Source organism: Protopterus annectens, chromosome 17.part0, assembly GCF_019279795.1.
Source record: "Protopterus annectens isolate FY-2018-M chromosome 17.part0, PAN1.0, whole genome shotgun sequence".
In the NCBI taxonomy this organism is placed as follows: domain Eukaryota; kingdom Metazoa; phylum Chordata; order Ceratodontiformes; family Protopteridae; genus Protopterus; species Protopterus annectens.
This window is the reverse complement of record NC_056751.1, coordinates 298,772,742-298,844,830: the sequence shown is the minus strand read 5'-3', so window position 1 is coordinate 298,844,830 and position 72,089 is coordinate 298,772,742.

Below are 72,089 nucleotides of genomic sequence, written 5' to 3'. Positions count from 1 at the left end.
CAAAGGAAAACTTATCTTTGGAACTCAAAAATGTGTGTTTTTTCATTGTATCTTTGCTTTCTGAGATATGTTAATGCAGTAAAATCAGTCTAGATGTTTCAATGTGTCTATATTTCTTATAAAATTGTAATATGTTTTTCCCACACAATGGCAGACATGGGCCCTGCTATATTAACATGATTCGGTTTTAATGCTTTCTTTTCCCCTTCCCAGAATCCATTTCAAGTCTCCTTTATATAAGTTATGATAGACATAAGTAAGTGATGTTTTCTTCCTAGTCCACTGAAATATAATGGCAGTAGTGTGAGTCACGGCCATCTTGTACACCTTCTGTAGAAGGAGTGCTTGCCTTTTATTCCTGAATGACCAGCATATATAAGGGTAGTCAGAGCAACAGACAGATAATGTAACTAACTTCCCGGTTTTTCTAAGGATGGATTACCATTTTGTTGTTGTATGCTATGAGCAGTGTCATACCCTCCCCCACACCCTTACTAAGGTTAATCTACCACTGCAATCTAAGAGGTATTAATCAACACTTCAAAAAAATGGTTCTGCTACTCACCAGGGTCTGAAGCAGTAAAAAATCTGAACGTCGAACAAATGAGTTAATTTCTGCTTTGCTGAAAAGTATTTTACAAACACAGTACAAAAAAGTGTAACTATCTGTCCTTGAATGTGTGTTATGAGATTTTTTTAACACAGGTGCACATTTATTTATTTTATTTTACATTTATTGACTGAGGAAGTCCATCTGGACACTAAGGCCCAATGCCTGCAATCATTATATCGCACTTCTGTTGTAGTGCTACTAACTGATTTGTTTTATTACAGCATACTAACACATCATCAAAGCCATAATCCTTGAGCATGACAAATCAGAAGCTCTGTGAATAAAACTAACACTACTTTCTATAAAACTGGTACAGCTACAGAAAATACCATTTGCAAGTGGATCACTTTGCAAAGTATGTGATCAGCTATTACGGTTGCCATCTTTTTAGATGTCCAAAGTGGAATGTTCTTACTGAAACTTGAGATTACGCATGACAAACCATGCCATCATCAAATGTAAAAGAATTATTTTCATCATAATACCAAAATAAAGACACTCTGATCACAGGATCATAGGAGGTTACTAGGCTATTGGCCCTGAGGCCCTTATAAGCCTAGCCAAGAGTTTATCCCATGTTTAGACAAGTCAGCCCCCAAAGCCCCTGTCCAGTAGGGGCACAGGTGGAATACCAGAGGTGTATTTTCTGTTTCCCATCCAGTTATCCAGGTTGTGTTTAAAAAGGGATAATGAAGTACTCTGCTTGATGTGGAGAGGGAGTCTATTCCACAGATGGGGGAGTCTCTGGGGCACAAATCTGTCCCTCCAACAAGTCCTATTGATATCACAGACCAGGTTGAGGTCATGCGTACAGGTTGCTCGAGTGGAGCTTGACTTGTGGATATGCAGCAGTCCCATCAAGGCGGGGTCTGAGATTGCTTTGTATGCCAGACAGAGGTCACCTCTGAGGAGTCTGTATGGAACTGAGTAGAGGAATAGGGCTTTTAGCCTATCTGTGTAGGGTAGATATTTCAGGCTCTGGATTCTCCTGGTGAGGAACCTCTGTGGTCTCTCCAGCTGCTGCATGTGCTTTGCAAGGTACATGCTGAAGGAGGCATTGTACTCAATAATTGGCTTTATAAGAAAGAATACAGGTAGGTTATGACCTCTTTGTCCCTGGCTGGGATACCCTTACTTATGAGGTGGGCCATGTAGAAAGCTTTCCGTACAATGGAAGCAACATGGTGGTCAAAAATCAGGTTGCTATCAACCTGGGTGCCCAAATCCCTTACTACTGATTGTGTACTTAGGACATTGTTATTAATGTGATAATATGTGGGGACGTCACTCTCTCCAAAGAGGATAATGCATGCATTTTTGGCATTCAGCTTGAGGTCAGGTTTCTGGCACCAGTCATTTGTTTGGGTGAGACCCTCTTGGAAGACATCCACATCACTTGGGGAATTAATGACTGTGCCCAGCTTGCAGTCATCTGCAAACTTGGTCAGCCATAGTCCACTGGTTTTGGCCTGCACTTCAGAGATGTATATCCTGAGTAACAGTGTCCCCAAAACCGATCCCTGGGGTATGCTGGTCATTATGGGTCTACTGCTTGAGGTGGCTTCCCCTATTTTGATTAGGTGGGTTCTATCAGTGAGCCAGTGTGCTATCCATCTAGCAACATATGGACTGATGCCTAGTTGAGAGAGTTTATCTACTATGCCCGAGTGGGGAATATTGTTGAAGGCTTTGGCCAGGTCAAGGTAGGCAGTGTGCACTGTCTTCCCCTCGCCCATGGCTTTGGTGACTGTCTCAAAGAAGTTGACCAGATTTAACAGACATGCCCTCCCCTTGACAAAGCCAAACTGTGTGGAGTAGAGTGTTTGGAGGTTGCCAATGTCCCTGTTAATGAAGTCTATGATAATCCATTCCGTGGCCTTACAGATCAGCCTAGCTAGACTGATGGGTCTATAATTTCCTGGATTGGTGGATGCTCCATCTTTGTGTAAAGGGATGACAGCAGCTGTCCTCCACTCAGCTGGGACAAAGCTGGTACTAAGGCTTTGGTTGAATAGGGTGCCTAATGGTGCTGCAATTTCATGCCTGAGTTCATGTAAGATGCAGCCTGGGATGTTATTGGGTCCCATGGAGGCTGTATTTTTTGCCTTTGAGAGGGCAGTGATGACCTGTTCCCTAGAGATAAGGGGTGGGGGGCAGGTACTGAGATGTCCTGATTTACTGATGGGGGGACAGAGGGGAGAAGTTTTTGCTGAATCTGTTGGCCAGTAGATTGGCTATATCTACAGCATTTGTGTATGTGGTGTCTTTGACTACCAGTTCTGAACAGATCTGGGTGCTTCTTTTGAGACTGCGGACATATGTGAAGAAGGCCTTATGATTGTCTGTAGTAGATGTGGCCAATTTAGATGCAAAGTTGACTTAAGATGATTTCACTTGTGCTCTTATTTGTTTGTTCAGGATGAGAAAAGATTGCTTCCAATTGGGCACCTGCTCCTTCTTGGTCCTGGACAGCATTGTTTTTCCTTTTGTTATATAGTTTATTTATTGCAGATGTCCACCAGACAGGTTTACTCTTCCTTGCAGAGGATGATTTTGTCCTTTCGGGTATTCCTAATTCCATGCATCTATATAAATGCTAATATAGTACTTTGGTGGAGATGTGAATATTGGTGCCAGTTCCTACAGTGGGGGAGGGGGCTGTGAAGCTGTTTATACCATCCCTCAGGAGGTTTTAATCAGCTTTGGAGAAGTTTATTTGTCTGACCCTTTCTAGAGGGTCAGGGGAGATGGTGACTTTGAAAGTGACCACTTTATGGTCGGATCTTACCAGGGAGGATGATACTGTAGGGATGCTGCAGTGGTTACTCATGTTGGTTAATACCAAATCCAAGATATTACCACCTCTTATGGGGGTATCAACTAGTTGTTCCAAGTCCTTTGCAATGATAAAATCGAGGAATCTCTGGGCATTTGTGTTCCGACATGAGTAGTTTTTCCAGTCTATGGTCGGGTAATTAAAGTCACCAAGGATCAGGGTAAAGGGTTGAATCTTGATAGATTTGAAGAGGTCCAGATAGGTGGAGTGGGCATCCTGAGTCAGCTTTGGGGGCCTGTAGCTAGCTATAATTTGACTAGGGGTCTTGTCAACAATTAACTGCACCTGGAGTGTCTTCTGTGCGTCATACTGTTTGACCAGCCTGAAGGTGTGTGTGTCTTTAATATATATATTGAAACTCCATCTCCTTTGGCTTTGCTGCCCACATTTTGGGGTCTGAATGTATGATAGGATGAGTAACCAGGTAAGCCTGGGGTGCTCTCCGCAGTTTTGAACCTGACTTTACAAATGTCAGCATCTTCCATGGTTAAGAATGCTTGCAATGAGTGCAGTTTCATGTTTAGACTCCTAGCGTTTAGTAGCAGCATGACGTTTAATTTGCGTTTTGTTGAAATTTTTATGTTGGTAGTATCAACCTCAGGACTTTTCCTAAAAAAGGCACTATGGGGGAGGCAAGGGCCTTTGTCAGAAGCCTGAAGCCCAAGTGAAACAGATGCAGACCATCTCTTGCAAAGCATCATGGTCTGTCGATCATATCTTCCCAGGCTGTCAGGCACTGGCTCCCCCTGAAATGACACCAGAAGCTAAGTCAATTGTTAAAGTCAATCATTTTCTGTTTGTATTGAGGCATCATTCTGGGTGATGGTAGAATGCTGCTTAAGGCTAGGCACATACCTGCCTGGACACATATTCAGCGAGGTCAATCATGTCTCTCTTCATATAGTCCAGGGAGGTATGTCTCAAGTCATTCATGCTAACATGGGCTATGACAGAGTCATAACAGTACCTGTTGTTGAGAGACTTGAGTGTGTACGTGATATGGAGGATTCTGGCACCTGACAGAACACTAACCTTGACTTTCTCCTTATCTAGCCCGGTGAGAGGAACATCTGTGTGTATCATAATGGAGTCTCCTATAACTATTGTTTTTATTTTTTTTTTATTTAACATTTGTTAACTGGTAAAGTCCAACTTGGAATGAAGCCAATTTTCAGCAGATGCCAAGGGAGAAATGCTCCAGACGAATGTCTTTGTAACATGGGAGGAAACTTACATGAACACAGGGAGGACATGCAGACTCCGCACAGAAGGTACTCCAGCAGAGAATCGAACCAGGAAACCTCTTGCTGTGAGGCAACAAAGCTACCACTACACCACTGCATACCACTAATATGTTAAGTTTATGGTTAGGACTTTGTGGTTGCAAGAGACTGGTGTGTGGACTGTGCATGGTATGTGGTGTGGAGGGTTGTGGAGTTCTCATGTGTTTTTGCCTTTAAGGTCTCCTTTGTTTGAATTTGTTTTTGTTAAGAACCCCTGCATATGTGGGTGTGTGTTGTGCAGCTGTGAGTGGTGTTTGAGGTGTAGTGACTGTGTTGACAACCTCCTCACTGCCAGATATACTGGCTTGTTAGGGAGAGACCATAGACTCTAGCTTCTTTATGTAATTGCATCTCTCACAAATTGTGTTCCTAGGTGGTAGTAGTAGTAGATGGTTGTCATAGCTGGCTTTAGGCACCAGCAAACCCTGCAGCCGCTGGGGTCCCCCAACCACAGAAAGTTATCTTATCCTGATATTTTGTAACATGTATGTAAAACCAACAAAGGCTAGTACAACAATCTTGTATACTTAATAAACCATGCGGGTAATAACTCTTATTTATATCTCCCTTAAAATTCAAAGATATTTTTGGTTATAGTAATAGGGCTTTGTCAAGTAACAGGTGTCAGAATTCCATTAAATATTTTACCACTGACAAAGTGTCCCTGGCTTAGTTATACCCTGCTGTTGGACATTTTCTCCACTAAAAGTAACTACATAGCCAGCTTTAGGTCCCTGCAAAACCCATGGCTCCTGGTGGCCCCCTTAATCATCACTGACTGTGTGGGAGCCCCACAAAAGCTGCTGCTGGCTGGGGAAAAATGAGGAAGAAAAAATGTAGTAATTTCTGATTATGCTCTTTAACATGAACAGGGCTGAGTTATGACCCTGTTAGGATGAAGCTGATAGTGAACATAAGTAAGGTAAGCACTAGAGAGATCAGCAGCCCAGAGTGACTTATCTCAGTGCAAACTTTGGATTTTAAGAAGAGATTATGCTTCCGATCATCATGGATAATTTTCTTTTTCAGGTAGTTTTATAAATAATAACAGAACACCAGATATTATAACTCTAAACTTCTTTGCTTAAGAATTCTGTGCAATCCCAAAAATAATAGAATAAAGGTTCAGAATCTGAAATACATTTAAATATTACTCTAATTCACTTAAAAAGTTACTTGAATAACATCTTTTGCATCGACATGTATTTTTGGACAATAAATATAAAACTCAGATGTCTGGATTGATTGACTGCTGAATCCTGAATGATTTACCAGCAAATCAAACTTTTTAAGAAGGACAAAGCAAAATAGGAAGGTCTGTGAAATCAGGGACAATGACAGGTATGCATTACTTCTCAATGAGATAAATAAATCAGGGAAGGTCTGTGAAATCAGGGACAGTGACAGGTATGCATTACTCCTCAATGAGATAAATAAATCAGGGAAGGTCTGTGAAATCAGGGACAGTGACAGGTATGCATTACTCCTCAATGAGATAAATAAATCAGGGAAGATCTGTGAAATCAGTGATAGTGACAGGTATGCATTACTTCTCAATGAGATAAATAAAACTGACTTATCCCTGCTGCTGTTTGACGACTGCTAAACAGCAGTCACTGATCTGGTGTGGCAGTACCAGTGTTGCACAATGTATTGCTGTTTGCTGAAATAAGTACACAACTAGTACTTCTACGGCTTGTGTGTGTGTGTGTGTGTGTGTGTGTGTGTGTGTGTGTGTGTGTGTGTGTGTGTGCACGTGCATGTACAAAAAATATCACTGATTTTTATCTGTGCATGCACCCAATAATGCCAGGGCACAGACATTATTCTTCTGTGTATCAGTGTATCAGTAAAAAATTTACCTAACAAGTAATTATATTTCAAAGGTAAGACATAAAATATATCACAGAACATTCAGACACATAAATATTCTTGGAGTCTGGTGGCCTCCACTCATGATACTGTCTAAATGGATAAAGGGGGCTCCCTTAATCATCCTTGACTCTGTGGGGACCCCCACAAAAGCTATTGCTGGTTGGAGAAAAATGTGTCACTTTTCTGAATGCACTGTTTAAACTGAACAGTGCTGAGATATGACCCCTTTAGGATAAAGCTAATAATAGCCTCTGTTTTCAACCACACCCATTCCAAAACCAGACCTGGTCAAATGTGTGTGTACGGAAAGCTGCTACAGGTTATGAGAGGCTGGGGATTGTGTGGTTATTACAACTTTAATTTTCATCACAGTCAAACCTTAGAGGTGTGCACATGAAGTCATTATAGCTTATGTTTGAACTGAGGAAAGTGTTTCTCACAGACTTCAGAGGTCTAAAAAGAAGGTTACTATAGCTTGTGTAGGAGTGATGAACTGTCTAGAAGCAGCTAATTAGAATATATTACTAAAACCTTTCTCACAATCACATATCAGGCACATATACATGTGGCTGCCTTTGAGGGTTAGGGGTGAAGAACATGTATATTAGCAGTCACTTGAAATATATCACTAAGGCAATTTGAACCTCTGCTTTCATCCCAGTCTAACACCAAAGGGATACATAGGCAGTGACTGTCTTTTGTGGGGGATTAGGGAGTCAGACAGTATTCCCAGATAAGACCTATGTATTCCCACAACTACTGGCTTGTTAGTTTACTTTGTCAGCTTTGAACATTAAGCCTTGGGCACAACTTTATGTCATCCTTGAAAGAAAAAACATAAGACTGAAATTCTTTTCTTTTTCATGATTTTTGTTTAGGCCACCATTGGAGTAAAATGTTGAAAAAATGCTCTAAAATGCATCCCAAACCATCTATAAACCTGTGGCTTCTTGGGCCCTGGCTTATTTGAGTTATTTCCTAAATGGTTATTACTGTGCTGTCTTGTTAAGGAAAGGTGTGTTGAAAGGATGCAAAGAAAACTAAAGCTGAACAACAACAGTGATTTTTTTTTTCCTTAATCATAATTTGTGTTCAAGTCATTATTGGATGAAAAAGTTGAGTAAAAAGAAAAAAACTTTAAAATACACTCCAGAGCATATAAAAAGTTATGCCTTCTTGAAAAAGCCAAGAGTAAGGCAAAATGTGAGAAAAGGAAGAAAAAGGTAATGTGCATGGTATGTGGAGCCCACAAGGAGGGGGGCATCAGAGGAGAGGACTGGAGGGGGGTGAAATGGAAGGCATAGACATCATTTCATTTTAAGTCCAGACCTGTACATAGAGCTTTTGTAATGTACCATTGTTGCAACTAAATGCCAAGTAACTGTAAGTGTCCCTTTGCTAGACAGGTCAACATAGTGTGGTACATAGGCCTGTTGTAATGTAAGAGCTTGTAGATACAGGTCTGTCTTTGCATACTACTCCTAAAAGTTTGCAGCACAATCTAAAAGGTTGGTTAGGAGGGATAGCATTGACAGGATGATACTTATACTGGAAGTATCTAGGGGGCCTCCAGCTTGACATTTGCTGGGGGCCCCCAAAATGCTAACACTAGCCCTGAATAAAACTTAAATTTTAACAGGCTAAAAACAAGCAGTAATAAATGCAGCAGAGAAGATGTGAATGTGCAATATTAATTGCTTATACTACTTTGTATGATTTTAAGATGACATATATAATATCAAAGATTTCTGTGAAATTTAGAAAAATGTCAGAAAATATTTTTTTCTTGCAAAAATTAAAGGTATTTTGCATTTTTTATTTCCCCTCCCTCACTGGACAAATCAGTACTGCTCTACAAAAAGAGGCACGTGGTAACCCCATCAGCTCAATGTACTGATACTGTCTCTCTTCCTCTCTGCAATAAAGACAGTAAAAATCCGTTTCACAATGCTGTCTTTTTTATAGCAGCTGCTGATCTACTGATATAAATAGAACTGCAGGCAGTACCTGACAGAAAGAACTAGAGATTTCTCTGTGTCTGTGCTATGTCATGCAGGAGGAGATAAATTCATCTGCTAGTATATGTGAGAAGGTATTGCTAAGTGCTACTAAGGTGATACCAACCCCACATGTTTGTACATTAAAAGCATTGCATGGGTTAAAATCTGTGGCAGCATCACCACTCAACATAAGATGAATTTAATGTAACTACACATGAGGTGCATTATTATTATTATTATTATTTCTCTGTCAGTATAAATGGTTATCATGTTATGGACAGCTTCCCACCGCTGCACAGCTTTACTGTTCTATTACTGTAGCAGCACATCATGTGAGGTTATCTGGAAGAAAGCATTGCAATAAACAGACACACCTTACTCTACTAGATGAGCTATTTGCAGCTACAAGTATAATAGACGGCTGTCAAATGAATTATTCTGTGAAGAATTTTAACTTGTGGGGACCTCTCCATGCACAAGTAGTCCTTACTTTAGTCAATGGTATATCTGCATTTTATGTAAGGCAGAAACATACTGCCTAAATAACTAAGTCAGGAATTATAAACTGGGAAGTGGCTAAAAACATTTCATAAGACAAGTACTACTTTCTGTACTCAGCAGAACATCTCCTCCTGCCACCATATGGTGATGTGTTGCAATTTAGTTACATTAACAGAGAAAAATGTAGCTACCATAGCACTCATATATTTGAGAAAGAGGGGTTTTCCCCACCAAAAAAAAATGTTTTCCACTCCTACTCCTACACAACTCTATTATGCTGTCCTACTGTGTTTGGCTTGCCTGCTGTCTTCCCTTTTTTTAAATGTCCTACCCACCCCTTTTCCATACTTATAAAAGCAATCACTTGATGTCCATCAAAGCACATCTGTAGGATAACGCTGCTGGAAAAGTTGGTTTAAGCTGCTAACTAGTGGTGCTGAGCTTAGATAAGAGCATACTCTCACTCTCAAATCTTGTAATATTAGGAGACAGAGGTGATGCTCAGAGTACAAAAAAACACCATAGCTCCCAATGAATCAGGGACAAATCAATCAGGAACTATCAAGGACACTTTTAAAATATCTGTACCATTAACCTGAGACATTGACAGTGTCAAAGAGAATAACAGAATGTAAATTAATATACATTTTCAGAAGTAAAAGAAGTATTATAACTCTAGTCATTGTCATTATTTATTAATTGTAATTCACCACCTTTTCTACAAAACTCACCTGTTTTAAGAGGGATTAAGAGGGGACAGAACTAAAATTTGAGTCAACATCAGGGGTAGTTGAGAGGTATGAGTTAGACAAATGTACTAAACATACACAGATTTTAATCTCTGCACAGTTTACCTGGGTGAGTCGCATCTAGCCTCACATCTCTGGAAAGCAGTGCTGCTGGTTTGCACTGACTGCATTTGCACATAGGTGAAAAGGACTACAAATACCACACTAATTATTAGCACAAGTGTTGGTTTTGTTGTTAATACACACACACAGACACACACACACACACGCACACACACACACACACACACACATATATATATATATATATATATATATATATATATATATATATATATATATACATACATATATATATATATATATATATATATATATCTCAAACGGCTTTTATATAGGTTTTGGCACAATTCCCACTCAGACATAGTAGAAAAACTAAATAAACCCCTACATCACCCACTGGATTGCCAACTGGCTCACAGATAGGATGCAGATAATCAAAATAGGGGAAGTTCCCTCCACAAAGAGACCAGTCACCAATGGAGTCCCCCAGTGTTATGCACTGGGAACTCTCCTGTTTGGCATCTACTTTTCTGAAGTAAAAGCCAATACAAAAGGCTCTGGCTGACTAAGTTTACAGATGACTATAAGCTAGGAGCAGTCATTGAATTTCCAGATGACTTAGCCATCTTGCAGAAAGTTTTGTCTCAAATAATTAACTAGTGTCAAAATCATGGTCTGAAACTAAATGCCAAAAAAATGGGTTATTGTATCTTTTGGGATGTCATCTCCTCCAGGGAACTACCACATTGACAATACTCCCCTAAGAGTTGACCCAGTTGTCCGGGATTTGGGAAATTTGTGGACAGTGACCTAACTTTTGACCAACATTTGTCTACTGTTGAAATAAAATAATTCTATATTACACAGCTTATAAATAAATGGATTGTGTCTAGATCTATGGATGTCATTGCCCCCCTTTACTCAGCCCTCATTAAGTTAGTCATTGAATATAATGCACTGGCAGATTTAGGCATGGACGCAGGGGCGTGTGCCGCCCCCTTTTTCGAGCTGCCGATCCTAGATAAGGAAATGCACTGCCAGAGCAGTACAACAGTACATTTTCCGATTTCAACTTTCTTTTTTTTTTTTTTTTTTTTGTTCAGTGCACAAAGCTTTATTTAGGAATTGTCTACACTCAGCATAAAAAGTTAAAGGAATTAAAAGCTATCACAAGGTGCATTGGTTAGCAAAACCCATGTAGAAACCAGAGATGTAGTTTCATACACTTTTCTCTATCTGCTTTGAAACTGCCCATTTAACGCTGAAAGTCTTGAAATCTACCAATAGGTTCATAGGTTCATAGGTTCATACTAGGCTATCTGCCCAAGGGCATTTATAAGCCTAGCCCATAGTTATTTGGCTTTCGCCACCCCTTTAGTTTGAATAAAACTATGCCTATTATTTTGCTGTGCCTCTGTCAAGCAGTGACACTGAAGTAATCCCTGGGGTATATCTGCGATCCCCCATCCATTGGTCAAGATTCCTCTTGAACAAGGCCAGCGAGGTGCTCTGCCTCACATGTACCGGGATTTTGTTCCACAGTATAGGGAGTCTCTGGGTGATGAATCTGTCCCTCCAGCATGTTCTATTAATAACCGTGTCAAGGTTCAAGTCTCCCGCCCTTGTGGTTCTGAGGGATCTAGATTTTTTGAGGTGAAGCATATTCATCAAATCAGGGTTTGACATGGCCTTATATGTCAGGCACAGGTCACCTCTGAGCAAGCGGTATGAGACTGAATAGAGCTGGAGTTCTTTCAGTCGGGCAGCATAAGACATATTTTTGAGACCCTTTATCCTTTTGGTGAGGAACTTTTGGGGCCTTTCCAGCTGCTGCAGGTGTCTGGTCAGATACATTCCGAATGGGGCATTGTACTCAATCATAGGTCTAATGAGTGATGAGTACAGGGGTGATGACCTCCCTTGATCTAGATGTGAATCCCTTCATGATCAGGTGGGCAATGTAGAAGGTTTTCCTAACTACTTTAGCAACATGAGTGTCAAACGAAGGCTACTGTCAACCTGGGTCCCCAGATCCCTGATGACTTCTTCTGTGCTCAGTGGATTGCCACCTATATGGTAGCTAGGTAACCTTGTTTTTCCCGAAGGGTATGACTATGCATTTCTTGGCATTTAACTTTAGGCCATGGCTCTGGCACCAGTTATCCGTTTCTGTGAGGCCCTTCTGAAAGATATCTGTGTCAGATGTGTTTTCAACTATGGCCCAGTTTGCAGTCATCTGCAAACTTTGTCAGCCATAACCCTCCTGTGTTTGCTTGTACTTCAGAAAAGTAGATGCCGAACAAGAGTGGACCCAGGACTGAGCCCTGTGGGACACCACTTATGACAGGCTTTGAGTCTGACATGGCTCCAGCAACTCTGACCCTGTGGGTTCTGTCACTTAGCCAGTTTGCAACCCATCTTGTGATGTATGGGTTTACATTCAAGCTGATGAGTTTTTCGATGATACCTGAGTGGGGTATTGTGTCGAAGGCCTTTGCCAGGTCAAGGTAGGCTGTATGGACTGCCTTTCCTCATCAATGGCCTTGGTGACTGTCTCGAAAAGTCAACCAAGTTTAAAAGGCATGATCTGCCTTTGACAAAGCCAAACTGGGTTGGATCCAAAGTCTGCAAGTTCCCTATGTCTTTATTTATGAGTTCCATTATGATCCTCTCCATGGCTTTGCAGATAAGGCTTGTCAAGCTAATGGGACGGTAATTTCCAGGGTCGGAGGAGCCTTGTGAAGTGGGACCACAGTCGCCGTGCGCCACTCCTTGGGTACGTATCCTGAGGTGAGGCTAAGATTAAACAGCTGTCCTAACTGCGGGTTTAATTCCTCATTGAGTTCATGGAGCACACAGCCGGGACACCATCCGTCCCATGGATGCTGTGTTTTTGCTTTGGAGAGAGCAGTTCTCACCTGGGCTAGAGATGTTTGGGGGCTACAATCCTCTGGTATAGATATCTCTCCTTTGGGGGAGAGGAGAAGTTTGCACTGAACCTGTCAGCCAGTATGTTGGCAATGTGTGTAGGTTCAGTAATCTTCACATCATTTTGAACTAATTCTGAGCATATCTGGGAGTTTCCTCCTAGGTTTCTAACATAGCTAAAGAAGGCCTTATGATTGTCTTTTGAATCCTTGGCGATTTTTCTCTCAAAATTTGCCTTGGATGATTTTATGAGAGCTCTTAGTTTTTTACTTATAATGATCAAAGGTGTCTTACTTTTCAAGGATTTTGCTCTATCTTGTAGTAGCTTCCTCCTTTTGTTGTAGAGCTTGTTTATGGCTGGGGTCCACCAGACTGGACACTTGCCTTTGGTACAAAGAGTCTTAGTTTTGTTTGGGATTGCCTGATCCATGCAGTCCTGTAGGTGCTGGTAGAAGGCATTTGTACGTGATTCAGCGGTTTGAGTAATGTTTACCACTGGCTCAGGGGCCTTAAAGGAGACCACACTAGTTTTAGAAGTGTGAAGTCGGCTTTTGAGAAGTTTTTCACTGTGGTCTTTTTGTTTCAGGTGGGGCGGGATGAGGACCTCCAGCGAGATTAGTTTATGATCTGATCTCACCAGTGAGGGGTATACTTCCGGTGTTGAACATTGTGATCCCATGTTCGTGATGATGAGATCAAGTATGTTTTCTCCTCTTGTGGGGATGGTGACTAGTTGTTCCATGGCATTTGAGTTTATGAACTCCAGGAACCTTTGGGCTAGAGTGTTTGGGCTTGAGTAGTGTTCCCAGTCTATATTAGGGTAGTTGAAGTCACCTAGTATGATGGTGTTTGGAGATACATTTATCCCGTCCATTGTTTTCAGGAAGGCCATGTGAGGTTCCTGAGTTTGAGAGGGTGGCCTGTAACATGCTACAAATTGCAGAGCAGTCTTGCCTATGGTTAATTGCACCTGGATGGTCTCCGATGCATCGTGCGTTGCCACCAACCTTGAGGTGTGGGTGTCCTTTATGAATATGGACACCCCCCCTCCTTTCTTGGTGTTGTCCGGATTTTGGGGCCGGAATGCATGATATGAGGTGAAACCTGCTAGTGCTGGGGTGCTCTCAGGAGCCTTGAACCAGGTTTCTGTCACAGCACAGACATCGATGTTCTCCATACTGAGAAGGGCCTCGAGTGCGTGCATCTTGAGATTGAGACTTCTGGCATTGAGCAGCATTACCCTTAGTTTTTTTACTTTTTTGTGTTCTAGGGTGGTAGGTTTAGAATTTGAGCCTTGCCTAAAAAAGGTACTATGGGGGTGGCAAGAGCCTTTGCCAATATCCGGAAGCCTAGGGGTGACAGACGTCACAAGGGAAATATATAACTGATACCAGAAAGTCTATGTTTATTTCCACGGCAATTTATTAAAGTATAAAACCAGAAAAGGTTCTGGAATAGCAACCGCTGTATAAAATTAAAATTGTATTGAATGTTTTTGTCTGCTAATATCATGGAACTTCATCAGAATTAGGGGATGAAAGCACTCAATAAAATTTTACTTTTATGCATCAGTTGCTATTCCGGAACCGTTTTTTTTTGTTTTATATTAGTTTGTGTGGTTTTCTTCACCATTTATTAAAGTATGACAATAGGAAAATGCCACTCCTAAACATCAACATCCTTCTGCCAGCACCTTCACTAACTTTTCCCAGGTAGAGAAAAGTGCATGAAACTATATCTCTGCCTATTCTGTGATTAATTGCTTATAAATCGAGGTGTGCCATAACTGAAGGATTGTAAAGTCCAGCCAGAGGTGGTGCCATGGTTTGACCCCCACTGCAAGTAAAGTAAGCTGTAGTTTGAGCCATTTTGTGTAATAATTAAGACAGTATTCTTTTGTTTCACAACTGCCATTTTCATCTAAATGCCAGTTATTCTGGGCTTTATGTCTGTTGTGCTTTTTTATGTGGTATAAGGCATGGAGTGGTTTCCAGTCTGGAAATTAGATTTTCAGTCTAATGATAACTGTGGAATATGTAGTCACGTACTCAACTTTGACAAATATTGGATTTTCCAGTGTTAGTGATTATGTCCAGTCTTTGTTTCTTTTCACAATTCCAAAATGTATCCAAGTAATCTTGGCTTTAAAAATACATTACAATCTGCAGTTTAGTACAAAGGATTAAGTCTATAAACTGTTAACATGCTTCTGTAGTCCAGGATTTAAGTTGTACATCTTCCTTTGCTAACTGTGTGACTCTTAGCAGATCATTGAATGAGACACTGCTCCTGGTCACTACTAATTTTGGGGTAACTTCAGATTTATTTGTCTATCATCTGAACACTGTACAGTACTGAAAAATAACAGAGAGTGGTTATAAAAAGAGATGAAGTGGGAATGTGAGAATATCACAGGACATTGTACATTAATTACAGTAATGACTATGGAACCTGCGAAAGGGAACTGGAGAATGTTGTTTTTTAGAAATAAGATGAAGAGCCTTATATCATACTTCTCAACGTTTGGACAAAGGCCTGAAAATAGGGACATATTTTAAATATTGCACTTATAAACTTAGAGAATTGCTGAAATAAGAGATTATGTTTTAGCAATTGTTTTATGAAGGATATGAAGTCTGAAACTCAGAAGTCTGTCATTACTTAGCGACTTCAGTTCTGGATGATTTGTTAGTAAAACACAAATTTTACACAGAACAGACAAAAAAAACATAAGGGAAACATCTGGACATTTTTCAAAATTCTGGAAAATTGAAAGATATGCCTTATATGGTAGCATGTGCATGGGCATCAATAATTAGACCAGAATTTTCTGGGGTGGTATTGTAAAGCATAAGACATCTCATTGTGTTCTCTACACATTCCATTTTTTATAAACATGCAAAACTATGCACGAACCATTCCTCATATTGGTGCAACCTTGCTGCATCTTTACATTGGTGGAAGAGATGATAATTTGGAATGTCATACAGTCCCACATCTTCAGGTTATTGCTGAGATGTGATGTATCACTTTTGAAAAAACACTTACTGCAGTGTTTCTTCTTTTTTAACTGATGCGAATCCATATGTTTACTATAAACTGTAGGCTAATACATATCACATTTTCTATATGTTGACATTTTGGTATATAACGATATCTAAGCTCAAAAAACACTCTTCAGTGGTGTTCCCCATAATTTCAAATTTTAATTTCATATTCTTCATGCTGCCTTACTGTACTTATTGGGCATGCTTTTTAGCAGTGCAATTCATGGAACATTCCCCCATACTAGTAATGTTGTTACATTTTGTGATTACTGGAAAAGATGATGTTTCTAAATATCTTTCAGGCTCATCCTTTAGATTATTGCTGAGATGTGATGCATTGCTTCTAAAAGAACTTTTCCTGGTGTTTTCATATTCTTCATTTACCTATGTGGTATTCAGTAAAGTACTTACTGATACAACAGTATACAACATTAACTTGGATTTCTTTATCTACTTCTACAATTCTAATTATACAATTTAGTCAGAAGACTAAATCACATCAGCACATCAGCATGGCCTGGCCTGTTCTTCACAATGCTATGTTTTTATTCTGCAGTTTATTCTCCGAAGAAATTACATCATTATAATGTGAATATAGTCTGCTTGATATTCCCTTCTACTGTCATGATTTATGGCTCAGCAATTTCATGGGTCACTTTTAGCTAGTACTTCCTCTGTGGGGTAGCACCACTCTGACCTCTCTGAAGTCCTCTAAAAGTTTGTTTCTGCTATATGCCTGACTAATGTTGTCTCTCAAGGTGCATGTAAAGATATGCACCAGGTTATTTAGGATCTTGGGAGGAGGTCAGTTACAGCTCAGAAATCTGTCTTCATCTTCCCTTGCACCCTAAAGGTGGGCTTCCATGGATTCACTTGGCATGAGATTGTCATGTATTTCTTCTTTTTCCTTTAAAAGCAGGCAGTGTTTGGTACTTATATTTCATGAGTATGGTGACTAACACATATCTGCGAATTCCCACCATTTCCCCTACTCCTTGTGCTCATCTCCACCTCTCATCAGTACCTGCAGATCTGTTTCACCAATCATTATTTCCCCATTGTATCTAGTCATTGCTGATCATTATTTCCCTGTTGTATCTAGTCATCACCAATCATTATTTCCCTGTTGTATCTAGTCATCACCAATCATTATTTCCCTGTTGTATCTAGTCACCACCAATCATTATTTCCCTGTTGTATCTAGTCATCATCAATCATTATTTCCCCATTGTATCTAGTCATCACTGATCATTATTTCCCCATTGTATCTAGTCATCACCGATCATTATTTCCCCATTGTATCTAGTCATCACTGATCATTATTTCCCCGTTGTATCTAGTCATCACCGATGATTATTTCCCCATTGTATCTAGTCACCACCGATCATTATTTCCCCGTTGTATCTAGTCACCACCAATCATTATTTCCCTGTTGTATCTAGTCATCACCAATCATTATTTCCCCATTGTATCTAGTCATCACCGATCATTATTTCCCCATTGTATCTAGTCATCACCAATCATTATTTCCCCGTTGTATTTAGTCATCACCGATCATTATTTCCCCATTGTATCTAGTCATCACCGATCATTATTTCCCTGTTGTATCTAGTCATCACCGATCATTATTTCCCCGTTGTATCTAGTCATCACCGATCATTATTTCCCCGTTGTGTCTAGTCATCACCGATCATTATTTCCCTGTTGTATCTAGTCATCACCGATCATTATTTCCCGGTTATATCTAGTCATCACCAATCATTATTTCCCCATTGTAGCTAGTCCTCACCGATCATTATTTCCCCGTTGTAGCTAGTCCTCACCGATCATTATTTCCCCGTTGTATCTAGTCATCACCGATCATTATTTCCCTGTTGTATCTAGTCATCGCCGATCATTATTTCCCCGTTGTATCTAGTCATCACCGATCATTATTTCCCCGTTGTATCTAGTCATCACCGATCATTATTTACCGGTTGTATCTAGTCATCACCGATCATTATTTCCCCATTGTATCTAGTCATCACCGATCATTATTTCCCCATTGTATCTAGTCATCACCAATCATTATTTCCCCGTTGTATTTAGTCATCACCGATCATTATTTCCCCATTGTATCTAGTCATCACCGATCATTATTTCCCTGTTGTATCTAGTCATGACCGATCATTATTTCCCCGTTGCATCTAGTCATCACCGATCATTATTTCCCCGTTGTGTCTAGTCATCACCGATCATTATTTCCCTGTTGTATCTAGTCATCACCGATCATTATTTCCCGGTTGTATCTAGTCATCACCAATCATTATTTCCCCGTTGTAGCTAGTCCTCACCGATCATTATTTCCCCGTTGTAGCTAGTCCTCACCGATCATTATTTCCCCGTTGTATCTAGTCATCACCGATCATTATTTCCCCGTTGTATCTAGTCATCGCCGATCATTATTTCCCCGTTGTATCTAGTCATCACCGATCATTATTTCCCCGTTGTATCTAGTCATCACCGATCATTATTTACTGGTTGTATCTAGTCATCACCGATCATTATTTCCCCGTTGTATCTAGTCATCACCGATCATTATTTCCCTGTTGTATCTAGTCATCACCAATCATTATTTCCCGGTTGTATCTAGTCATCACCAATCATTATTTCCCCATTGTATCTAAAGAGTCATTTGTTTCTCTCCTTATTCCTTCCCCAAGCTATATAACTAGCTTTTCCTTTGTTATGTTGAATAATTTTGTAGCAATTTTCTCCTTTACTTACACTAATGCCATATCTGCTCTCATGTACTGCTTTGCTTTTCAAACGTCATTCATTTTGAATCCACTGCCTTCTTAACTTCTGTTGTGCTTTTTCTTCTAGTCGCTGTTCTATATCTGTTTGTACGCATCTATTTGTCTTCAACCACGGCTCTTTCTTTTCTCTGTTTATCTCCAGCTTCCCACTGCTGTCTCAGAAAAGTGTCTTAGCTCGCTGCATTCTGTCTTTGTAGAGTGACACACTACAGACATTTTTATTTACTAGTTTTCTTGTCATGATTACTGCTGCTCAGTGTTCCTTTTACTTCTAAAGTCTGAACTTCTCATGCTTGTTAAAGATTATGAAAAGCATTTTACCTCTAGTAATTGCCCTTAACCTGGTATGTTCTCTACATTATTCTCACTTTCTAAATCGGATTCAAGAATGCTCCACACTGCTAACGTTTGATTAAATTCTCCTACCAACATAACATTATTTTTCATTCCTATGATCTTATTATTTTCCAGTCCTATTTAGCATTTATTTAGCATCAGATGTTTTATATGTTGGACATAATCGCCAGTTTTAACCCTTTTCTTCTGTAGACTGGTTATATGTACTCACCTTCTCGATTCTGCTGTTTTATCTCCAAGTACGTGCCTCTCTATGCACTGCCTATTATAGACTACTAATGCATCCTCTGTCCTGCCCCTCTATCCTATCTGTAAAATAAATATTAGGGAAGTGCCATATCACAATATGCAGAATGTCTACTTCCTCCACTTCTATCATTTTCTGAAGCTTCTCCAGTTTCTTTCTTATACTGCTATTTTTCAGCATACTCCTCCAAATCTTTCAGTCAGTCATGTCTGTCCTTTTGTTTTCTTCTCTTTTTTTATTGTTTTCTATTCTACCTGCTAACTCACATTTTATAACTGTCATTTTTATACACATACCCTTTCCTTTCTCTTTTCTTTCTGCCTTTCATCTTTACTGGTAGCCATGCACATCCCTGCCTGATCTGACTCTCCCTCTTTAACTTCCTCCACCAGATTCCTATGAGTCCAGCCTCCACCATTTAGTCCCAATATACCCTTGCATTTAGAACATCAGCAACCAACAAATTATTTATAGATTTATATATATATATATATATATATATATATATATATATATATATGTGTGTGTATATATATGTATGTATATGTATAAATGTATGTTTGGTGTAGTTTCTTGTTTCACTCCACTACCCCCACCATGCATTAACCCATGCCCAAGAAACTCCCTATTCCATGTAGTGGCCATGCAGTGCAGTCGCTGATCTTGCCTTTTCTTTCTCTGCCATTGGTGGACACTGTAGCATATTTGATAACATGACTGCATGCCACTTCTCCTGTCCACATCCCTTGTCTTTTCCCCTGTGCTACTTTTACACTTCCACCCAGCAACTCATTCATGTTTAAATGCAGTGTGGCATGTATGTGTCTTTGTCAAGTTTTGCTATTTTCTGTGCTAGAAAAGGCTGTCTGTTCTCATCCTTAGGACAGTTTTCTGGGGGACCCAATCACACGATTTTGATTTGCCTGCACACTTGGAACTCATTGAATCAGTCCCTCCCTTCTTCCTCTTATCTGTCATGTCTGCTGCCTGTAGTAGCTCTGTATGCAACTCATAGGCTTTCTTTTCTTCATTACTTCTGAAGCAGTTTTCCAGCCTATCCCTTGACACCTGTCTGTTAGTCTAGCTGTACCTTCAGTCTGTTAGTCTAGCTGTACCTTCAGTATTATTAAATTCTCATGGACTTTCCACTTGATTGGATAATAACTACACTACTTTTCTTTCTTCTCTTCCTTTATTCCTTCCTCATCTTCTCTTCTCTTCTGTGTCTCACAGTTCCTTTCCTATGACCTGCGCACCACGACGTTATCCAACTCCACAAAGGGGGAGCCACAACAGACCCCAGGAACTACCGGCCCATTAGCCTGATGAGCCTGCTCTGCAAGACCATGGAACGTATCATCATGGAACTCATAAACAAAGACAATGGAGATCTCCAAACTCTGGACCCCACACAGTTCAGGTTTGTAAAAGGCAGATCATGTCTCCTAAACCTGACAGACTTCTTTGAAGCAGTCAGCAAAGCCATTGATGAGGGTAAGGTGGTTCACACAGCCTATCTAGATCTCACCAAGGCATTCAACACCATCTCCCATGCTGGAATTATAGATAAACTCACTAAACTAGGTATAAATCCCTATGTCACAAAATGCGTTACCAACTGGATTACTGACAGAACCTACACTGTGAAAGTAGCAAACTCCAAATCAGACTTCAGACCAGTGACAAGTGGAGTGCCATAGGGTTCAGTTCTGGGTCCTCTCCTGTTTGGTATCTACTTCTCTGAAGTACAGGCTAACACAGAAGGTCTTTGGCTAACTAAGATGACTGCAAACTAGGAGCCATAATCGAAACTCCTAACTATGTGGACATCCTACAAAAGGGCCTCACTGAGACAGATGCCTGGTGTCAAAGCCAAGGCCTCAAGCTCAATGCCAAAAAGTGCATTGTCATCACCTTTGGTAAAAACTCTGTACTCATGAACTACCACATAGGCGGTAGTCTACTTAACACCGAAAGTGTGATAAAAGACCTTGGGACACAGGTGGACAGTAGTCTCTCCTTTGATAATCACATTGCCACAGTGGTCAGGAAATCCTTCTACATGGCACACATCAGCAAAAAAGGTTTCTCATCCAGTAAAAAAAGAGGTCATTGTTCTTCTCTACTCATCACTCATTAGACCCATTATAGAGTACAATGCCCCTTTTGGTATGTACCTCACAAGACATCTACAACAACTGGAAAGGCCACAGAAATACCTCACAAACAGGATTACTAGCCTCAAACAGATGCCCTATGCAGACCATCTCAAACAACTCCAGCTTTACTGTGTCGCGTATCGCCTACTCAGAGGCAATCTCTGCCTAACATACAAAGTTATGTCAAACCCAGAGCTGTTGGACATGCTCCACTTAAAGAAATCCCAATCCCTCCAAGCTATACGCTCTAGTGACCTAAACCTTGTCACCACAATAAACAGAACATACTGGAGGGGTAGATTCCTGTCCCAGAGATTTCCCCATACTCTGGAACAAACTACCTATCTATATCAAACAAAGCTCCTCATTAGCACTCTTCAAGAAAAATCTTGATGATTGGATGGGAGATAGGAAATTCACCCTGGGAATCACTTCTGTGGCTCTGCTCGACAGGGGCACAGGAAAATAATTTTCTTGGGTGGCAAAAGCCAGGGTACCTTTTTGGCTAGGCTTATGTAGGCCCTAGGGCCATTAGCCTAGTACCTACCTATGAACCTATGAACCTGCTCTGCCTCTCTAACATCCTCTTTCCAGTCTGGACCTGTTCCTCTCATGACATACTTTATCTGTTCTTACTCTCCTTACCACCTGTTTTACTGTGATACTGTTTTCATACCTAGTCTCACTGTCTATCCCCGTGTATTTCTACTACATCTTCTCAGGTCAGGTTATCTCCTTATCTGCCTCTTGCCACTAACTGGCACAGACACCAAGTTCCCCCATCCTCCTCCTCATTTGGATTATATAACCTTCTAGTATACCAGTTATCCTAGTTCTCCTATACTAACCTCCATTACACCTGCAGTACACTGCATTAACTCGCCACACCACACATCTACTTTCTTACTTAGTGTGTTACTTTTACTTAACTGAACTTCACTTTTTCCACATAAATCATTATTTAATTAAAAAAATACTTAAATATTTTTCTGTAGCTATTTTCACCTTCAGTGGGAATCCTTCCATGTTTATAACAGTGATTATGCCTGCTATGCCATGAAAGGAGACTGTGACTTGGCATGGGCAATCAGTCAACTCTTCCAGGCATGCACTGAAAATACTTGCACTATCTGTACATGTGCTGTGTGGTGCACAGGCATTACCTGTTTCTACTACCACATCCAAAGCAAAATCATGTGCATCTGAATGTGTATTGCTGTCTTTCCACGGGTCACCTTTAGATGCCCGACAACGCGTTTGGCCGACACGGAATCCGACGGGACGAAAATACCGACAACGCAGATGACCGACAAGGTGAGAAGCCGACGGACTCGGTAAGTGTGCGATCGAGTGAGGGATTTAGTGTTAGGGAGCGGACAGGTAAGTGTGCGATAGTGAAGGACTGTGGGTGTAGGGGTGGGTTAAGTGAGTTAGGGTTAGGGTGCAGGTAGGGTGTGTGTGCGATAGTGAGGGACTGTGGGTTAGGGGTGGGTTAAGTGAGTTAGGGTTAGGGTGCAGGTAGGGTGTGTGTGCGATAGTGAGGGACTGTGAGTTAGGGGTGGGTTAAGTGAGTTAGGGTTAGGGTGCAGGTAGGGTGTGTGTGCGATAGTGAGGGACTGTGGGTTTAGGGGTGGGTAAGTGAGTTAGGGTTAGGGTGCAGGTAGGGTAAGTGTGTGGTAGTGTCGGACCTTAGGGTTAGGGTTTGGGTTAGGGATAGTGCATATGTTATGTAGTGTACTGTGTTGTTTACGTGTAGTGTGTTGGTGTAATGGTTTTCGGTGTTTTGCGTTGTCGGCGTTATTTGTTGTCGGTCTTTTGGTGTCGGGCATTAGTGTGTCGGGCAAACGCGATTTCGAGGAAATAAAGGTGATCCCTTTCCACACATGATGTCAGAGCTTCGTAAGGTGATCTTTCCACAACCTCCAAAGCCAATGCCCCTCTTTCCCACTCCCACCCCTGTACTCAGCTAACCAAACTGTGCCCCCCCCTTTTTGCAAATTCCTGGATCCACCACTGTAATGCTACCTTTGACATGTATCTCTCCAGACACATACAACAACTGGAACACCCACACAGATACCTTACTAAAAGGATACAAGGCCTAAGCAACATCTCCTACATGGACCAACTCAAAGTTCTGTCACAATACTCTGTATCCTACAGACTGCTAAGAGGTGACCTTTGTCTGGCATACAAAGGCATCCTCCACCTCATTACTGATGGATTTACTACACATCAGCAAGTAATGGCATCAGAAATATGTATTTATAAACTTCTTCTGCAACATCAACAGAATGGTTTGGAGGGACAGGTATATTTCGCAGAAGATACTGCTGCTATGGAACAAACTCCCTATCTACATAAAACAAGATTCATCTCTGTCCATTATCAAGCACAACTTATATATATATGGAAGAAAAACAGAAAAATTATCCCAGGACTGCCCCATACTAGTAATGGACAGATGCAGCTCCTAAATGCTTTATTTCATACATGGGTCCCCTCAAAATATCTATGGTACGATCTCAGTTATTCCCATTGCAGTAATATATAATTATTGACCATAGAATGAGTAAGGCCAATCTACAACCAAATGGGATAGGTTATTTCAAGAGCAAAAAGGGAACTTGGCTAGACTTAAAATCTCTCCCAAGTGCAATTAGCCTAATACTCACTTATGAACCTATGGGATTATATGTGTGTGTGTGTGTGTGTGTGTGTGTGTGTGTGTGTGTGTGTGTGTGTGTGTGTGTGTATATATATATATATATATATATGTGTGTGTGTGTCTGTGTGTGTGTGTATGATGTATACATATGCAACAAAACTATTATAAAATGGGTAGAAAAAGAGAACAAAATAAAGAGAAAGTGAGAATGATAAGTACATTTTACAAAATGCAAGTATGAGCTGTCTAGTGCTTTCTTAAATGGGATGGAAATTTTCTGAAAAATATTTTTAGGTTCTGTGAAAAGCAATGGTATTTATTAAAATTGCTTTTAAGGTTAACTTACCAGGTAGTGCTGGATATTTTTAAACTAGTTTAACCAAAATGAAGCTGTAATATTACTTTTATATACTTTATTTTGAATGTGTTGTACCATTACTCTTTGTATAAACACAGTCATCAACTGTGATTATACGATCTCATGTGTTGTCACAGCTACATTTTTAAACATACTGTACTTCGGAGAGAATGGTTCATACACACTGTTTAAGAATAGCATGATATAAGTACATTATTTTATTATTATATATGTATTTTCCGTAGCTCAGAACAGGCATGAAGCGCTTGTCTACACCTTGTGGACCCCAAACTGATATAAGAGAACGACAGATATCTTATAACTAATAGCAAATATTTTGAATGCGATGGTTATGTTTGTCTTTATATTTTAACAATGAGTTCTGAATACTTATTTTCGATCATTTCAGTGTGTAATTAGTAGGCATCGTAATGCGTTTAAGTTTTCAGAAAGAAATACAGGTATTGTTCCAAGTGCTTCAAGACAGTGCAAATAGTTTAGGTTCAGGGTGGATTTTTCTTTATATACAGTTGGGTTCTTTGGCCAAGCAAAGCTGTTGTATGTAAACCCTGTATTCATCGCATAACAATAGGATTGAGGTTTTATCCACAAAGCTATTTATTTTCCAATCAGAGGTATTGACTGGAGACTTCTTTGGTAAACTGGTAGCTTTGGGCAGCTTTGAAGCGTCACAAGTGGAGGTTTTTGTCCAGCAAAGATTTACTAGCAGAGGGCTTTTATTCGACCGTTTTATTAGGCTTCTTTTACATATGTATGGAGGCGAGGGGGAAACTGTTGTTAGTCAAGCATAGTCTATTTCCCTGCGGCTTTCACAAAAAAAAAGTTGGATGAGGCACCCCACCCCCATCTTCATCCTTAAGCCTGTATAGCAAGTTCCTACACAACGTGGGGAGGTTTTGAATACTTCAAACCACCTCAGACCCCTTATTTAAGAGCCGAGCATGGGCAACAAATTCTCCATTAAGAATGGATGGCCTGACACAAGCCTTAGTTAATGGTTGAAAAATAAATCGTTCCCATGTTTAGAAAACTGGAATCGGTTTGCATGAGCTAATACAGTAAAACTTTAATTTAAAGTTATTCTTGTAAAAGTAAACTGTGTTGCGTTAACAAATTAGACAAGAAAGTCTAAATGTTACCACTTTGGCTTATTCTCAAGTACTGATCAGACACAGATGTCTGGAGGTCTCCCCATATTCTGTAAGAAAGGGGTTATTGTGTGTAGCATCTTACAAAGGGCGAATGACCCGGTTTTACTGCCAACCGAGTACCATCCTACCTTTTAAATGTTGATTTATTGAGTCAAGGATGAATGGAAAGGTAATTAATATTACCGAGGCATTAGAGTCTACTTAATGTAAATGCCACTGCATATTTCACTTGCAGCTGAGAATGACAATGTAGTCAGGAGTGCCAGTGAAAGTATTAGCCATCTGTTACTCAAGTCAAATAAAAACATATTGTGAGGATTTGGATTTGCAATATTCTCAGAAATTCTCATTGAGGCGCGCACGTGTGTGTGTGTGTGTGTGTGTGTGTGTGTGTGTGTGTGTGTTTGTTGCATTACAGTACCATAAAAGTTCTAAAGTGTGCATCATTCCTGTACTGCACTATAAAGGAGGGCTAACAAATAAGAAACAGTTCTAAGGACATATTACAAGTGGTACAGATCAGTACAGGAAATAATGGAACTAACGAAAAGCTCATAGGTTTTTTGATCTAACCAATAAGCCCACCTGAAAACAAGAGTCTGCGTTTAATTAAGCGTGTGTTTATGCCCAATGTTTTTTACGTTCCACTGGTGTGATGGGGGTGCCGTATTAATGTTGGGTGTTGCTCTTCCCATGCCGTGAAAAGAATCTGGTTCCTCTATTGTGAAATGTTAATTAGTCCGGTGGGCTCCCATATAATTGGGATCATCCGTTCTCCAAATTTTTCCTGCAAACTGATTTCATGCCAGAAGAAGCCATGTAAATCACACCTTGCCATGGCAATTAACTGATAAACATCGTATGTAAACAAAGATGCCCTAATTAAAATCAGTGTCGAAACCTTTGTGAACACATTTTCACAACTCCGCCGACACTCTTCAGAGTCAAGTTGCTGAATTGTTATAAGATTATGAATTCCCTTTCTCCAGCTATAGTGTCTGGGGGACCCCAGCGTTGCCTTGGTGGAGAGTTTACCGTGTGACTGGCTGGATGGCCTCGGGATGCATCGCATCCCTCTCAGCTTTCCTGGATTATATGCATCATTGGTTTTCACTCAGTGTGTTAGTCTGCACTCGTTAGTATGAGTGTTTCCTTAGTCAAACAGTAATGACAGTAGGCACAAAATAACGGCAAGCGTTCATGCTGTGTAGGAAGGTCCCAGAAGTAATAAGCTTGAAAACGGACTTTTGCATCCAATGAGTCCGGGGCCTGTGTAGCGAATGGTTGGGACATTAGGAGTGTGTCCGAAAGGGGACACAGGAAACCTGGACTTCAAAACCATGTTTATGTGAAGTATAATGGTTCAAGGCATACTTGAATTGTGACTCCAACGTAGATGAACTGGTCCTTGCTTATTTAAATCGTTATTTTAGTGTGCCACGAACTCTTCATTAAAGTTGTAAAATAAAATATTAAATAAATAAAAAATATGCAAAATTGCTTAAGTTAGTTACATATGCACTTAATACGTGTTACACTTAGACACTGTTTCTGCCGGAATTCGGACAGCTTCTTGAGCTCGAGTGTCATTAATTTCCAACCTGGTATCTTTGTTTTGCCTTCCCGTGTTCGATTTGATAGAGAGATAGAGAGACAGACAGACAGATGTTTAATTATGAGGCTAGGAGTTCATTAAGTGGAGAGGTTTCTATGACTGACAAGTGGTAAGAAGAAATGCGTAGTGTTGGGCCTGCCAGGCTATGTCAACAACTCGCCTCCATTTGTATTGAAAACTGGTTTCCTTTCTTCAAATGTCTGTTTTCTGATCTATCAGGCATTATCTGACGTCTATTTGTTATTTTTTTAATTCACAGGAAATTATATGATACTAGAAGTTTTCTCCATCGTAGATTTGTGATGCTCCTTCCCTGCAAAATAGTGTATGTTGTAACAAAGTTTAGTCTTACATTCAAAAACATCTTAAGTATGTATGCACATACTGTTTGTCTGTCTCTCTCTCTCTCTCTCACACACACACACACACACACACAGAAAACAACAATAGCTGTCAGCCTTTTTGTTTTCTCATGCAGACTGATAAAAGGCTTATCAACCGCACAAAAACTGACACCTACTGACTTTATTGTGACAACTTCGACTTTTATATATTTTCTGACTTGGTTTAATGATCGTACACAATCTGATACTTTTTATAGACATTTTACAGCGTACACACGTTTCCTTTCAACAAGCATCTATCCACCCTACTCACTAAGCCTGTTTGTCTCTCTTTATGTCTAGGCTTTAATTTAGTTTAAAATCAGGAAGAACGAGATGGGTGCTAATGTCATCTCAGATCTAATTTATATTGGGACAGATTACATACACGCACACACACTGATTGTTCTAAGATTTGGGTAAACTTCTGAAAGATACAGCGTATTACCAAAATATTATAATCTGATGTTGTCTTTTTATCTGTGTTTATAAAAGTAATCATGTGGCAGCAGGTATTAAGTGTCGGTCTGGAGTGCAGATATTCATGGGTTCTAGTACAGGGTGTGCAAACGTTAAGGGTGATGAGGTTGGCATAATGGTTAAGGTGTTTACCTCATAGGTGAGAGGTAGAATGTTTGATTCTCACTACGGGAAATTGGCTAGGATTAAAATAGTCCACAAGGACAGCTATCCTAGTATTCCCTATGATAGGATCTTGCAGGTAACACAGACACCATAATCTGGTATCATACTGAAGTCCTCAGAGTTATTTCCTGTAAGTTTTTGGTATGTGCCACGTATACAGACTCTCATTTAAGCGTGCTATATACTTATTGGGGGAAAAAAGCAACAGAAGTACTTCAAAAAATGCCCTTTCGAATGATAACACTGAGGCATATAAAATAATAACTTTTTCATTGCCTCCTAAAATACAAGGGATGGTAATAACAGTTTAAACAGAAATTGTAAAATTAAAAACGAGTATTCTGTTTCTAGAAGCCTCTTTACGTTTTTGTCCTAATTGTCGGGTTCTTCGCCGGTTTTGTATGACAACTGACATGATCTTAATAGTAAATGTATCCAGTGGAATGTGGGCGTAATGGTTTCATTTGTGTTGTTGATTAAGTTGCACAATCCCCTTCAGTAGCTTACCTGTTTTCCTAGAGAATACACCGACGTCAGCATTCCCTGGGTCATCACAATTCCTGTCACCTTCAGCCGCTAGGGCCTTGCAACTATTGCTGATAGTCTGGGAGACCAGTCTGAGAACTCTACCTGACAAGTTTATTTCTCTTTTCTGATATTCAACAATACCATTTTATACATACAAGAACGTTAACAACTCTCTATATAAACCAATATATGCAAAATGATTATGAAAGCATGTTTAAGAAGCTATTTAAAATTACCTATATTATTATACCATATGAACTATTTTCTTTCAAACCAGCCATATTGGGTCTGTCTTGTGTTTTGCTAAATATCTGAACAGTAAGTCAAGATGAAGCCATGATTCTTTGAGGTTAACAAGGATTGTTGCCAGAGGTCTTACTTTACCAGACTAGTAAACAATTGCACTAACAACCAGATTCCAGACGAATGTTTTTTACGACTTACAGTACGACGAAGTAAATGTTATGTTTTAATCTGTTTTTCATATAATGTAGTATAATTTTCTAGTTTAAGTCGGGGTGTGTTATATATCTGACAGTTGCTCATACGCATAGCTCACACCCCTTTTCTCAAACATTAATGAGAAAACCCAAAACAACTAAGTGACAAACGTCTAAATCAAGTACACACCTTACAGTTACTAATAGTCAGAAAGCACTCATATTACAGTGGCATGTGTGAAAGTATATTGTAGAGAGCAAAAATGTTTTGAAATGTCTAAATTTAATGACGGGTAGCAATTGATAGTTTAAATCCTAACAGTTTGGGGACAAATATTTTTTTTCCAAATCATGTAATGCGTGTGTGCTTGCGTGTGTACGTGCGTGCGTGTAATACTAAGATCAGTTCAACACATCTCTTTAACATTTTTCTTGTCGGCTTTTCCCACCACCTTTCTCATATTTTCAACTCTTCATCATCCCCTGCAGTTATGCACGTTTATCCAGTAAAATATAATATTTTCAGACTCTATGGTCTCCTGTCGTTGTTTGGCAAGTAAGTGAAAAGATGTGTAGAGCTGTCTTCAAGAAACCAGCTTGTTGTTAGCTTCCATTTAGACACGACTGGTGTCTTTTGAATCATATATTCCATCTCCTCCTCCAGAATATATTCTAGGTGCAGTATGGATATTTTCACAAGAAAAAATGTAATCAGTGTCTCCGCGCATGCGCGCGCACACCCCCTCCACAACCACCACACACACACACACACACACACGCACGCACGCACAAAGTCGTGGCTGAAATAGCACCACTGCAATGTTTGTCTTGAATAATTGCAAATGCATTCAACTAATCACTATTTTTGTTTTTTCTCAGTGTGCCCTCGATGTGTTCAGCAATTACACCTACATAAATAAGGCAAGGTGCTGCAAGCGTGCGCATGTCCGGGGTGTTTTAGAGTAAATAGAGTATGTTCTGTGAGTGCGTGTGTGCAGAAATCAGGCTTTGTTATTAGCACAGTACAAAAGCAATTGCTCCCCTTATCCCACCCCCCACCCCTGTACTTTTAAGAACGTGTTCTCTTATAATCAGTTGCAATCGTTTAGGATGTCTAATAGAAAAGGGTGGTAATTTTCAAGCCTTGTTTACTGTTTGTTTTGAAATTCAACATAATATTACTGTTTAGAAAAATAACTTGTTTTTCTGTTTTGATTAAAGGGATAGTCAACCTGTGATGTTACCTGTCATCTCATGAATATTAAAGATCAGAGCAATAATATGCGGCATTAGAATAGCGAGCCAGAAGGAGGTGTACTTTCGAATTTTACATAATTATGGTCTAAAAATGTTGGACCTCGTGGAATTAGTGACATGGGGTATATGCACATTCTTCAACCACTGCGTTAGTAATCTAAGTATATTTAAATGGCTTTGATGTTATTAAATGTATCTGTAGATCTAGATTGGGGCAAAGGTTAATCTGACTACAAAATTTACAATGCTTTGTTTAGGTCGTAACAAATGCCAGGCACTCAAATATGTTCCAGAAATACACAGTCTCAGCAAATGGGCTTTTTCTAAAGTGTAAAAGGTGAAAGCACAACTTGGAAAGCACTAGCCTGTATGTGACAAAACTATCAGGTCAGGGTATCTCCTCTGTTCTAATTTCGTTTACTTGTCTATTGTGTTTGTTTTTTGAGAATTGTTTTTGTTGTTTGGAATATTATACAGCGAGGATGCAGCTAGGTATACTTAATGAACTCGTCCGAGTATACCTTTTGGAATAGCTCTCAGAAGCAACGAGATTTAACGAGGTGAAATATGTTTATAAATAATTAAAAAATTAATAGCTACAGCATAGAACAAGACACAACTTTCTTACAGATGGGCTTACTTGTTTTGCATACAACGTTGTTATTGTTTCACAGGGCAAATGTTAAAAATATATATGCGTATGTTTCAATATGTAGGAGACAGAATTGTGAAATATCGTTTTTGAATACCAAGTGGGAGTGAGGGTCAGCAATATGAAGCTGTCAACACAAAGTGTAAAATTTTAGCCGCAAACCCAATGTAAAGCACATCGCATTACGCATGGTATGCACTGCCCAGTCTATTAATGATTGGGGCACAAGGCGAAGCTAAGTGGAACTAAATCATGGACATTATTCTTATATCCTTTAACCATCTTGTAGCAAGTCATATGTAATAAGGTAATACGTTACAATGTTCTGAACTTTCTTTAAATGGGAACAAGGCCTATTTCTTGGTTTCATAAGGAAGCATCTAAATGTTGGGCTTCTTGCTAGACTTAGGGGTGCATGTAAAAATATTTATTGATTTATTTTAACAGGGTGTGAATAAACATTGTCTGGATATTCTTACCTTATTGGCAAGTATGATTGATACAAATACACTGCAAGCAACGGATACTCATAAATCTAACTATAGGATGGCATGTCACCTATCTGTAAAAGAGTGCTACGACTACCCCAAAACGCACTCACAAATCAAAATACGATTTGCCAGTCAGTAAGACATACAATGTTCTGCATCAACAATGTTTCAGGCTGCATAAAAGACAGCAGTACCACAGGTAAAAACAGTACAGTTTTGTAACATCAACGCTTTCCTGTTTAATAAATTTGGAATACCGTATGCATCTGCGACTAATAATCGCTGCTATTATGAAAGGCCTTGGTTATCATGAATCAGGCCTTAAAATAGGGAGCCGCTTGCATCTGCCTGTATAGCATTTAAGGCTGTGGTAGTTTCTTTTACTGACATATTCATCAATAAGATTTTTATTTTTATTGGATTTATTTGTTTTTTATTATTTTTATTTATGTCTGTATTTTTCCATTCTTAAAAAATAATACAAGTTGAACAAAATAACAACGCTAATACTGTCAGTCTTCCATTGTCTAGCTACAATGTTTTAAAAAAAAGATTTAAAGAAGATTTATTAAAAATTTATGTTTCTGTTTTACAGAGGGCACAGCATTTGGCCATGTGTTTTCCTGTTAGGTTTCTAGGCTTCTTACTTGTATTCCAGTTATGCCTTGACGCTAATGCATTGTGACTGCTCTTCTCTCTTGTGACAAAGCCTTGCAGCTGCCTCCAAATCAATAGATGTCAAAGAAATATGAAAACAACAATGACAGAGAACTTAAATCTCGACTAGAGCCTACATAATGCAACATATAGAATATATAATAACAATAATGATAATGCTTCTTGTCTCGAGGCAGTAAATTCAGCCTTCTTAAACTTTTGTCAAAATGTTTGATTTTGGTCCTTTTTCCCTTGAAGTAATAGCTGCATCTGTTAGGTTTGTAATGTAATTTGTAATTACTGCCCTTCATGTGGTCCACTGCCTTGAACCATCTTTAATTAAAAGCATAATTAAGGGAACATCTAAAGAAAGACAATTACCAGATGGTCTTATTATAAACATTAGCCGGTCTGTGTTTCGTTGGTCTATTTCAAATAGTGTGCATTTTAAGAAAGACATGCCCGTTTTGTAATTCAGGATTATTCCTTTCGTTCGTTCTGTCTCTGTGCCCCCCCCCCCCCCCCCCAATTTCCCTCTCTCTCTCTCAGCAGGGGACCACAACCTGTTAGTATAGCGGGCCAGACTTCTTATCATAATTTTACTTCTTTGATCATTTAGCCATATGGAAATGTTCTTTGTTGAATCAACAAATTGCAATTTCTTATAAAGGGACTAACTGACTATACTGTTTTTAGTAGGCAGTTTTTGTGTTTTAAGTGTAACAGCTTAGTGTTATATGTTGCCCTGTGGCAACCCATTATAGTTCCGAGACAAAACAGTTAAAATGGATTTGACAGGAATGCAAATCCAATCACCAAACTCTTTTTAACGTCAGTGCGAACTTTGCTTTAATGCTAGAATAACAAAATTCAATTTTAGATATTTACAATAGAATAAACAAATCATCACGATCACATAAATGCTTCCCTGCTCTCCTCAAAGACTTCCTACCTTCCTCTATATTCTGCTTACTGTCTGTATATTACAACACTAACAACTCCTCAAAACTGCCATACAGGGCCTTACTCTGGTCACACTTAAACTTGTATAGCAAAAATATTGTCTTTTATACTGTCATATGTGATGTATCTGATGATTGTATTGCTACAATGAAATCGTGTTCTTCTTGCATGAAATATCTTGTATTGTAAAAATTCCCACTGTACATATAGTTTAATAGCGGAGCTTTTCTCCCCGGAACTCCGCTGTAAATGGACCTCGCTCCAGTCGGACTTTCCCCGGTCAACAAATGTAAAATAAATAAATAAATATATAAATCATATGTTTAGTTTGCAACATACCTCTCAACCTCTTAGAACAAGAAATTTGGACAAAGCCATAAATAATGGGGGGGGGGGGGTCAAAGGCCCAAAAATAGAGACACTTTTTAAATATTGCTCTTACAAACTTAGAAAGTTGATAGAATAACAGGTCTTGCATTAGCATGAATTTTATGAAGGGTATGAAGTCTGAAACGCAAATGTCTGCCTTTATTTCCTAACTTCAACCTTCAATAAATTGCAAATGATTTGCCAGAAGATCACAATTTGTATGAGAAACAAACCAAAAATATGAGGCAAAAATCTGTACAGTTGAGAGCTATGCCTTGCCATACAAAATATGTAACGGTTATGGTTAACAGTTAAATGCTAGCACCAAGAGCGTTTTCAAAACACTGAAAATGCAAACATGTTTAAGGTGGAACAAAGTAAAAGTTCTGTAAAACTGTGAGTGGCATAGTTTAATAAGTCATGGTCTTTTCATTGACCTTTTTCCCCTAACATTACTAACATGTCTTAGGAGTAACCATTAGGTAAGCCAAATGGGAGCTGAAGGACAGATACAATGTAAATACATTGTTAAGGCTGTATTTAACCGTGCTTGGTTTTGCATCACATCTCCAGACTTTATATGCCAAGGCGTGTGTGTGTGTATGTGTGTGTGTGAGAGAGAGAGAGAGATGCTGGCTGGACTTCGAAGACACCTGCTATTCATATATTAGCTGGTTACTGGTCAAAATCTCAAGAAATTAGAATTAACGAACCATATAATGCCAGTACATATTTAATACAGCGATCAATACCTGTCACTGACAGACTCTACACATTTTACATACCTCCTAACTGTACAGCTTTTCGCAGAATGCCCAGATTTTTGCCTCATATTTTGGTCCGTTTTTCACAAAATTGTGGTTTTTCTAGGAAATCATTGGCAAATCTTTGAAGACTGAAGTCAGAAAATAGTGACAGACGTTTGAGTTTCAGAACTCACACCTTTCAGGAAATACATGCTAATGCAAAACCTGTTATTCTATCAACGTTCTATGTTTGTAACAGCAATATTTTAAATTGTCCCTATTTTTGGGCCTTTCCCCCATTATTTATGGCTATGTCCAGATTTCTCGCTCTAAGAGGTTGAGAGGTATGTCTGCATTAACAAAAGTACGCGTGTCCGCGCGCAAACGTGCTTCACCGTGTAGCTATAGAGAGCTGTGTATCGCACGCGCGCATGCACGCAGATACACACGCAAGATGTTTATAACGGTTCTGACATCGGCATACTGAATCGTTGACTCTAGTTATCTATACTGGGAAGAATGTCAACGGCTTGAAATTCATTCATCCAAGGGAAAGAAGGTAGTATCATCTGAATCAGTTATGCCAGAAGTAAAGGCCTGCAGCACTTCCACTTTGCACTTTTGTAAAATGCAACGTACAGCCAGTGCGTGTGCATGCTCTTTTGCAGCTCTTGTGTTATAGAGTTCAGTTAATTCCAACCAAACAACTCCCTGAATAGATAATATAATAAAATACTGGAGTTGGAGCATAGGTGTACCATAGCTTGTCTATGGATACTGGTTAAAATAGAACAGCCACCTTAATGATAAACGGTTTACGCCTGCAACATTTTGTAATTCTTACAAATACTTGGGGTGATGTGCTTATGAACTGTTATTCATTTCAATTATCTTCAAGATATTTTCTTTAGGATGCTGTTTGTCAAAGCTACAACGCGCATTGTTGCTGCTCGATGAGTCCATTTTCCAGATGGTTTCTCCTTGTTATTGCCTGATTTAACTTCGGCTGATTTATATACTTGGGTTTTCTTCAGTTATAGAAGCACCGCATCATTGCTCCAACCATTTAAATAAATCTACAAAAGTGTTCTCTGGTTCATCGTATTAAGTGTGGGTGGTCATCATCTTGGAGCTTTCATTGCTGCGGGCGTAATATGCATAATGATTAAAATCTTAAACGTTGTATTCATAGTATAGCAGTTAACATTTCTGAAAGATATATTTTTTAAAGGAATGCAGGCAGGGCTTTCTGTTTTGTACTTGTCTATCATACGTTTGTATCCACCATTTAACTAATACTAAAAAAATACTTCTTAAAATCTTGATCCCTGTGTGCTTAAATGCACAAAACAAAAACAGTGCGTCCAGAGAAGTATGCAAAGAAAGTAATATGTCTGCCAACATCGGTGATTACAAAATATATGTGTAATCTGTGTTGCACCCTCCACCAACCGCCCCCAGCCTCCCCTTAAAAAAAAACATCCACATAGACAGGGGCGGAAGGCGCTAGTATCCACTTTTCTACATATTTTATTAATAATTTTTGAATAATAACCATACAGCAACCTGTGTGGGAATGTGAGGAAACATACAAGCGATGGCTACATATGAAGCAGAAATGGAAAAATATTTATAATAAACAGATGACGATTTACTGGCTACTTTGTATGTTTGGCATAGAGGCAGGTAAAGGTCAGTCGAATATTAATTAAGAAGGAAACTTACTAATGGCGGTTTGGGTGAAAAGAAAACTGGCTAAGGGATGGAAAGTTTGAAAGTACTGTACGTCTCAGAAAACATGATTATTTTTTGGGTAAGAAAGCTATATGGGGGAATTATAATGGCTATTATTTAGAAGAAGGAAGGAGATGATGATGGATTGTAAGTGTTACTATGCCTGGGAGTCACGGAGGAAAAAGCATGTAGGTTAATAAAACGAAGAATAAGTATTAGCCTCATTGATTGGTCCAGATGTGAAGTGGACATAAGACTCGAGTTAGGAGAAAGGGGCGGGGCACATGAATTTTAATCCAATCACCCATTCAAGACTCTCAAAAACTGATTATCTGTATATATATAATATAATAAGAATAGTTTTTAAAGTGTTCTAATATTTAGCAAAGGATAATTTCCATACATTACAACATGGAATTCTATGCGTGAAATTTGTGTGAAATGATATCCACGTTTGTGATGTTACGGGCATAGTAACTAGGTATCACCAATGTATTCGCGTTTAATTAAACTGATGGTTTGCTATCTGACTATTATGCAAACAAACAAACAATAAATAAATGCATACAATTTATATAAAATAATTTGCTGTTATTACATTTAACAATGAATACTGCGATAAAACGAAACACGGAATTGTATGGATGATTTGTGGAAGATCTATCTCTAAGTCTGTGATATTTTGGACGCATCACTGTATTAGAGTCCTTAATAAACAAGCTACTTTTCCCTAGACCACTGAGCATTTTTGCTTTATTTTCTCTTCGTTTTACGTTGTAATAAAGCGTTGCTAGATTATTTGGAATGCAGAAGTTCTAAGTTATTCGCGCAGTACTGAATAAGCCATAAGTAACAAAAGGGTGCTGATAAAAAAATCAAAGTCATGTTAAATACCACAGAAGACACGTTGTCTCGTACTGGCTTAGTACTTTCTTAGTGGGGAAAATGAAAACACAAAGAAAGTATCTTAGTTCAAAAGAAACACATTGTTCTGCCTACTTTGTATTTGATATCTGGAATTAATAAAATCACTTAGTTAGAGATATTTAAATATAATGCCAGGGAACAACGTTCTTTTTACTGTTAACGTGTCTCAATCAGAATATTTCTTCATGTAATTTATCTCCTGAAAAGCCACCCATTTTTTAACTGCATGGAATTAAACCACCTGTGCTTTACAGAGCTACTTCGTTTACATTTGTTGTGTATGATCCTGGATCAGTATGGAAGACAGACATACTCTTGTGGGAATTATTTGTTTGCACAAAGCATTTTCTTCTCGATAAACCAGCAGAATCTACACTGGTCGACACCTGGAGTCCTATGAAAAGCAGGAGAAATTAGCATTGATATAGATTTAGTTGAGATCTAATCTCTTAAATCTGTATAAATCGAGAAATAGACAGATAATTGCACTTTTCCATGTACTGCCAGGGATCAGCATCTTTGCGAATCAGATAAACTGATTTACTAACAACAGTATTACATGAACATTGTGTTGAGAGATTATTAATGTTAATTTAGCCCCCAGGGAGCCCCATCTGACCAAAACGAATTCCACATAACTTGTTTGCTGTCTTTAGGAAGATTCAGTTTAATTTCAGCAAGTATAATTTAGGAAATAAATGATTTATGCAGTAACCAGGACCTTAATGGCGATGTATTACAGTCATTAGTTAATCTTGCATTGGTAGTGATGTGTTGTATTTGTTATGGCATACGTGTAAAATTAGTTCAGTATGCCGACATACTTTCTTAAGTGAAAAAATATGTTCTCGGGGTTTTTATAGCTGAGGGTTCTCTGGTTTAGATTCAGATACAAATTTGGGAGCTCAAGAGAAGAAGAAAAAAAATGAGAAAACAAGATCTGCAGTGAACTAAAAGTAAGACTAAAGTATCTGGATCGTTGGCCGAATTCTATCGCTGTGCAACGCAGTATTCAGAAGTTAGTTATATGTTAAATGCAAACAGTTCATGAAAATATTGGGTACGTGAACAATAAATGCCGTGAATTCTTCTAATTAGGGAAATGCCCTCATCAGTGAAGCAAGCTTCACAGCATTGGAAAACTAAAATTCAGGATGTCATATTCATCCATCCACAACCCCCTTTTTCTCATTTTTACACATGGGGGTCAGGTTGTCACTTCAACAGTGACAGTCATCTAAAGCCAGTATTATTACTGCATATTCTTTATAGACGCTTTATTCCGGTTCTATAAAGCAATGAAAAATGAAAAAAATGTACAGTAATTGGAGTTCCTATACTTTTTATTTATTTATTTTACAAAAAGGTTCTTGTACCTATTCTACTGGTATGTAAAATTAAATTTTTAAACTGAATACTTAATAATTCTTTCTGAGCATGTAGCCTTTAATAAGATACGGCTATCACAAAATGTTATTTGTAGTGATGCTTTCTTTGTTGGTATAGATACTTGGGTCCCTCTAGGAACTAGGTCTTGAGTCAGTAATTCATCAAAGCCATGCTTTTCGTTAAGTATTTTTCACAGTTGCTCATTTGTTCACATGAAAGCTTCGGCACTTCTTGACTACCTGTTGTAAATCAGGTCACGGGGATATGGAATCTGTAATAAAGACAATGTGTATATATATATATATATATAACAGCAAAATATTTTAAGATCCAAATGCGTTTACATGGATAAGAAAATATTGTAAAGGGTAAGGCAGTGTCAACAATATTTGTTTTAGCAATGGCCAAAAATGTAACAGTGTATATATGAACTTAGACATAAGAGGGGAAAACACAAACTTTGCTCAAGCACACATATAAATACACACATACACAACAATTTTCGAAAATACAGGTTTCTCAGCAGCAAAGCTTGCAAGAACGTTCAGCTAAGTCGTTTCGTTTTTTTAGGCTTTTATTTAATGATACGGTTACTAAATGAACATTCTGGTGTGTCTCTGGTTCTGAAGGTTTCGATATTAGTGTTCAGGGGACAAAGTGAATGGTGGATCGATAATTCTGCTCAGTGTGCTAGGCTTTGCTAATTATAACTTTTAGAACAAGTGTTCTACTACACTGTGTGACCTCAGCTCACAGAAAACTCATGATAGTTAATTATGTGCTGGGACAAACTAAACTGATGCCTCAGTTCTACCAAAAGGTATAAATGTATGAACCAGATATGAAACAGCATATGTGAGACCGTTATATAAGTAGTGTGTTATACAGTTTTATTTTATAGAACTTTTATTTACTCTCAATGTTGTGTGCTTAGTGATAGCATTTTGATCTATATTTGTCATTTAAACCCTTTTTTCATTAAATGCCTAGAGAGTATTTATATGTTCGCACATTTCAATAAACTCGTCAATTCATAATGAAACAAACTTCAGTCCATTCAGTACAATAAACAATAAATTCAACATGTAAGACCATTTAAATAGTATCCCTTACTTCCACTCCCTTACACCATTGATACCTATATAGGGGACGCAGGATGCAGCGAATGTAATTAAATCACTACTGTCTGGCTTGAATAAATTACTTCACCAGCAAACACAGTTTTATATGTATAAGAGCAATACTGATGATAAATATTTGAAAATGCAATGCAAAAATTAATTTAGCCATCAATATAAACCGTATAAAACACGAGAATAAACAGTTAAACACCAGCGTTTTATAACAAGGTTAAAAAAGAGGACAGCGTTAATTTTGAACATTTGTTTCCGCTTTTACAGATGACAAACAATAAAAGTCAACGTGGTGTTTACAGAAGACTGATTTTAAGCCACATACTGCACTTACCTCAGGACATTTTTAATACCATTCCTAAAACGTTACTGCATTAATATCCTTAAAGTAATGAATAATACATAAGTACATTATTATCTTTAAAGCAATTAATATTGCATAAGTACAAGCAGGACCTTGAGTTCGGGTCAAGAGTTGTGTAGCCCGCGTGTGTGTGTGTGTGTGTGTGTGTGTGTGTGTGTGTGTGTGTGTGTGTGTGTTTTACTGACGAATATATACTGATACTGAACATGATACAGCCAGGAAATAGCATTTAAAAAAGACCTGCATTCCTCTAAGGTGTCCCAGACGCTCAATTACACAACCAGTTATTATTGTATACAACAACATTTCAAATACTAAAATCCAGTGAAAACTCATCCTTAACATCTGTTCTTCCCATAAAGTGAGGAGTAAGTTAAACTAAACCCCTTGTGTCTTGAGTTCTGAAGTCTGTGGTCTTAACTCACATCTAGATAGCAAACAATGCATCCATCATGTAAGTCATCTTGGCAACTTTTATGTCACACAAAAGGACAGCTCTCAAATTCTGTGGTGTGTGTGTGTTGTGTGTAGCCTGTGTAAACATGTGTATGTATATATGGAGAGAAAGAGAGATATGCACAGATAGAGACACACACACACACACACACACACACACACACACACACACATCTATATATCTATATTATCTATATTTCTATATCTATATGTATGTATGTATATATATATATATATATATATATATATATATATATATATATATATATATATAAAATGAGTTCTAGGAAATACGAATAGATGTATTTGCAATTATATATGAAACACACATTATCAAACAGTCCAATGTACATGGGTTTAAAAAGAAGAAACACAATAAACAGTCATACAGCTTGCAGAGTTTTCGTCTAAGGTATAAACTTCTGGTTCAGAACATTAATTCAAACAGAGGCAGTCTGGACAGCATCTGACTGTAAGGGGTTGGAGCAAATGAAGGTGTGGGGCAAGGTGTGGAAAGGGTCACTAGGACAGATTGATATGGACATGATGAAATGTAGGAATGTGGAGAGCAATGTGCTTATGGAAACATTGAGAGAAGGAGGATATCAGCTGGAAGGTTAACCTTCCCAGGGAAGATTCGCTCCAGATGTGCTCTGATTTGAGAGAGTTTTACTCTATATTTGATCAGTTACTCATCTGCACCCATTATCACAGCCCCTAAGCTGTTTAGGTACAGAATGAAAGAATATAGTAGATGTTGAAAGGGTGCGGGAGAAAGAGATGAACAAGTAAACGAGTGGAAAACTTGCTCAAAAATCAAAGTGTTCTGGAATAGGGCAAAGGGGTGCTGGACAGACCGTAGAGTAAGCTGGAAGGCTAGAGTTGGCAGTTTGGTTTGTATAGGGAGAGGGGATGACTGAGGCAAAAGTAGAGGAGATACGATTGGGATAATGATGATGATGATGGTGGTGGGCTGTTTTAAGAAAGAGAATACACAAAGATGGAAGGGAAGGAGGGGCCACCTATGGTTAAGCAAAGTTTAAAAAACTGGTTGAAAAAGATGAAAGGGAATAGTGTGACAAAACAGAAGAATTAATGATGACAGGCAGGGCTCAATAGAGTTACTCAGAAACAGATGAAGCAGAGAACTAACCTAGGCCAGTATCTTTGGGGAGTACTGTGAGGGTGAGTGGAATAGGATCTGGTCTACCCAAAATATGTACATAGGCCACTGGGGAAAAGCAGTGTGAAATGTTATTTAAACAATCTTAGATGTTGAATATGTTTATAGTGAACTGAATGAAATTTGTTTCATTTTGAACTGCATATTTCACTAGTATGTGTGGACTTGTAATGCATTATAGCAATAAAATAAAAATATACAACTGACAAAAGACTGCAGTTTCCAAAAATTGAAGTGCTGACATGGCACATATATATGCATTCAAGTGAAGTAAGAAAAAGCAACAAGTCTGTAGTTAGTTTACATTTGCACCATCACCAATGAGTACACACCTATTGATATTTCCTAGAACTCCACATCTTCCATCCTGTTGTACTCAATTTCTATACCTCTTTCTTAAAACAGTCCATCATCATCATCATTATCCAAATCCTATCTCATCTACTTTTGCCTCAATCGTCCCATCACCCTGAGAAGTAAGACCAATACTATTTAATTAATGCTGTACTCTTATACAGCATAAAATTAATTTAATTAAAAAAAAACATTTGATTACTGTTTATTTGCTTTTTATTACTTGTAATATTTTATCTGAATTATTCAGGTATCAAACACAATCTTCAACAGGACAAGTAATTGAGAAAAAAGAATGCCTGTATGAATGGATAAACTATTCAGATTCATTTGCAACATTTTTATTTTATACTAAGTGACCATAAAATGATTTTGTTTCTATATTCTAACCTGTTCATGTTTATTATTACATTTTGTTTCCTAATTAATATTATAATGTATTCTTATAGGTGCATAGGTCAGTACTAGGCTATTGCTAGGGCCTATACAAGTCTAGCCAAAAAGGTACCCTGGCTTTCGCCACCCAAGACAATTATTTTCCTATATCCCTGTCAAGCAGAGCCACAGAAGTGATCCCTGGAGTGAATTTCCTATTGCCCATCCAGTCATCAAGATTTTCTTGAAGAGTGCTAATGAGGAGCTCTGTTTGACATAGACAGGTAGTCTGTTCCAGAGTATGGGAAGTCTCTGGGACAGGAATCTATCCCTCCAGCATGTTCTGTTTATTGTGGTGACAAGGTTTAGGTCCCTAGAGCATGTAGCTCAGAGGGATTGGGATTTCTTTAAGTGGATTATGTCCAACAGCTCTGGGTTTGACATAGCTTTGTATGTTAGGCAGAGATTGCCTCTGAGTAGGCGATATGTGAAGGAGTAAAGCTGGAGTTTTTTTAGTCGGTCTGTGTAGGGCATCTGTTTGAGGCCAGTAATCCTCTTTGTGAGGTATTTCTGCGGCCTTTCCAGTTGTTGTAGTTGTCTTGTAAGGTACATACCAAAAGGGGCATTGTACTGTATAATGGGTCTAATGAGTGATGAGTAGAGGGGGGCAATGACCTCTTTTTTTCTGGATGAGAAACCTTTTGTGATGAGGTGTGCCACATAGAAGGATTTCCTGACCACTGTGGCGATGTGATTATCAAAGGAGAGACTACTGTCCACCTGTGTTCTAAGGTCTCTTATCACACTTTCGGTGTTAAGTAGACTACTGCCTATGTGGTAGTTCATGGATACAGAGTGTTTACCAAAGGGGATGACAATGCACTTTTTGGCATTGAGCTTGAGACCATGGCTTTGACACCAGGCATCTTTCTCAGTGAGGCCCTTTTGTAGGATGTCCACATCGTTAGGAGTTTCGATTATGGCTCCTAGTTTGCAGTCATCTGTGAATTTAGTTAGCCAAAGGCCTTCTGTGTTAGCCTATACTTCAGAGAAGTAGATACCAAACAGGAGGGGACCCAGGACTGAACCCTGTGGTACTCCACTTGTCACTGATCTGAAGTCTGATTTGGAGTCTGCTACCTTCACAGTGTGGGTTTTGTCAGTAAGCCAGTTGGCAACCCATCTTTTGACATAGGGATTTATACCTAGTTTAGAGAGTCTATCTATAATTCCAGAGTGGGGGATGGTGTCTAACGCCTTGGAGAGATCTAGATAGGCTGTCTGAAACTCCTTACCCTCATCTCTGGCTTTGGTGACTGCTTCAAAGAAGTCTATCAGGTTTAGGAGACATGATCTGCTTTTTAAAAACCTGAACTGTGTGGGGTCTAGAGTTTGGAGATCTCCAATGTCTTTATTTATGAGTTCCATGATGATACGTTCCATAGCCTTGCAGACCAGGCTCATCAGGCTAATGAGGCGGTAGTTCCTGGGGTATGTTGTGGCCCACCCCTTTGTGGAGTGGGATAACCGTCATGGTGCACCATTCAATGGGCACAAAGCCTGAAGTGAGGCTATGATTGAACATGGTACTTAGGTGGGGTGCCAGTTCATTCTGTAGTTCATGCAGAAGGCAGCCTGGGATGTTGTCAGGTCCCATGGATGCTGTGTTCTTGGCTTTGGAGAGGGAGGTTTTTACCTGTGCAGCCATGATTACAGGAACTTTTCATTCTTCTGGTATAAAGATGGGCCCTTTAGGGGGTGAGAGGGGGGTAAAGTTAGCACTGAACCTATCTGCCAGGATGTTGGCAATATCAGTTGGTTCTGTATATTTAGTGTCATTGTACTGTAACTCAGAGCAGATTTAAGTGTTGCCATTGAGATTCTTGACATAACTATAGAATGCTTTGTGGTTGTCTTTAGAATCCGTGGCAATTTTATTTTCATAACTAGCTTTGCAGAATTTTATGAGGGATCTCAGCTTCTTACTGAGGCTGACCAGGGAGTTCCTCCAATTGTGGGATTTTACTCTTTTTTGCAACAGTTTCTTCCTTCTGTTGTAGAGTTTGTTTATGGCAGAAGACCACCAGATTGGCTTCCTTTTTTTTGGAGGATAGCATCTTGGTTCTGTTAGGGATAGCACGATCCATGCACTCGTGTAAGTGCTTATAAAATGCATTTGTATAGGATTCAGCAGTTGTACCTCTATTGTCCATCTGCATGGGTGTCATGAAGTTTGCCACTTCTGTCTTAAGAAGCGTGAAGTTGGCTTTGGAGAAATCTTTTGCGGTTGTTGTATTATGAAGTGCTTTCGTTCCTCATTCTTACTGAAATGTATTTCTTGTTTTATTGCATGATTATTTATATGGTTTGTGTTTATTCTACTTGGAGCTTTTCTCCACAGGCCTCCACTAAAATGGGCTATCTGTCCAGTTGGACTTTCCAGGTAAACAAATGTAAAATAAATAAATAAACATTTCTCGTTCAGTTTAATTACTGCTTATGTCTTAAGTATTTATACACAGTTATACCTACATAAATTATTGACACAACATATTTTGTGTTAATATGTGCACCTATTGCTTATCTTTAAAAGTTTGTCTTTATTTTAGTTATTTTTCAGCTGATTGCAATGATACTTTTTGTTCTTTTTGAGCTCTTCATTACACTGTTTTGTTACCATATACAGTGCTTAGGATGAAGTACTTTATTAAATAGTGATTAAATGATTGATGAACTGGTTGAGTAACAACACAGGGTATAGAACATTTGTGATGTGAATTCAATATAGTACACAAAGAAGGCACTTGTAGGCATACTGTTAGGCCATGTGAACAGTAATAACACAAAACGCACAGAACTGGAGTGGGGTAGTGTGCTTAATGTTGTGTCATACCACTGTATTGTACTGAGTAGGGTGTTACCTGTAGGAGAACTGTTTCCTAGAGGTAGGAAGAAGTAACAGCTTGTGAATTCTGCTTACATTGAGGTGAAGGCTGGATGGGGTATTTAATCACACAGAGAGGAGAGAAATGACAACTGCAGAAGTGCTAAGAGAAAGGAAGATGAGGATGGGAAATGCAGAGACAATACATAAAATGAGGGCTATAAGGTGTACGATGATGAAAGGCAGAAAAGCAATGCAGTCCTAGGTCACTGCTATTAATTTTAACCTATTATGTACAGTACCTGAATTCCTCCTTAGTTGGGTGTTTCCTTTCAGCAGAGTAGGACTGTGGGATACAGTAAACCATAAGGATACAGACCTTTAGAATGGCAGCACACCAGAAGATTATAGATGTCCTGAAACAAATGGACCTAACATACAATTCACCTATGACCTAATAAACATGGAGCCATTACTGAATATAGTACCTAACATACAGTTCACCTATGACCTAATAAACATGGAGCCATTACTGGATATAGTACCTAACATACAGTTCACCTATGACCTAAACATGGGGCCATTACTAGATATAGTCCATCCTTCAGTTTGTTTCACCTCTCCCATGTGTATTCAGTCTGACTCAGTATTAATTCTGGATCCCTATAGCTAACAGGATACCTCCATTACTGTATTCTCTTTCTTCCAGTGTAAAAAACACAAGCAATCTATGCTTTTGGGAGCAAAGCAAAAACTTAAAACATCCAAAAACTTCTATGATCACAACAACAGCAACAACCGTTCCTTATATCAAATCCTCTCTATCCAGTTTATTGGTCTCTGTTTAGAGCACTCCCTCATCTTCCACCTGCATCTTGATAATGCGCACAGACAAATTAATCCCCCTTCTTTTCTGGATACAAAAAAAAAAAATCCCTTTTTGCTCACTCTCCACCAGATCAGCAAAACAGATAGGAATCCTATTCCCTCAAATCAATTCATCCTTTCTCTGATATCAGCACCCTGTACTAAAAACAAAACCAGTATTCAAACATTATAAAACAAAATATGTAGATTTATGACACACTCCACAAGAAATGACCACCACTCTATAACACTAAAAATGGTAGACTGGCTCCCAGTAAACCAAACAGCAGACCTGTTCGTAGGATCACAAATGTTCAAACTTTTACATAAACATACTCTCCATCCTTTAACCTCAGAACTAATAATACACACCTCCACATACACCCTAAGATATTTGAACCATTCTGTCCCTAAAACACAAATCCCACACTCCGAGCCACATATATTTGACCATACATTCTCATTTCTCAGGCCCAAACTTTGAGAGTCCCTCCCATCTATAATTCAAGACTCGTCTTCTCATTCCAAGTTCCATTCTCTACTAAAATCACATTTATTTAATCAAGCAGAATGTACCTGTTACCCCCTCAGGTCACATCACCTAAGTCTACTCTAATTCTTTTCCACTCTAACTCAACCACTAAAATCCATAGCTTCATAGGATTACAGGAGGTTACAAGGCTAACAGCCCTAGAGCCTTTTTCAGCCTAGCTATTCATGCCTCAAATTTCCAGATTATCAATGCCCTTGGGCTAGAATGGCTTTGGTATATGCCTGTTACTTAGGGCATCTACAAACTGCTCCTGTCCATAAGGGCCACAGGTGATAAGCCGGGAGTGAATTTGCAATTTCCCATCCATTGGTCCAGATTTTATTTGAATAGACGTAGGGAAGAGCTCTGTTTCACATAAATGGGAAGGAGGGTAATCTGTAGACACATACCTATCCCTCCAACATGTTTTGCCTATGTCACAGGTGAGGTTTATTTCTTTAGATCAGGTACTTGTAGTGCTGTTTGTTTTGCAAATGTGTAGCAGATCAACGAGGAACTTCTGGGGCTGCTCCAGTTGTTGCAAATGCCTGGTCAGGTACATGCCAAAGGGTGCATTGTACTCGATTATTGACCCAAGGAAGGCTGAGTATAGTGGGGTATGATCTCCTTTGATCTGGATGGCATGCCCTTACTCATAAGCTGTGCCATGTAGAAGGATGTTTTCACTGCCACTAATACATGGTGATCAAAGTTCAGGTTACTATCAACCTGAGTTCCCAAGTCCCTTACCACTGTGTCTGCTCTTAGGGATGTGTTATCAATGTTGTAATTTGCTGGGGTGATCATCTTCCCACAGGGTATAATTATGCATTTATTGCATAATTCCACATCTCTGATTTACTCTACTCTAATCTCTCAAATGTTTTAAAACTTTTGTACACATTGGAAATTAATATATTGGATTTACTATGTATCCTAAGCACTATGTTACCATTGTATTGTTTTATTGTCTTGTATGTGTTATTATACTCATTTCTGTTTTGTATGTTTTTCAGTTTTGACCCTGAACTGAGACTGAAAGTGGCCAGAACTGATCAGTGCTCTACCCTAGTAAACAAATTCAAATAAATAAGTAAGCAAATTAATGAATACTCCAATGAACACAGTTGACAAGCTATCTTCGCACAACATATGCCCCCTGGGTCCTAGTAAGAACTGAAAAAGATTTGGAGGATAGCCACACCAAGGAACAGGTGCCTGAATACTTCTGTTCTAATAGCCTGCAGCTCCCCCATCCTAAGCTAGGCAGCTTTATGCATCTGCAATAACCACTCCCTTCCACTTAGCATCCTATCAGAGTGCTAATAGATTAGCAAATAAGCTTGTACCATATCAGCCTAAACTAAAATTTTTAAACCTTTGGTTAGTAGACTATGTGTGTAAGCCTTATTCAAGCAGATGCCTTTATAATACTTAGCTGTTTCAGTAGTCCTAAGGCCAACATGGAATACCCTTATGAGCCCGTCTGCCATCTCCTTTCAAAAGTAAATAATTTCTATATGGATACGCTATATAATAAAAAAGATATCATCCTCTAGAGGCACTTAATCCCTTGCAGCAATAGGAAAAGAGTAAACAAATCACATCAGTACAGCTGTTCAATTATGCTAATCTGGAGTTGTTGTGTCTTTCGGCTTTTCCCAGTTAGGGGTCGCCACAGCGGAACTCCGGTCCACTAATGATTGGCAGTAGATTTTTACGTGCCGAGTTGCCAGCCCTGACACACAACCTTCAACGAAGGTACACCCATTTACGCATGTCTCCACACAGAAGACACTCTAGCTGAGAATCGAACAGGACAACGTTTTACTGTGAGGTGACAACGCTACTGCAGCACCACCACCGCAGTTATGCTAATCTGGAGTAATGCTAATAAAAATGATAATATTAGCTACTTAGTGCTGCAAGATATTAGCACTGTCATTGGGCAATAATAAAGAAAAGTTTTTTTTCAATTTCTTGATATAAATCCTTTAATGTCAGCAAATAAAAACAACAAAATTATTCAGAAATAGTAAGTCAGACAAACCAAAACAGAAGTGAAATGGGAAAATAGGAAGGACTAAAATTATGTAAATTAAGATAATAATTTTGATGAATATTTGTAGTACATACACCAGTAAGAATTATGATAACTTATGTACAGATCAAGTTACTCAGACCAAAGCTTAGACCTGAAGTAGGCTATACCCTGCAATCACGAGAAGCCGTATAAGACAGCTATTGCTTCATAAACATCACTTTCAAATTCTGTTCTAGTCAGTACAGTGAGTGTAAAACCATTTGAGCTACAGCACTCCTCCATAAAACAGGAAAATTTGCTTAGATGATCCAGAAGTAGTTTCAGCAAAAGGTAGACTTGTGAAAGACCTTGTGGCAATCAATAGATGGTTCAGAGAGTGGTCTGCAAGGAAAATATTTAATTCACTTTCAGTTCCTGTGTCCATGCCACAGTAAGTCTAAGACTGTGCAAGTTTTTCAGGGTTCCAAATATAATATAAGTATATGGCACTGATAGTATGCCTTTCCAGTATGGGATCCAGAAAACCATTCATGGGAAAATATAATCTCGACTTAGGAGCTGCATGTTATTCTTTGTTGGGGCTCATGGAAAAAATAATAAGGCTAAAATGCACATTTCAGGTAAATGACAGCAAGCCAAATATATATGTGCTTCATTAGCATGGCACTAGAATAATACATTTAACGAACATTAAGGAGTTGAGGGAGCAACAACTTCAGGGAATCTGCCATGACTACAATATTTACCAGGAAAATGCATTTGAACAGATGTAGATAGCCTTCTCAGACTGTATCCATTCCTTGGTTCGAAAAATATTTTTAACTTTAGTGGATCTGACTTTGCATCTATTGTCATTGAAGTGCTCTTAAAGATTTTTTAAACTGTCTTATTCATGTCACATGTAACAACATTGCCTTAGTTTTATTTCTACTGCACTATTTAAAGCAGCTACAGTTCTAGAACTGGGAACCTAGCTGGACGATTGAGGACCCAAATAAAGACTATCTACATCAACATCAAATTGCAGTAAACTTAGTTACAATTTCAGTTTACACATCTTCTAAATTGTGTTTTTATTTACTGCTATGCCTTCTTGCTGTTTAAATACATTACAGAATGTCTTTACTTCTTCATTGAAAAATTGTATATGGTGGCACAAACTGCAAGTATTTATTTATTCATATTTCTGCATGATGCTGTGAGCATGCACTTTTTTCACTAAGGTTTCAAAGTCTGTATTGACAGAATTATTTCTGAACTTTTGACTGGTAAAACAATAAACTGCAAGACAATGCTGTTTTATTACTAGTTCATTTGAATTCTTGACTTTCATAGTTCCTTTGCTGTTTTATAATTTGCCTCTATTTTCTCTGTCATGTACATATTAAAAGTAGTAAATAAGCTGAGGAAAAATGCATGCATTTCAACTGAATGACAAGTAAATGAAATGTACATGTGTCTATTTAACATGACAGCAACATTATACTGTTATTCAGTGACCTTATAGAAAGATGCCATCCTCATCTAGGAACAGGTATACTTCACATTTCAATGGAAAAATAACAAACAATTAGAAATCAGCAGGACAATACCTTTATATGCCATGCCAATTCACTATAAAACCAATGTGTATACAGTTAAAGTACGTCCTTATCAAATTCAATTCCATATTATCTTGAAATAGATCCTAAACTAAACAAGTGTTGTTGCAAGAGTACAGTTACCATACTCATGAAGTTATTTTCATGTTAATTTAATTCTGTAGAAATGGCCAGGCACTGCCTTATGTCCCCAAACTACAGACTTTCAGGTTGGTTGTTAGTAGCTCCAGTTATAGCACAAGCATTTCTAAGGGCAATAGCAAATCGTTTTACTTTTTTAGTCAATCTCAGAATACTTGCAGACAGGAAACTACAGAATGGAGGGTAACACTGACCTTTTAATCTGAGGCTAAAACAGCTACTCAAGCCAAAGACAATCACAAGGTTTTTTTAGTTATATTCATAATCTCAGAAGCACAATGTAGCAATGTGCTGAGCTGATTGTGAATGATGTTACTTAATACTGAAGCTGAAGATATAGTTTACCTACTGGCCAATAAATGAATTCCAAATGTCACCCCTCTCTCCCCACTCTATCTGTCCTACACGATATATCTAAAACCGGCTCACCTCCAGCTATCACACAAGACCAAGTCCTAAAGGTTCTATCAAAAGATAAAAATACCACATCGAGAGATCTTGACAATATCCCTGGATGCACTTTAAATAGCATGAAGCACAATTTAGCCACCCCATTAACACAGCTGTTCAACCTCAGCCTTCATAAATGTTTTGTAACAAGTGAATGCAGAATAGCTACAGTCATTCATCTATGTAAGGGAGGACCTTCCACAGACCCAGAAAAGTACAGACCCATAAGTCTGACCAGTCTGATATGCAAAGCCATGGGAAGGCTTATCATGAAACTAATCAATAAGGACATAGGGAACCACCAAATACTGGACCCATCTCAATTTGGACTCATCAAGGGCAGGTCATGCTTACTCAGCCTGGTGGATGAATGTAAAACAATATACACCACTTATCTTGACCTGGCCAAAGTTTTTGACACAATCTCCCATTTAGGCACAGTAGAAAAGCTAAATAACTTAGACTGAATAATGATGTCTTATGCTGGATTGACAGCTGGCTCAACGATAGGAGGCAGGAGATCAAAACAAGAGAAGTTACATTTTCAAAGAGACCAGTCACAAGTGGAATCCCCCAAGGGTCAGTGCTGGGACTTCTCCCATTTAGCATCTACGTCCCTGAAGTAAAAGACAATGCCAAAGGGTACTGGCTAACTAGGTTTGCAGGTGATTGCAAGCTCGGAGCAGTCATTGAATCTCCAGATGACTTGGCCATCCTGCAAGAAGGTTTGTCCCAAACGAATAACTGGTGCCAAAATCAAGGACTGAAACTAAATACTTAAAAACGTATTATTGTATGCTTTGGGATGGCATCTACCCCAGTGAACTACCACACTGACAATACACCCCTAAGGTTTGACCCAGTTGTTCAGGATTTTGGAGTTTATCCAGACAGTGACCTAACTTTTGACCAACATGTGTCCACTATCATAAGAAAGAGTATATGTAAAGAGAAAGAAATAGGGGGGGGGGTCCTAAATGAAACACTAGCACTGGTAGAGATTTTAGTAGAATCTAGAACAGAAGCCGCTGTTAAAAAATGAATAATTAATAGAGCATATAAAATATTGCATAACTATAAGAATCAATCAGAGGAGGTATGCAAGGACTGAGAAGAGAGATTGGATAAGCAATTCACAAAGAAACAATGGGGGGATATATGTATGTCTCCCAAATATACAACAAAATCTAGAAGAGTTAGAATTTTTGCTTGGAAATGTTTACGTAAAGTATTTTTATGTCCTAATTTCCCGAGAATTTGTTTTCTCAGATAGATAGCAAATGTTGGTGGTATCATGAGGAAGAAAGAGATAATTGGGAACATATTTTCTGGGAGTGTAATGAGTTGGCAGACTTTAATGATTCACTCCAGACTACTCTATCAGAGATACTGGATGAGCAAATTGGGAAATTATTTTTCTGACCTATGTTACAGAATCAGAATTGCCTAAACATAGTAAGGCCTTGCTGAGTCTAATTATGGTAGCTACCAAAAAAGCATTTACTAAAAAATGAAAATCAAAGTCTAAACCAACTGTACTAGAAGTAGTGAATATAGTAACAGAGACAAAACAACTGGGAGTGGGATCTTTAGAAAAGGGTAGGAGCAAATTACATAGGAAAAATGGGAATTGTGGGAACAATACATACAGGGGAGGAATGAGGCTTAAAAGAAGGCAGGATTTGAATGAGCTATCTAATGTTTGACTGACAACGATTGGGTAGATTCTAAGTTATGTATAATGTTTGCAACTAAAAATATGTCAATATGGTTTGTGATGTATAATGCTTGCAACTAAGATTATGTCAATGCAGTTTGTTTTCATTTATGTAAAGGTATGATTACCTATCTCATAAGTGATAATTTAATAAAGTTGTTTCTTGTTTAAAAAAAGAAAGGCCTTCCATATTGCAGAGGTTATAAACAAAGGGATTATGTCTAGCTCTAGAGATGACATTGTCCTCCTTTCTCACCTCTCCTTAGGCCAGTCATTGACTATAATGCCTCCTTTGGTATGTATCTGTCCAGACACAGGCAACAACTGGAACGCCCACAGAGATACTTTACTAAAATGATACAAGGCTCAAACAATATGTCCTATGTGGACTGACTCATAGCCCTGTCACTATACTTGGTATCTTGCAGAGTGCTAAGAGGTGGCCTGTGTCTGGCATACAAGGCAACCTCTGACGAAAACTAATGGACCTACTGCACATCAGAAATACTCAGTCTATGGATCTATACCCCTTCTTCAGCAGCAACAGAACTGTTTGGATAGACAGGTATATCTTGCAGAGGAAACCACTGCTCTGGAACAGACTCCCTATCCACATAAAACAAACAGTGCTCATCCCTGTCAATTTTTAAGTGCAACCTGGATTTATGTGTGGGTATTAGAAAATTTACCTTATGACTGTGACTGTGCCTGTACTACTAATGGACAGAGGCAGCTCCTAAATGCTTTAGTTCATGAATGAGTTCCCCCCCCCAAATACCTATGATATGATCACAGTAATTCTCACTAGGGTTAATACATATTTGTTGACCATAACTATCCACTAGCATTCTAGAAAATGTGGCTGTACAAAAATTAAAGTGGCACTCCTAGCAATTTAAGAAAGCAGGTATTCTAGAGTGGCCTTATGTTTTCTAAACAGTTAGTTGTTTTAATAGAATATATGCTATTAGCTGACACTGCAAACCCTAAGTCAGACTCACATGTACTGAAGACTAAAAACAAGTCTACACTTAAGTGTGTCTTTTTGCTTACAACCAGGAAACATTTTACTATCAGTGCTGGTAAGTATTAAATGTTTTAGAAAAGGACACACAGTCATCTAGTGCAAGTGGCTCAGTAGGTACCATGTTCAGCACTGGTGCTGGAAGAGTAGAAGGCTGTGGGTTTTATTCCCATTCCAAGTGAAACTACCACTTCTCTGATGGAAGAAAATTATTGTCGCAAATTACCTTTTGTAGATGTTTAACTAGATGAATGAAAAAGCCAGTGTCTATAATCACATAAGATCATGTCATAGCATAGCCTCTACTTCTCATCAGACTACTGAAGAAAATAATCCAACTAGGCAGACATCCATATAAGTCATATCAACTTCAAGACAGCCCAATAGAAAGACAATACACTAACTAGAACTAATGAGACTACAGTTAGAGTAGATTGCAGAAAAAGGGTAGCAGAACAGCTTTGCAACCATATTTTGATCTAAGAAATTACCTGTTCTATAGGGTAACCAAAGACAAAGAATAGATACAGAGCCAGTTATTAGTTTCAATGTCTTTTACAACACCTTCAATGAAATTAACACATACTCACATTTTGGGTAGTCACTAAGGAATTGGTAAGAGAAAAGTTGTGATTTTAGCAAGTTTTACTGGCCTTTAATGATGAACGACAGAGAATTTTTGTGTAGCTTGCCCAGAATGTCCAATGGCAGCACCCAGCATAGAGTATTAGCATCATATGACACCCTTAGCCATCATGGAAGTTTGTTCTGAATGAATGATAATGGACATTGCAGATAACAATGGACACTGCAGATATACCTGTAAAACTGACTGATGGCAGTCAATACATCCTAATAATTACTGGTTATGCAACAAGATTTCCTGAGGCAATATCCCTTTGAAGAGTCAGTGCAGTTTCCACATCAAAATAATGAATACTGCTTTTTTTCTAGGATATGCATTCCCTGAGAAGTTCTTACAGAACAACTTGCCCCATTCCTGTCCAGAGTAGTGCATACACTTTGTCAATTGTTTAAAGTGAAACAACTAAGAACATCAGTGCACCACCCTTAAACAGAAGGGCTAGTCAAGCACTTTAATAATGTTTTAAAGTATATGTTGTGCAAGGCTATAGAAATGGATGGGAGAAAGTGGGCCTACTACTTCCATATTTCCTCTTTGTTGTAAGAGATGTCCCCCAGCCTCACATGGATTCACTTTATTTGTTCTACTATACACCAGACATCCCTGATGCTTGCTAGGTAAAGCAAAGGAAACCAGAAAGGAGGAAACACCCCCCTTTAAAAGGATGCTAGAACATTTTTTAGACTTTTAGGGCAAGTTAAAAATTATAATGCCTATAACAGAGAAAGCACAGGAGACAGAAAAGTTAGTGCATACCAAGAAATGCTCCTCTCAGATTTAAAACATGGAGATAAAGTGTTTGTATTAGCATCCACTGCTGAAAACAAGGTCCTTGCAAAATAGCTATTTCCAAAAGAAGGGAGAACCATGTTTGCCTGGGCCAGAACTGAGTCACCGCAACAATCTTGGGGGATTCATTCTGAATCTTTAGAAGTACCCTGGATATTAGTGGAAGGGGTGAAAAGGCATACAGGAACATTACTGTCCAAAGAAAAGGAAAGGCAACTGCCTTCCAGGCCTTCTTGCATGAAGTCCTAGAACATAATTTTGCCAGCTGATTGTTCAGAGAGGAAGCAAAGAGGTCTACTTGAGGAGCTCTCCAAAGATGGATCAAATTTTGGAAGGTCACTGAACTAGTTTGCTCAGTTTGTCTGCCATACAGTTTTGCTCTGATGGCATGTAGGATGCCTGCAGTGTATAATTGTGCCATGCAGCTATATCCCAAGCTAACATGGCTAGCCTGCAAAGGAGGTATGACCTGACTCTCCCTTGCTTGTTGATGTACCACATCACTGTGGTGTTATCTGTAACACTTGAAGAGGTCCCGGGGACCAAAGATGGTTCAGAGAATTGAGTGCTTTGATCAAGGCAAGCATCTCACTGATATTTATGTGCTTGCATCTGTCCTTGATAACCCACACCCCCTGCACTTTTATCTCTCCTGAAACTGCTCCCCAAGTAAAGCCTGAAGCTTCTGTGGTGACTGACTACTTTGGAACAGGAAGAGAGAAAGGAAGACCATGATTTACGGATATCTGTTGTCTCCACCAAGTGATTTCTATTCTGAATACCCCCAGTGCTGGGATCTGAAAAGATAAATGGTGTTGATGCTGGGACCAAAGAGATTTCGGATACCACTGTATCTTTCTCATGTGGAGTCTTGCCAGGGGTATCATCAGAATCATAGATGCCATGAGACCCCAGATCCTGAGCTATTCCCTCAGAGTGACTGAAGTTTCAGTAGAAAACCTTAGAAACAGATCTAAATAAAGACCATTTTTTTCTGTGGAAGAAGAGCTCTTTGAACTGAGGTGTCTAGCTGATATCCCAGGAACACAATCCTGTGCGACAGTATCAAGAAAGATTTTCAAATGTTCTCTTGGAATCCCAGCTTGTGCAAGAGATCTCTCACCCAAGAAAGAGAGTCCTGACATTTTGAAAAAGACTCTGCAAAAAAAAAAAAAAAACTCATCTAAGTTCAGAAAAATGTGGATATCCTGTGGCCTGCAATGAGCTATAACCAGAGCTAGGCTGCTTGTGAGCACTCTTGGTGCAGTGGATAGCCCAAAGGGAAAGGCAGAGAAATGATAATGGGATCCAGACCCACAAAACCTTAAGAAACACCTGAAGTATGGATGAATAGGAATGTGATGATAAGCGTCTTGTAAGTCTAATGTTACCAAGAAACTTGAAAGAGGAGGAAGAGGCAGCAAGTTGTAAAGTGACTCATTTGGAATTTGGGCACTATTGCAAACAAGCTTAGGAAAGAAAGATCCAGAACTAATCTCCAAATATTTTTTTTCTTTGGGACTAGGAACATCCTTGAATAAACCCCCCTCCCCACCTGAGAAGGAAAAAGTCATTCTATCACTCCTTGGGATGGCAAGTGATGAAGAGCAGGTGGAAACAAAACAGTCTGATCTGCAGTATGAGGAATGACCCTGGAAAGGAGGAATTTACCCCCACTGCGATCTGTAATCCTGGTGAATGATTTTGATCTGAAGCAATCTGTTGCCAAAGAGAAAAATGAAGATTCAGACTTCCTAGAAGAGAAAGAGGACCAAGATGGGGGGGGGGGGGTCACAAGGTCTCTTGAATAGTCATTCAGACTTGTTGGAATGTCCTTGGTTTTGGGAGGTTTTCAGACTTCCTTTTGGAGCCTGCTTGCCACTTCCTAAATATCTGTTTCCCTGAATTCTGTTGAGACTGTTTATTCTGTTTTTTTTTTTTTTTTTTTGTCAAAATGGGATGAAAATAAAGAAAATCCATTGGACAATTTGGAAAAGGAGGGCTGAAAAATCTAAGAGATTCCCTGGATCAGATTTCTCCTTTCATCACACCTTTTGATCACTTCTGCAACAGAGGGGCCAAACATTAAATCTCTATGCAAGGGAGGATTTAAAATCTCATTTTTAGCATCATCTGGAAGGTTCTAAGAATGCAGCCAAGCAAATCTCCTTAAAACTGTACCATTGGCTACAGCTCTGGAAGAAGTAGCAACAGAGTCATACACACACTGCAAGTAATGAGTAGTGATGTGCAATAGAAAAAATAAGTTATTTAAAGATTTTTTTTCATAAGAAAAAGCTGTAGATAAAACATTCCTCATACTTTCTCAATGTGTCAGAATAATCTTTCATGCCTTAATGCAGAGTTTAAGGATTTTTTTCTCCCCATGGGGGTTGTTTTTAAAGTTCCTGTTGTATTTGGCTCTAGTTGTGACTATTACAACTATGCATTTGTTTCAGTGGGCATAAAACTCCTTAGTGAAGATGTACACAACTGCAACTGTAGAACGACCAATAAGTCACGGAACAAAAACTGGAGCAGGAATGAAAGACTTGAGCACAGCTCGAACAGTACGAACAGTAAAACTCTTTTATTGAGTAAAACGATATGAACAACTTGACTGGTTAAGCGCTTTCATCTGTTTATATACAGACTTCCTCAGAGCCGGTATTTTAGAAATACCCATAGTTTAAATAGCAACTTTGGTGCCAAAAATTATCAGTCACTTAAAGGAACATCCTCCTATATCACAATATGTAACATAACTAAACAACACTAAAATACATTGTAATAATACATTATAATACATTATAATAATACATTATGAAATTCATTACCACATTCCTCTAGTGTAGTACAAACATTAAAAGGGACTAGTAAATGTGGATCTTGTAAACAGTGTGGGCGCATTAATGAAGTGGTAGGCATTAAGCTTGAAGGCATTAATAAGACATATGTGAGATGCAGGGCAGGCAATTGCAATACCAAGCAGGTAGTTTATTTAGCTACATGCATAGCCTGCCCAGCATTTTACATAGGTAAAACCGAGAGACAAATAAAAAAACATATCTATGAACATTATTACAAAATTCAAGTAAAAGATATGAATAATGCATTGTATAAACATTTACATGACAAAGGGGACCAACATTACTTTAAATTTTCCATTATTGACCGGGTAGATAGTTATGTACAAGGAGGAAATTGGAAAATGTTGTTAGCGTGGAAAGAAAGTAAGTGGCAAATACTTACAGATGCCACCAGACATCCGGGCATTAATGAAAGCATTAGTATCAAACCTTTTTTAGCAATCTGTTAGTATATTAATTATGCAACATTGTATTTTGTGATAGATACAATTGTCACAATATTTTTTAATAATGAGTTTTAATATTATATGAGTATATGATTATTAATAAGTCAATTGATTTTTTAATGGACATTCTTATAGGATATTTATAATATATTTAATAAATTTTAAATAGGACTTTTGTACTACACTAGAGGAATGTGGTAATGAATTTCATAATGTATTATTACAATGTTTTTTAGTGTTGTTTAGTTATGTTACATATTGTGATATAGGAGGATGTTCCTTTAAGTGACTGATAATTTTTGGGGCCAAAGTTGCTATTTAAACTATGGGTATTTCTAAAATACCGGTTCTGAGGAAGTCTGTATATAAACAGATGAAAGCGCTTAACCAGTCAAGTTGTTCATATCATTTTACTCAATAAAGGAGTTTTACTGTTCGTACTGTTCGAGCTGTGCTCAAGTCTCTCATTCCTGCTCCAGTTTTTGTTCCGTGACTCCTTAGTGAAGATGGCTGCTGTGTTGGAGACAGCATTTGTAATGTTATGGGTACATTTAGGAGTTTCATTATATAAATGTATGGAGTTTATCCTTCTTAGGTCCTTAAATAAGGAGATATTGATTACAGAGAGTATGGTGCTTTTTAGAATAAATGTCACAAGTTTGTGTTCCAACTTAACTGATAAAAGAAAGACTAGGGCAGTAGAAGAGGTACAGGCAGTATTTGTAAGGACCAGATCAAATCTTTTGGCCTCTAGTGTGTTTGTTAACTATATGATCCAGGGAATTCCTATTTATCAAATCCAAAACTTTTTTTTTCATACAGAACACTAAAAGTATAAAGTATAGGTGTTCCAGTCTATGGTAGGGAAATTGAAGTCACCTAGGATTATAGAGTTGCTGCTTATAGGAATTTATTCTAAAAAAAATCAGTAATCAAACATGATCATTTGGAGAGTTCTAGAAACTTGATTTGTATGTCTCTGTGTATCATTCTATATGGCATGTGGTCCCAGACAACATATGGAGACAACACCACAGTTTCCACCAGGCTCAAAGGCATGGTAGGTGCAAAATCCAGGTATGGAGAGAGTGTTTTCTTTTCATTTAAACTGTGTCTGTGTAACTACACATATATGAACATGTTCCAGATGCAAGAACTCCTCAAAATCTAGTAATTTTTATCGAGACTCCTGGCATTGAGAAGAGCCACCTTGTTATAGTCCAGTTTAGGGTTAGATGAATTTGCTAGGTTCAGGTGCTCTTTAGATAAACTCTGCCTAAAAAAGTCACTATGGTGGCAGCAAAGGTTTTTCCCAGGATGTAAAGTAACCCTTGAATGGAAGATGCAAGACATAATTGCAAAATGAAAAAAGTAAGACTGTTGATCTTTATCCCAGGATGATACATACTGGACCTCCCAGTATAACACCAGCTATTAAACCAATTTGTATAGGCAATTATCTTCTGCACTTTATACTTAAGGATTATTCTTGGTGAATGAAGAATTCCACTCAGACCAGAATCATTTTACCAGTATCCAACATATTCACAGAAAGTTCTGACATGTCTCCTTGCATGTCCTTCAGGGTTTTGTGACCCAGGTCATTCACTCCACCCCCAAAAAATCACTATTATGTCATAGTCATTACTTCTCTTAGGAAAGGATCTTGAGGGTCCTAGCAATGTCTGAGATCCTAGCACCTGAAAAACATCTGACAGTAACTGTGTCCTTGTCCAACCTGGTAAATGAATATGTATGCCTAACAAATGAGTCACCAATCACTAAAGCATTTTTGTTAGAAGTTAGTTTATGAATGAAGCAAAATAGAAGTTGTTGAGAATAAAGTGCCTCTCAAGAAAAATGAAAAATATCCAAAAAACAAGAAAAGGCACAAACATGACTGTTGTGAGACCATTTATTATAAAGTAAGCACTTTCACATCTATAAGCAATGCTTCCTCAGACTTTAATAAAAAAAAACAGAAAACCATTATTTTAATTATAAAACAAGGATTTAAAAACAACCAATAGTAGAAAAGAAATTATTAAAAGCTGATAACACATGCAAATAATGCTGGGTTCTTAAAGTCAAATACTTCGTCACATAAAATTCCACTTGAAGCATAACTCAATATTAAAGCACCACATACAGCATGTCGATATATAAAATATCAAAAATATGTACAGAATAAGACTGAATAAATATGTCCCTGTATACTAAACCTATTTATTTAAAGGTCTATCCACTAAAAATGGCTTCACTGAAACTCTTATCATTCAAGCTGAATGACTTATCAGCTTGAAGTCTAATAATTAATTTAACTTCTAATCTTTTTGTAATATTCTTAATATTACCCAAGCGGGGACTTCTGAAAACTAACTCTAGTACTATAAACCTAAATTTATGCATTAATCCCATCTCACAAACATGCCTAGCTAAGGCATTGGTTCAATCTTTTTAGCAAGGATTTCTGTACAGCATCAGCATATGACATTTTTATGTCTTTTGTATGAAAATGTGGTAATGGTTGAAGTGAGAGTGTGGCTATATAATGCTCACTGTGTATTGTTAATCATGAGAGGGGTGCCTCTATATTAGCCAGATATTTTCACTGCTCATAGACAGTTTTCTTTGTTATGTAGGAGCTGATTATCGGTGAGCATAAGGAAGTTACACTACTGCCTTAGGTTACCAAGTGCTAGGAGACACAAGGCCTTAGGATACAAGTGCTAGGAGACACAAGGCCTTAGGATACAAGTGCTAGGAGACACAAGGCCTTAGGATGCAAGTGCTAGGAGACACAAAGCCTTAAGATACCAAGTGCTAGGAGGCACAAGGCCTTAGGATACAAGTGCTAGGAGACACAAGGCCTTAGGATACCAAGTGCTAAGAGACACAAGGTCTTAGGATACAAGTATTAGGAGACACAAGGCCTTAGGATATAAATGTTAGGAGATGGAGACTGGCAACGGAAAGGAACAAGTTTATTTGTCCTCTATATCATCCAAGTCCTTTGATTGTTAGTTGGCTCAGTGCACAGAAAGTGAATGGATGACTGTGGAAGTAATACCAAATAGTATCAGTTGTGCCAACAGAGTGGACCACAACACACTGGTGTTCCCAGTGCAGTAAGAAGCAAATTAGAGCAGCCAGGCAAAGACAGGACTAAGCTAATGCTACCCTGGACACAGTTGAGACAGCTGGCAACTAGGATAACAAATAATGGGTTGGGAGTACTGACTGAAGGAAAAAAATGATAATAAACTTACTGCCTGCTATTCAGCTACAACTACAGTAGGCACTGCCACACAATAAATAGCAATTAAACAAAAATCAAAGAAACATCCAGGAAAAAAAGTCTGAGAAAGCCCCTGGTGCTCAGATACTCAGAAAATGACTACAATTAGCCTTTCTTCAGAAGAATAACTACTAGTACTTCCAAGATGGCCCCTAGCACTGGGCTAAACAAGTTGTTCCTTACAAATATGGTAATACGGTAATATTTTTCTCTAGACTGGGAAAACCAACTCACTAGAATGACTGGGAAGGCCAATTCCCATATCCCAAGGGTCAGGCCATCAAAGTTTCCCTGCAAAGAGCTGGGTTAATAGACAACGCAGTTAAGTGCAAAACTACAACTTGCAGTTTAGCAATGCATTGCACAGCTTTAAGCTCACAACAGCTAACTTGCACATCAAATATCAGTAATACCATATCCTAACACTATTAATTTATAGTTCCTACCCCCACAGACTTCTGTAAAACCCAGTCCTCAAACCCGAATAGCCCAGCCTAATACAGGTCTGGACAACATGGATATGAAATTTCCAAATGTCTCTGTAGCCAGCTTGGTAGATAAGGGTATCATGACACAATGTGGCAATATTCTCATGTCCACTGACAACCTTTTAATCCTTAAAGAAACCAGTAGGGTATGTGAGAGATGTACATACACAACTTCCTTGGAGGAAAATAACTTGCATACAAACAAGGTTGTCAAGAACAGACATACTACATCCATCACACACAGTGTCCACATACATAGACCATCTTATGCTGGGGCAAATAAAAGCAATCTCCCCAAACCATATCCTCCTAATCTTAACAGGAAAAAAGCCAAAGTCAGAAAGACAACTCTCATAATGACAAGAGCTCACTGATAAACTAAATAGGAAACTAAAAGGACTAATTAAATCCAACAAGGCCAATTTTGAGTTCAAGATAATTTCTCAGGCTAAAGAGAACCACAAGGCCTTCTACAGCTATGTCCAAAACCTCTAAAGTAACACACAAAAGTACACAGAACTGGTAATAAATGGTACCACCTTCACTGAGCAGAGAGACATAGAGAATCTGCTGGCTGACAAATTCGGCTCAAACCTTACCCCTCACCCACTCCCCACCACCACCCCTTGTGAAATCCCTACCAGCATACCCCCACCCAACTATCAGCAGGGAGCAGATCATAACGGCACTAATTAAGGCTAAAAACACAGCCTCAGTGAGGCCTGATAATATCCCAGGTTGCCTCCTAAAAAGCATGTAACAATCTATCAAGCCCACTTCAGTCACTTTTAAACTACAGCCTCAAATTAAGCTGCATACTTCGTTGAAGGTTGGGCGTTGAGCTGGCACCTCAGCGTTTCGTAAAAAATCTACTGCAAATCATTAGCGGACCGGAGTTCCGCTGTGGCGACCCCTTACCGGGAAAAAGCCGAAAGACAAACAACAACAACAACCAAGTAAATTTTGGACAGCAATGGTAAATCACCTTCACAAGTGTGGACTTTCAGCTGACCCCAGAAACTACAGACCCATTAGTCTGACTAGTCTAATATGCAAAGCCATGGAATGACTTTTCATGCACATTATCATCAAAGACATTGGCAACCTTCACAAACTGGACCCATCCTAGTTTGGTTTTGTCAAAGGAAGGTCATGCCTACTTAATCCAGTAGATTTCTTTGAGAAGGAAACCAAGGCAATGGATGAAGGTAAATTGGTGCATACTGCCTACCTTGACATAGCTAAGGCATTCAAAATAATACCCCACTCAGGTATTGTGGAGAAACTCACCAAACTAGGCATAAATCACTTCACAACTCACTGGACTGCCAGCTGGCTCACAGATAGGACTCAAGAAGTCAGGACTGGTGAAACCACCTCCATCAACAGGCAGATCACCAGTAGAGTACCACAGGGCTCCAAGGTGGGCCCACTCCTATTTGGCATCTACTTCTCAGAGGTCAAGGTTAATGTCAAGGGCCTCTGTCTCACCAAGTTCTCAGACAAGTGCAAAGTGGGAGCTATCATTCATAAATTCCTCCCCGTTTGACCATAACACACTGCAAGAGGGTCTAACACAGAGAAACGACTGGTGCCAAAGCCACAGATTAAAACTCAATGTACAGATGTGCATTATAGTACCTTTTAGGAAAATATCTACTTAGGCAAATTACTTCATTGATATGACACCTCTAAGAGTTGACCTGGAAGTTAGAGATCTGGGAACATATGTACACAGTAATCTGGCCTTTGATCAACACATAGCCAAGGTAGCACGAAAATCATTCTATGTTGCCCAAATTATAAGTAAAGGTATAGTATTTAGATCGAAGGAAGTTACAGTACCACTCTACTCATCCCTTATCAGACCTATTAATGAGTACAGTGCCCCCCTCTGGCATGTACCTGACTAGGCATGTGCAACAGTTGGAATGCCCACAGAGGTTCCTCACCAACAAAGTCCAGAGTATTAATACACTGTCCTTTACATATCACCATAGTGTCTATCTCTGTGCTCAGTCTCTTACAGGCTGTTGAGAGGAGATCTGTGCTTGGCATATAAAGCATCCTTAGATCTAGCCTTTATGGAGGTTTTGCACATCTGCAAAATGAGCAGCACCAGAAACTCTAGATCCAGACATCTGAAATTTGCTTGTGACAAAAATAGAACATGCTGGTAAGACAAATGGGTGACTCAAAGGATTCCCATGCTCTGGAACAGGCTCTCCATCCATGTGATGTAGAGTTTATCCCCTATCCCTTTTCAAACATAACATTGGCAATTGGATGGGAAATCACAAATTCATCACCAGGCTGGGCCCCATGTCTCTTATAGACAGAGGCTGATAGCAAACATTCCCTAATTAACATACCTCCATAAATAACTTTTTAGCAGCTTCCTACTAACATACCCCTCCTAACAAACACACCCCTACCCCAATTAAGACATACCTGTTACAATGGGATGCAATTGAGTTGGATTGCATGGCTAGGCTTATAAAGACCATGGTGATCATTAGCCTAGTATATACCTATGAACCCATAAACAGGGCAAAAGCCCACTATTTGGACTATTTAACACACTGAGAGACACTGAAACCACAGACTGAAAACATTGAAGCAGTTCAAATCTGTCTCTCACTAACCACTAAGAAACAGGTTAATGTTTTTTTTTAGGCCTGACTAGCTACTGTTTTAAATTTTGTCCTAATATTCTTCCCACTGCTTGCCCATTGACCAGTCTGACTAAGGGTAAGGCCCCCTCAAAAGTTACATGGATAGCTGAAGAAAAACATGCCTTTAAGCAGCTGTAAGCTGCATTGCATTCAGAACTAACTCTTAATGTGCACAGGTGCCTCTAAGGTAGCCATAGGTACAGTTTTGTTTCAGGTTTTAGATAAATATAAGCACCTCATCTGTTACATAAGAAGTAAATTTAGCAAACCTGAGAGATGGTATTTGGTTACTGACAGTGAGGGCCTTGCTTTAAGATTGGCCTTCAACATTTTAAATACTATTTGATGGGGAGGAACTTCATATTGACCACTGACTGTGTCCCCCTACAGAGGTACTACATGGACAAAGCCATGCTACGAAGAACAATAAAAATGCATAACTAAAGAAACAATAATAAAGAAAAAAAAAACACCCCTAAATGGATTCTTTACAGTTTGTATCAGTTCTGATGGTGATATGATATGTGTATTAGTTCTGATAAAGTTCCTTTTACTGTGTGCATGAAAGTGCTCAACATTTTACTAAACTGAGGAGAATCCATTTTGGCATGTTTTTTTTATTTTCATTGTAACACAAAGCTAACTAGATGGGCTTTGATCCTTCTAGCCCTTTAACTTCAAGATGCATCACCCTTCTGCCCACTGTCACTTATACGTAATAGGCTGTTTCAAGCCTACAGCCCAACTGGTGAGGGTGGAACTAGTGGTTTTGCATTGAGAAGGGGTTTACTTGGCATAGTGACTGCTGAGCCTGGGGAAAACACATTGGCTGCCAGAGTACGGGTAGGGCTGCCTTTTAACTCCAAGTATATGGGAAGCAGAAAAAGACAGGAGCTTAAATGGAAACAGTTGCCTTTGGAGCTACATCAGGACCACTACCTCCTGCTAAAATCAGATTCCTAACCTCTGAGTGCTGAGAAGATTATGGTGAGGACTCTTAAGGTGCAGTCCTGATGGTGTCCCTGAAAGGTGAAGTTGGAAAGTATACCTGCAGCCTGAAAGGTATACTGTTGTTGTTCTGCAATTTAAAGAGAGAGAGAGGTACAAGAATCATCCTACCTCACTGAAAAGACTGAATGTTGTGACTGGCACTTGCAAATACTCTTTTATTCTGGCTAATGATGAGATTAAGACCAATATACTCAGTAAGAAAGAAAACTCATGGAAAAAGAACTGCAGAAAGTCTGTTGTATATAGACTGACATTTGCTTTTCTTTTTTACTTTTCATTTATTCCAAGAAGCCAAATAAGCTAAATATTTTCATTGTCTTTCTAAATAAATCTCACAAACTAGCACGCTGCAGAATATATATATATATATATCTATATATATATATATATATATATATATATATATATATATATATATATATATATATATATATATATATATATATATATATATATACAGTCTCATGTAAGTAGATTGACTTTCCAAAAAGTTAAAGTGCTCGTACTGAGATCACTGTACAGTGGGGATCAATGAATTTTCCCTTTTTTCCACTGTACTGCAATCTCAGAGTTGGTATATGTAATTTCCAGAGGGTGTGGGTGGGTACAGGGGGTTTATCCCCTAGAAAAACACAGATTTTATTTTTTATTTACTGTTCAACTTGTCATAGTCAAACATATAGTCTCAACCATATGAAGCACGACTTTCCAAATAGTCGATCTTCTAATATAAACCCATATCTCTGCATTCGTGTGCGTGTGTTTGTGTGTGTGTGTGTGTGTGTGTGTGTGTGTGTGTGTGTGTGTGTGTGTGTGTGTCTGTATTTGTGTGTGTGCATGTAGATTATAGCCAGCCTTAGGCATAGACCAACTAGGCAGCTGCCTAGGGCACCAGTATAGCAGGGTGCTTCTCCAGTATTTATTTTTTACTTTTTTGTAGTAAAGAAATTGTTTCTTTAATATGTGTTGAATGGATACAGGAAAAACTGAAGGGTTAGATAAACTGTGAGAAAAAGGAAGCAAAAAGTAATCTGGATGGTGTAGGTAGACCAGGATGGAGGCACCGTGTGGCGGTGATAGTAGTGGTGTTGTGGAGCTCTTTTGCCTAGGGCATCAGTTGACCAAAGGCTGGCCCTGGTGTAGATAGATAGATAAATATATATATATATATATATATATATATATATATATATATATATATATATATATACACATACATACATACATACTGTATATATATATATATATATATATATATATATATATATATATATATGTATGTATATATATATATATATATATATATATATATATATATATATATATATATGTATATATATATATATATATATATATATATAGATATATATATCAGGGAGCTTTGTTTTTAAACTGATGTAGTGATATTCAGTTTTCATTGTTTAAATTAGCATCCATTGTTTTTTTAATTCCATTTTACAATTTTAAGTGTCAGTCACTTCCTATATTTTTGTTAAGAAGCACTTCAACCAGAATACCACAGTCTGAGCTTAATGTTTTAGGTTCTACATGGCACAATACTATTTGTCTTCTATAGCAAAATATAGATGTTGCATAGCTATAACGTATCTCCAAAGCTGTGTCTTAAATACCTGGTTCATACTTTGCATATAGATAGATAGATAGATAGATAGATAGATAGATAGATAGATAGACAGATAGATAGATAGATGGATGGATAGAGTGATAGACAGATATAGATAAAATGCATATTTTTGGAGGTATCTGTGTTTTTTACAAATATGTTCATTACTTCCTCTATCTAATTTCTAACTATTTCAATGGAAAGATCCACTAATTGTTTTTGGTTGTTGCATGAACCTCTAGACATCAAGTGGTGCCCGTCACCCATCCCCCCTCCCCACTGAATGTTTATCTTGTCCAGTCCACTCCCCTCTGAGTGGTGTTGAGTTTACACTCACCTATAAGTCTGCCTACAACCTGTATTGTGCTGGTATGTCATCTTCTCTCTGTTGTTTCAAGCTGCAGTATAAAATCAATCACTTTCCACTGCCACTGCTTCCTTCAAGCCACAATCAAAAATACAAGGGTTTGTGTTTACCCTTTTTACTGAATAACATCCCAAAGATTTCCTTTTCATAATTTTTTTTTTGTAAAACATTTTGTTCTTTTCCAGCTGCCTCTATGTATGTGCTGTTTTCTCTACTTATTACAGAAGGTGCATGTTATGAGGGATATACCCTTAGTTTGTTTTGCTCTGCCAGCAAGCATGCATATACACGTTTGACTCTAATTAGATACATTCCACTTCAGTTGTTGAATAACAATGGATACTTTGTACTCTTGCCTATGAATGTGATAGGGTGATTGGTTAATTATATAAGAGGCGTGTGCACTTTAAAGTATAAGTACCAATATATGAATGTTACAACAATTTATTCTTGTTTTTACTCTGAAGATGCCCTATATTGTAAAGGGAGAAAGCATTTAGTACTGTTATTGTTGGTTTATCAGTTTCATTAAAGTGATTGTGACGGTCTACACTGGTTCAGTTTTTGTTACCAGTTCATCATTCTTTTGTGATTATTATTCGCTGTATCGCCGCTGGACGAGGTGAGACTTTCACGATTACCTTTGTTGGCACTGCAATGGACCATCTTATGCTACAATTTATGGACATTACACAAAAATTGGTCCAAGCTTTACAGGACAAAGTCAAGCATGGCAGAAATTCCGCCTCTAATGATGGCAGCAATATTGTTAACCGTCCGGTTAACACGGACAATGTCATTCTTACAGACTCACAAGCTGAGTTATATACACTACACACGCCTCCATCCACTTCCAGCAACAGAGCGGTTTCTGGTTTAAATGTAGCTGATAACAATATTTTACAAAATCAGCGGAACTCGGCACGTACGACCAATCAAAGAGGACGTGGTTTCACAAGCTTACTGGATCCACCTACCATGCACACCAAACAGTTGGAATCCAACAGAGCAGGCAACGGTTCCATAAGAGAACAACTCAATATGTTTGAAAGAAAACTCAAACATTTTAAATCCCTACAAATGGATAATATTTTTCTTGAGAGGTCGATTGAGTTGAAGCAGGTACCGAAAGGTTTAAGGGTCTTCAAATTACCCATGGGCTTTGACGATAACTCGGCGTTGTTTCAGGAGTTGCTTGGCTTGTTTGATAATACAGGTATTTACATGATGCGTATTATTATACGCAATAATACTGTTAAATTAGATGTACTCAAAAAGGAGTTGGCTGTACTCAATGATAATATTACCAAAGATCTATTATATGAATTTAACAAGTTTAACTATGACAACATACTAGATAAAGTGGATGTGTTTGTCAAGAAAGGGTTAGAGAACAAATCCAACAAGTTAAACAGAGATACTTTTGAGTATGCTAGTTTACAAGCTTATTTTCACTTTAAAGCGTATAAAGATTGGTCAAAAAGAATCAATAGGCAGTCTGGCTTTACACGAATAGATAGCAATCATATTTACAACCACGAGGAAACTGAATTTTGTGATGAACAGTTGGTTGATTCCAACGTATTTTGTAACAACGAGCCTTTTTTAGACTATCAGCCTGTGAGACGCTCAGAAAGGATACACGAGCGACAACAGGCTACAATGCAAGAACAAACATTTGCAAATGGGAGAGGATATCCATCGTACAACAGACGCAGGTGGTCACCCCAGACCAAATAGACATTTTTCCTACATGTACTGTTGACTTTTCACCTGACTTGATAATTGAGCCAACATTCAGTCAAGTGAGTTGTTTTAGTACGAGTGATGTAAATTCCTTGCTTACAAACAACAGTGACAGTGTATTTAGAGCTTTTGATAGGGTTGACGATTCTAAGATTACTCTTGAGGTTAACAATACAACTAATTTTGAACAAATTGACTTATGTCCAACAATGTTTAACATCAATGACAACGTGGAGCATGTACTATTTGACTATACAGCAGATGTTGAATATGATGACAATATATACAACTATAACAATGTATTTGATATTGATTCAAGCGAGCATTGCTGCACGTTAATTACGAAGGGTAGCTTTTATATTTACAATTTTAGTGATTTAACATTAAGCGATGATTTTTTTGAATTATTTAAAAAAGGGTTTTCCTTTATTCCTACTTTTAGACATGATATATCTAAAATACTAGTTAATCTCAAGCTTTATGTTAGGGACTTGAACCTGAAAATATATTTTTCCAACCACAATGTTAGACCAGTTGAATATTTACCATGCTTAAAAAGAAAAAGCACCTTTATTCCACCCGTGAACCCCACTATACACTTATTTGAACAGTTATGTGAAACACGCATTAGAGGGTTCGTTAAGGTGGACAATAATAGAGGTGATAACTTAACGGAAGGAGAAAGATTTTGTTTGAAACAACTAAGCACTGATGACACATACAGGGTGATGAAACCAGACAAGGGTGGAGGGTTAGTTATTATGACTAAAAGTGAATATGTTTGTAAAATGTTGGAATTATTAAACGATACAACTACCTACACGAGGGTTTCAAAAAATGAACTAAATAGAGCTTATACAAAACTTGATTGGCAGCTATATGAGTGGTTGATGGAAGGATTACTTAATAAGGACGAATATGACTATTTATCTGTAGGATCTCCAGTTATTCCTTCCATCTTTGGAATACCTAAAATTCACAAAAATATGCACAACCCACCACTCTGCCCTATTGTTTCAGCGAGAGGTTCCAAGACTGAGACCATGGCGTCCTTTATCAATCATTATTGTAAAAATATATTTAAGAACATCACACATGTTCTTAGGGACTCATGGCATTGTTTAGAAATTATCAGAAACACACTGGTTGATGGCAAATTTTTAATGGTGACCATTGATGTGATCAACTTGTTCTCCATCATACCCAATGATAGGGGGCTAGAGATGTTTAACAATAGTTTGGTCAGATATAGTTCATTAGATACATCTAGAAGAAATTTGATTGTTGATTTGACTGAGATGGTATTAAACAACAATTTTGTTTTATTTGAATCTGAGTTTTTCAAGCAAACTACAGGCATGGTGATGGGGGCCAAATGTGCCCCATCCTATGCCAATTTAGTTTTGGTAGATTGGGAAACCAAAAGCATTTTTACAACACCCTAATGGCAGCAAATTGCCCTATATGTGCGATTTTTAGATGACGTACTACTTTTTTGGAAGGGTGCAGTTGAAGAAATACATGATTTTATGCATTATATGAATGAAGGTTCTAATTTTTTAAAGTTTACCTATAAAATACATGATGACCAATGTGATTATTTAGACATACTTTTGATTAAGGACACCACAAAAGGAGGTTTAATATCTAATATACACCGCAAAAAAAAAACATTTTCCAACTCTTTCCTGCATTTCAAGAGTTGTCATCCTTTTTTTCAAAAGAAAAACATAATGAAAGGCCAAATGGTAAGGCTTTCCAGGCTTATAAGTGATGACAATCTCTATGAGGTAGAAATGATGAGATTAATAAATATGTTTATAGAGAGAGGTTACCCAAATGATGTTCTTCACAACATTAAATGTGAGGTTAAAAATAAAAGAAATACTGTCTATAAACCGATCCTTAAAGGCGGTTTATTAAAGGACAGAGAAACAATTCATTCAAACACCATGAGGCATGTGATGGTATTACCATTTAATGACGATAGTGGTGATATTAAAAATATTATTGATGAGTCTTGGCGGACAGTATTTACTAATGATATTGTTAAAACAGTTGGCAGCAAAGCAACTTTTACATATAGTAGAGGGATGAACATAAAGGAAATAATGGAAAAAGTAGGAAAGCAAAATGTTTACACTAATTCAAGGATGAACAAATGTGGATGTTGCAGCATTTGCAAATATATTAACAATGGTCCATATGTTGCAGTATACAATTTTGGTAGGACCCTTAGGTGTCCAGGGTTCTGCAACTGCAATACCAAAATGGTAATATATTTAGCTACCTGTCTTAGCTGTCCTACTTTTTATGTAGGCAAGACTATTAGAAAATTGAGACTGAGGATACTGGAACATGTTCGAGATATCAGAAACAAAAAAACTACAAATGCATTGTATATGCATAGCCTGGAATGTATTAATTTTAAAAATTTTTAATTTTTTGTCATCGACAGGATTCCCTACAACGAAAAAGGGGGGGACACTAAGATACTTTTGGAGGTTAAAGAGTGTCTTTGGCAATTAAAGCTTGACGCCTCTAAATTTCCGGG